Source organism: Diceros bicornis, chromosome 31 (assembly GCF_020826845.1).
Source record: "Diceros bicornis minor isolate mBicDic1 chromosome 31, mDicBic1.mat.cur, whole genome shotgun sequence".
Taxonomy (NCBI): Eukaryota; Metazoa; Chordata; class Mammalia; order Perissodactyla; family Rhinocerotidae; genus Diceros; species Diceros bicornis.
Window position 1 is genome coordinate 15,458,272 of NC_080770.1, and position 72,089 is coordinate 15,530,360.

The window sequence follows — 72,089 nt, forward strand, 5'->3', positions numbered from 1 at the left end:
TGAAGAAAACTTTAGTAGTTTTCTCTTCATATCAGTCGTTATTTTCTTCTCATTGGCTGATGTTTTCCGTTTTGCACCATCATCTATACATTTGCTTTATTTGTGGGGAGGAGAGGTGGAAGAGATGGTTTTTTTCTCACCTAGAGACTCTGTGCCCTCAACCAAGCCATAGAACTCCTGCCACATTACATCATCTATCTGGTTGTGCTCACCTCCATTGGTAGCTCAGCTGACAGGTTATTGTGGCTGCTGTGGTTATACTATGAGAGGCTTTCTTAATCCAAGAGACACTCCTGACTCTGGAATCTTGTCACATTCATTTTTCCTGGATTAACAATACTTAAGGATGTGATATAGCCCTTGTCTTTAGCCTAGTGGGAGAGACCTATATCCAAAAGATATGTTAATCATAGTGTATTTCTAAAGTAGAGGTATGCCTAGGGCTCTTTGAAAGTAGAAAGGATGTGTGGTTAGCCCAACTCAGGAACTCAGGAAGGCTTCCTGGAGATGATAACACATGAGTTGTGGCTTGGAGACTAAAGAAATAATAATAATGGTTGTTAGTTATTATAATAGCAAACACATAGTTCTTACTGTGTGTCAGTAAACTGTTCTAAGCTGTTCACATATATTAACTCCCATAGTACATTTAGCAATTCTGTGAGGCAGGTACTATTATTACCCCCATTTTACTTCAAATGGAACTGATGTTTGAAGAGGTAAGTTATTCGCCCGAGTAACAAGTCTAGTGGTAGAAATGGGATTTAAACCCAGGCAGTATGGTCTAAAATCCATATTAAGCACCCTTCTCAAAAGAGTGTCTCAAGTTAACAAACTTCCCTATATTTCAGCTTCCTCATCTTTCAAGTAGGAAAAACAGCTTTCAACTTTTAAGGTAGATAAGCAGAATAACTTAAATCATGCAAAACACTTAAATAATGTCAATTACACAGCAAGTACTGAAGAACTTTAAGCTATTACTACTACTACTGCTATTACTACTGCTATTACTATTACTATTACAACTACTACTACTGTTATAACAGGCAGAAGAAACTTCATGGGTAAAAGCATGAACTAGTAAACACAAATGTATAAACAGGCAATTATAAGCAGATAGGTATTACTAATTGGCAAAATATGTGGCACAATCAAATCTCAATTAGGGAGTGATGTGCAAAAATAATTGGTAGAAATGTGATAGAATTGAAACCTAAAAGCAAGAGAGGAAAAAATATGTCAGATTAGAGATATAATATGACCATTCAGAAGAAGAACCTAAGGTGAGTATTTACAACATGTATAATTCAAGGATATACTTTTTCCAATTGTACACGTAAGTGACACTCACTGATTAACAACTTAGATGGGATGAGGCCTTGGGAACATTACTTACACTCTGCGAATCTCAGTTTCATTGACTATGAAATAGTTCATATAATACCCAGTGTATCTATTTTATAGAGCAGAAAAGATAAAATTAAAAGACGTAAAGAGCCCTACTAACGCAATGCTTGCACATGGAAAATATTCAGTGTTAGTTCCCTCTTCTCGTTCTCCTCCTAGCTGGCTTTGCATACAAGCCAGCTGTGTACCAGGATCTGTTGTTACAAAATGAATAACATGATTCTTATCTTTTTAAGGGTATAGAGACAGCCAGATCTACAAATTATCGCCCCACAATGATAAGTGCTATAATAAAAGTGTATATGAAGTGTTACAACATGATCACAAAAGTACTCAGAATATGTCAGAACACCCTACTGACCATGAAGTTACTTCCTCCTAGACTGGTTCATCAATTCTTAGATGTCTGTGTTTGCTAGAGTTGCCAGATTTGGGCCAAATGCATAAACATGTGAACCTGATTAAATTTATTTTTGAAAAAAGTTAATTTCTGTATTCCACTGATGCACCAAAAATGGCCAACATATTGACGAAATTTCTTATCTATTCTAAACACAAAATAGCTCCTTTTGATCCAGATAGTCAGAGGAGCAAGGGTATGGATAGGATTATTCTACAAACACAAGATCAATTCTAATCCTAGTTCTATTGACATTCAGTTCAGTTCTATTGATATTCAGCTGCATGTAGGCCTGCCACTAGCCAGATCTTCCTAATTCATAAGATGAAAAATATTCTCTATCTCCCTTGTTGGCTGCTATTCTGCTCTGATGTTAAAATGAATATGCAAGTTCTTTAAAAAGGATAAAAGATACTAACAATTTAAAATCAGGCAATCTGAGCCATTACTTTACACAGTCTACCTCATCTCTTCCGGTATACTGCAGGATGCTCAGCCAAAAATGATGAGTTTCCAAACTTTGATGTTCCTAAAGAAAATGGCTTTACATTTGAGATCTCCAAATAGATTTTGACAGTTCCACAACCTCTGAAATTCAGAAAGGGAGCTATGACATTTGCACTGCTCTTTTTGGAGCACGTTGTAAATAGAAGAAAATTAGGAGGTGCAGTCCCCCTTTTGAGTTTAACCATCACTCCAACCATTTATATAAGACATCTGATTGTAATAAGTATGGAAATCTGGGTACTTTAGAACATCACAGTACAAAGGAAAGAAGATGACTAGGTAACAGAGTGTCTGTGGGTTAGCCATGTAATCTCTTTGGGATTTTTTTTCCTCTTTTGTAAAACAAAAATGATTGAACTTTCTAGAGCCACTTCCCGTTCTAATTGGCTACGATTGTGGCTTTTCTTGGTACTTACTTTTGTCCTAGAAACAGGCAAAGGAGGGAGTGTGGAAAGATTTTTGACCTTAAGTCTGCATTGAAGAAAGCATCATGCTGGAGAAACTCCTTCCCAACTTTGGTGCTCGGCTGTGTAGCATAACTTGGGCGTGTGTTCTTACAAATATCAAGGCAGAGACAACGACCTTTTCACAATACAAATCTCAGGGGAAACATTTAGTGTTCTATGAGTGGGTATCTCAGGAGACTTCTGATTCCAGATTGGCCCTCCTAATCTGAACCTGACTGGAAATATCAGAGGATAATGCTTGCATGTATTTTAGTTGAGGGTGCTTATGAAGACATGGGGAATGGAAGCTTAGAAGGAAGAGCCCCCAATCATCAAATCAGCAGTGTCACAGCCAAGTTAGGCAACAAAAAAAATCCTTACTAAAATCTCTGCCTTAGGTGATGTCAGGACCTCATGCAAGCTTTCTTGTATCTAATTCTTTCTTTAAAGCCTAGAAATCTCCCCAGGAATTTTTTTAAACAAAATACCCATTTGTCTTACCACTATAGAGCTGGTCTGTGGATATTTAGGGAGGTTTTTTTTTCTTTTTTTTTCAGAACTGAGGGATGGATCCATTTTTTCCTTTGCATGGTCATCGCTGACCCCAAACACTCAAGCAGAATTATCTCTCTTTTATAAATGCAGTCAAGTGGGCTGTTACAAGTTTGAGCTGTGCAATCATATGGCATAGATGATGGTAGGAAATGGTGAACATCAGCCTATGAGAAAACAATAAAGACTGTCATGTAAAGAATGAATTCAGTCACCTCTGAAATGTCCTCCATCAAAGTCACTTGGGAATCATCATGAAAGGCATCTATGACAAGATGGCAAACACAAGACAATGGAATTTGATCACTATTGTGGGTACTGAAGTGTGAATAGTGTATCTTACTCACGTATGTCAGCTTCCTGTCGAGGGCAGGAGCTTTTGTGCAAGAAGTTGGACTGAATGCTGGGTAGGAGTGAGTTGAGTGAGTTCTTTCATCTAGAAGTATACACAACATATAATATTATATTAGTTTCAGCTGAGCAACATAGTGATATGACATTTATTTGCATTACGAAATGGTCATCATGGCAAGTCTAGCATCCATTTGTCACCATACAAAATTATTACAATATTATTGACTATGTTCCCTATGGTGTACATTACATCCTCGTGACTTATTTATTTTATACCTCTTAATCCCCTTCAACTGTTTTGCCCATCCTCCCACCCCTTCCTCTCTAGTGACCACCATTTTGTCCTTTGTATCTATGAGTTTGCTTCTGTTTTGTTTTGTTTCTTCGTTTGTTTGGTTTTTTAGATTCCACATATAAGTTGTCTTATGCTATTTGCCTTTCTTTGTATGAATTATTCCACTTAGCATAATACTCTCTAGGTCCAGCCATGTTGTTGCAAATGGCAAGATTTCATTCTTTTTTTGGCTGAGTAATATACCATTTTATATATGTATACACATATATGTATAGTTATATTCGTATATAGTTAAGTATATATATATATATACACACCACATCTTCTCTATTTATTCATCTGAAACAATGGGGAAACGACAGGCTCTTCAATAAATTGTTTTGGAAAAATTGGACAACTACATGCAAAAGAATGAAATTGGGCCACTATCTTATACCATATGGAAAAGTAAACTCAAAATGGATTAAAGACATGATTGTAAGACCTGGAACCATAAAACCTCTTCTATACAGGCAGTAAGCTCTTTGTCTGTAAGCAAGTGAGTAAGTCTTAGTGATATTTTTTTGGATCTGTCTCCTCGGGCAAGGGCAACAAAAGTAAAAATAAATAAATGGTACAACATCAAACTAAAAAGCTTTTTTACAGTGAAGGAAACCATCAGCAAACGAAAAGGCAACTTACTTAATAGGGAAAGATATTGGAAAATGATTTATCCAATAAGGAATTAATGTTCAAAATATATAAAGAACTCATACAACTTAATATTAAAAAATCCAATTAAAAAATGGGAAGACCACCTAAATAGACATTTTTCCAAAGAAGACATACAAATGGCCACCAGGTACATGGAAAGATCCTCAACATCACTAATCATCAAGGAAATGCAAATCCAAACCACAATATCACCTCACACCTGTTGGTGTGGCTATTATCAAAAAGACAAAAAATAACAAGTGTTGGTGAGGATGTGGAAAAAAGGCAAGCTATGTGCGCTGTTGGTGAGAATGTAAATTGGTGTACCCACTATGGAAAAGAGTACGGAGTTTCCTCAAAAAAATTAAAAATAGAACTGCCGTACAATCCAGCAATTCCACTTCTGGATATTTATCTGAAGAAAACAAAAACATTAATTTGAAAAGACATATGTACCTCTATGTTCATTGCAGCATGATTTATAATAGCCAAGCTATGAGAGCAACCTAAGTATCCAACAATAGATAAATGGACAACAACTGTTATCTTTTGACTATTTGATAATAGCTGTCTTAACAGGTATGAGGTAGATAACTCATTGTGGTTTTGATTTGCATGTCCCTGATGATTAGTGATGTTAAGCATCTTTTCATATACCTGTTCACCATTTGTATGTCTTCTTTCGAAAAGTGTCTATTCAGATCCTTTGTTCATTTATTAAGTTATTTCTTTTCTTGCTATTGAGTTGTATGAGTTCCTTATATATTTTGGATACTAACCAAATATTGGATATATAGCTTGAAAATATGTTCTCCCATTCCAAACGTTGTCTTTTTTTTGTGAGGAAGGTTAGACCTGAGCTAACATCCACTGCCAATCCTCCTCTTTTTTTGCTGAGGAAGACTGGCCTTGGGATAACATCCATGCCCATCTTCCTCCACTTTATATGGGACACCGCCACAGCATGGCTTGACAAGCAGTGCGTCGGTCCATGCCCAGGATCCGAACCTGCGAACCCTAGGCCACAGAAGCAGAGCATGCACACATAACCACTACACCACCAGCCAGCCCACATACATTGCTCTTTTATCTTGTTGATTGTTTCCTTTGCTGTTCAGGAACTTTGTAGTTTGATGTAGTCTTATTTATTTTTACTTTTGTTGTCTGTGCTTTTGGTGTCAAATCCAAAAAATTATTGCCAAGACCATGTCAAGGAGCTTTTCTCCTATGTTTTCTTCTAGATATTTTGTGTTTTCAGGTCTTATGTTTAAGTCTTTAATAATCCATTTTGAGTTGATTTTTGCATGTGGTATAAGATAATGATCCACTTTTATTCCTTTGAATGTGGCTATCCAGTTTTCTCAACAACATTTATTGAAGAAACGATTCTTTTTCTGTTGGTTATTCTTGGCACCTTTGTTGAGAGTCAGTTGACTGTATATGTGTGGATTTATTTTTGAGCTCTCTATTCTGTTCCATTGTTCTATGTGTCTGTTTTCATGTCAGAATCATACTATTTCAACTACCTTAGCTTTGTAATATAACTTGAAATCAGAAAGTATGATGTCTCCAGCATTTTTCTTCTTTCTCAAGATTTCTTTAGCTATTTGCGGTTGTTTGTGGTTCTACAGAGCTGGGGTCTGTACAGAACGCACATGTCAGTTGTATCCAGGCGTTAGGTGAAGATATAACTGTTGTCTATAAAGGGACACATAGGGGGATTTATAGAGTGATGGAAGTATTCTGCATGGTATTGGGATAGCAGATACATGAATGAATGTATTTTTCAAATTCTATAGAACTATACATTACTCACTAAGAGTGAACTTTAATGTTTACAAGTAAAAAAAATCAACCTGGACGTTGGGAGGACCACGGGACAAAATGCAGACTATTGGAAAAGAATCTAACCCACTGAACGGGGAGGGAAAAAAAGGCTGACATAAGTAATGTTGGAAAATGTGTTGACTGGAAGCTATCAACTACACAGGCTAACAATAAAAGGAACTTTACAAAAAGACTGTACTCCAATTGGTAAAGTTGTTGCTCACAAGGGTACTGGTAAATAATTTTGGAATGGCTTTACTTGCATACTGGAGTTGAACAAATAAACAAGACTTGTTCAGATAAGTAAGGCAGAGAGCTGAAATAAAATGGATTATATTAGAAACTTTAATACAAAATTATGTTTAGTATGCTCTCTCTCTCTCTCTATCTCTCTACATATGAATTGACATAGAAAGAAGTAAAGATTTGGTAGATTTGTGTGTAAACACGGATACATATATACACACCTATATTTTCTAGCTCTGTCTGCTTAGAAGGCCTGGAAGTGACCCCCAGTAGCAATGAGTATACCCAGATCTTGTCTCTTAAATATCATTCTCTAATAAATGGAAGCAGGACTCTGAATACTTAACTAAATTTAGGGCTGGAACAGGAAAAAAGTAAGACTAGCCTAGAGCACCTTGTAGTTTCAGAAGGAAAAAAGCAAAACAACAAAATCCAAAAACAAGAGGATTGGGGCATATCAAAATGAAACACAAGTCAAACTGAAAGTGTCCCAATGGCCAAAGATGGAAGAAGTTGACCAAAAAAATAAATAATATAGTACTGAATTATAACCAGAGCGTAAAACAAAAATAAATGAGGCCATGCTGATAAAAACGGATGAACAAACAAACAAACAACGTGAAGGGAAGAGATTTAATTCTTTTAGAAGAAGTCTAAATAATATATTTAGGACCTCCTCGCCCAGGAGGGTTCGCGTTGGCCTAGCGTTCATTTCCCAGACAAAGAAATACACAACCCTTCCGTCAGTTTTCATACTGTGGCAGCTGCATGTTGCTCTGCAGCTGAAAACTATGCCACCAGTATTTCAAATGCCAGCAGGGTCACCCACAGTGGACAGGTTTCAGCGGAGTTTCTAGACTAAGACAGACTAGGAAGAAGGACTTGGTCACCCACTTCTGAAAAAAATTGGCCATGAAAACCCTATGCATAGCAGCGGAGCATTGTCTGATACAGCGCTGGAAGGTGAGAGGATGGAGCAAAAAGACTGCACAGGATTCTGCTCTACTGTTCACAGGGACACTGGGAGTTGGATCAACTCAACTCCAGGGCACTAACAACAACCCCAGGAGGGGACATGTACTACCCAGCCACCTTGAGTGTGGCCTGGATTTTGTGACTAGCTTACAAAGAATAGAGTATAGAACATGGAAAACAAGTAACTTACAATAAAAAAACTGGCAAAAATATCTTGGTCAGGTGACCAATGTTAACACCCCCAGTGACAAGTCATGTTGGTCACATATGTCCCCTGATAGGATATGGTGAGAAGGGCACTTCTTACGCTTCCTCAAAACCTATAACCTCTGTCTAATCATGAGAAAGAAAATCAAACAAACACAAAGTACCTGACGAATATTCTTGAAGCTATTAAGGAAATGAAAAAAATAAAATAAAGACTGAGAAACTGTTACAGATCAGAGGATACTAAGGGGACACGGCAACTCTGTGCAATGTTGTTTCCTGGACTGGATCTTGGAAGAGAAAAAGGACATTAGTTGAAAAGTAATAAAATATGACTAAATTATTGAAGTTTAAATAGTAGTGATGTGCCATTGTTAGTTTCTTAGTTTTGACAGATGTGTCATAAGAAAGTCAGATGCTAACAATAGGGGAAGCTAGGCAAAAGATCTGCAGGACTTGTCTGTAATATCATAAAAATTTTTTGAAATCTAAAATTATTCTAAAATTTAATAATATATTTAAAATTATCATTACTAAACATTTCCAGGAGCAGAAAACACCATTTTGATAGACTTTGGGCCCAGAAGGGGGTATTTGTTTTACCCCACACTGTCCTTCCTAATATCAGCATGTCCCTCTTAGGGCATTCAAGCACAGCTTTATAAATCTTGAGATGTTGAATCTTTCTACTTTTATAAAAATGGGAAAGAATTCATGAGTGCAAATTCCTTTGGATAGCTTTAGTATAAAATGGAATTCATCTGAGGATCAAAATAGAAAACATAATTATTGTATATTATATTAGCATATTGAGGTAGGATATGTTTATTGTCATAAAGTAACATCATGCTTACATTTTCTAAGGATGTTTAGAGTTGTTGGAGTTAAATACATCATCAATATGTATGAAGAAATTTTGAAAATTGAATCAAGTCGGAAACTTACTATAGTCACATATTTTGTCTTTTTTGTGTGTATGTGTGTGAGGAAGATCATCCCTGAGCTAACATCTGCCAATCATTCCTCTTTTTGCTGAGGAAGACTGGCCCTGGGCTAACATCCATGCCTATCTTCCTCCACTTTATATGATATGCCGCCACAGCATGGCTTGACAAGCGGTGCGTCGGTGCGCGCCCGCGATCCGAACCGGCGAACCCTGGGTCACCGCAGCGGAGCACAAGCACTTAACCGCTTGCGCCACCAGGCCGGCCCCACATGTTTTGTCTTTTTATGATTGACTAAAGAGAATTTATTTCATGTATTATTTGCCCCTTAATGAGAAAATCCTAATAAAAAAAATTAAGATGGTTATATATTACCCACTGGATAGTGTGATTTTCAAAAAATTAAATATTCCAAAAGTAGGGGAGTGCAAGTAGGGAGTGAGAAAATAGAAGAAAATACTAGGTACATCTCATGGAATGCTTTGGCATTATTTTGTAAAGAATTATATAATAGCCAATGAACTAAATGATTAATAGTTCAAATATATGGACTCCTGGACTAACGGCTTAATTGATTAATGGATTTATTAATTTAACAAATTTTTACTGAGAAATTAGTATGAACCAGGCCATAATTTATGTATTGGGGAGTAAGTTGTTAGTAAAGAAGCAATGTCGCTCCGCTAGTGTAGTGTATGTTCTAGGTAGGGAGATAGATGAACAGGTGAAGAAATAAATTCATAATAATAATAGTGATAACAATAGTTCAGTACTGATCAAGACTAATAAAGCAAGGAGGGAACAGTGTCCATTGAGGTGGGAGTGACTATGATATGGTAATATTTAAGTAAAGACCTGAAGGAAGTGAGGGAGCTTTCTGAGCACTAGCAACTGCAAGTGCAAAGACCCTGAGGGAGGAGCATTCTTGGAGTTGTCCAGGAAGAGCAAGGAACTGAGTGATGGAAGTGGAGTGAACGAGTAGGAGAGTAGTAAGACATGATGTAGCTCATCTAAAACTAAAGTATCCATGCATGAGTGTTAATAGCTGTTCCATAGTATTTCCAGAGGAAACAAAGAATAACATTATCGTTATTCAGTGCATTTTTTTTTACAAAGTTGAAGAGTTGGTAGTCATACACAAAAAAATTGAAAAATTCCTTTATTATCAATTGATCCCTTTTTCTTGAACTCTGGTCTTCTTGCTTTTGAAAATTATCATGTAATCGTACATTTCTACCAAATGACTTACTGAAGACAGAAATATTAACTCCTTCAAGATGCTATACTTACATAGCTCTGAAAAAATATGCCAAAAAAAAGAATATACCTTTATTAAAAATCTGTATCATGTTTTTTCTTATTGTGGATTCTTGGAAAAATTTTTTTTAGTTAGAGAAATAAAAAATGTTAGACATAAATTTATATTCTGCTACCACAATTAATTATTTTAACTTTTTTATTAAAAACTACCCATATCCCTTTAACTAAAGAGTACCTCCTTAGCAAATTTCACACTCTTGTGTGTATGTGCACACATAGGATCCTTGCAAACACTTCTATTCATGACTTTGAGCTCTGTTTTACAAATAAACTTGCAATGGTTTGTGATATAGAAAATGTGAACATATGAAAAAATCAAATATAATTAACAAGATGTATGACAAGCAGGATCTAAAAATTTTTAAGATGCCTTCTGGTCATCCTCATTCAGATATTATATATCTGTACATATTAATTTCTTTTTTCTAGGATACAGACTTCTGAAGAAGAAGGGGTATTACCTCAGTAAGTTAAATGTAGTGTGGGCCGTAAATCATGAGTTAATGCATGAAGAAGATCTGACAGGAATGAAACTAGGTTATTGTGGATCCTAAAACTTTAAGAGGTGAGTCCTAGAGACAATTTCGCCTTCTCAACAACCTTCTTTAAAGCACTCTTGACATCTTTGTTCCTGAGGCTGTAGACCACAGGATTCAGCATGGGGATAACCATTGTATAGAACACAGATGCGATTTTGTCTGTGTCCATGGAATGACTGGAGCCAGGCTGGGAGTACATAAAGATGACTGTCCCATAGAAAATGGAGACTGCAGTGAAGTGAGAAGCACAGGTGGATAAACCCTTCCAGTATCCCTCAACTGAGGGCATTTTTAGGATGGTGACAAATACAAACAGGTAGGAAATCAAGATTACAAGGAGAGCAAAAAAGATGTTGAAGCTTGCTAGAACAACAAAGATCACCTCACTAATACGTCTGTCAGAGCAAGAGAGGGCCATGACAGCTGGAACATCACAGAAAAAGTGATGGACCATATTGGACTTGCAGAAAGAAAGACTGAATATGTCTCCAACATAGAAGCAGGCATTCAGGAAACCACAGATATAGGAGCCTAGAGCCAACTGTGTAAACACACTTGTCATGGTGGTGGTGTAATGTAAGGGTTTACATATTGCTGCATAGCGATCATAGGCCATTGAGGCCAAGAGGTAACTTTCCACAGTGGCAAAGACTGCAAAGAAGAACATCTGAGCAGCACACTCATTGTAGGAGACGACCTTGTCTCCTAAAAGGAGCCCAGCCATCACCTTGGGAGTGACAGCTGTAGAGTAACAAATGTCCACCAGAGACAAGTTACTAAGGAAAAAGTACATGGGAGTGTGGAGACGAGAGTCCAAGAGAATCAACAGGATCATCCCCAGGTTTCCAACCACATTGATGAGATAAATGAGAGTGAAATGGTAAAGAGGGGCACCTGCAGTTCTGGGACATTGGTTAGTCCTAGCAGGATGAACTCAGTCACTTCTGTATTGTTCTCCATGATGTTATTTGGGAATCACAGGTTGCCCTGTAGCAATGAGAAATAAAAGAACAGAGTGACAAACAAATAAGAGGTTGAGGTAAAATTCATTTAATATTTTATATATGTGTATTTTTTTTCATTATAGGAATAATTTATTTGGCAAGATTCTCCAGGTCTAAAGTATATACTAGACAATAAAGTTTAAGGCTCAAATTATCTGTACAGTTTGATGCTTTTGAAGCTGAAATATCTTCATGGATCATTTTCCAACTTTTAAATTTTGTAAATTTGTAAACCGAAATGTAGAAAAGGTAATGTCTTGATTAAGATAAATTGTCTTGAATGACTGTATCTGTCAGTTAAGTTTTTCTGAGCCTAGTAAATGCTTAGATCTATATTGCTCATGTGCAGGAACTGCTCAAGACATTTTACATGTATATTCATTTATTACTCTTACTCTGAACAATCCTATGAGACTGATTAATTGAAGTATAGAGGTTGGGTAAGTTCACAAAATTAAGTTTACAAAATTAGTACTGCCAAAGCCAACCCCTGTACCCAGGCAGAGTTATTCCCAAGTCTACCGGTCTTAACTGAATTTAAATCAAATTGAATTTAATTCAATTTACAATTACCTTATGTGTCTAAAGTTCTAAACTCAGTGTTTGGAATTTGACAGCGAAGTAACTTAGAAATGTATGCATAGTGCATGTGGTGGTATAACGGGAGCAGTAGGGGCATGCACATAGAGGCAGTTCTGAGGGGAAGGCATAGCATTGAGTAAAAAGCTTGGGTTCTGGGGTAAGGTGCATATCAGCCCTATGACTCACTAGCTAGGAGTCATTGGTCCCAGCCTAACTCCCCTGAACCTGATTTTCTTCAACTACTAAATGAAAATAGTAATGAGACCTAACTCAAGGTATTATTGTAAGAATTAAATGATAGTGCATAAAAAACAATGAGTAAAATGCTGAGTATTTAGCACAGTCTACTTAAAGTTAGATATTGTGTGAGGATCAGGATTAGGATTAGGATGGATGAGAGCCTCTGTATTTGTTTGAGAAAGGTGGATGGTGAAATGCAAGGATCCAGTGTTGATGCGTTTTTTAGTCTTGTAGCCTCTCTCTTCAATTTGCTTTTTTTCACACACTTGGTCCACTGAAATTTTCTGTGTCTCCAGTGTTTCTCAGTCTGTCCCTCTCTGTCCACATGAGTGGATGTTCTAGCCATTTCATGTGGGACATTCTTTTGCTTAATTTCTTCCTTAAAATTCAAATTTTAACTTGAGTTGAAAGGGTATTCTTTCTTAAATTCATTCTTTCTCTCATTACTGTTATCCCATAGTTGAATCACAGAGATCAATGGATGAAAGTTCCTAGTTTGTTGGCTAGAGATCTGTTTTGTTAGCCAACTACATGCTTTAAAATTTTTTATTTGAATCTATTCTAGTGTAGTAACAGTGTTTATTAATCTTTTTCTTTGACTTTGAAGCCTTTAGAAGGGCATCTAATTATTGTTTTACAAATCCTCCTTAATCCTGTCACAGCTTTCATAACTTCACTTTATATGCCTAGCCCATAAAATCATCACGTTTGCCAACGTTTGACATCACAACCACTTGTAGAATATACTGCATTCTACAATCAATAATCAATCTATATGTATTTTATATATATATGTGTGTCTTTTATTATATCTTTTATTTAATGCTCACAACAATGTTATAAAGTAAGTGGTACTGTTAATCCCATTTTACCATTAACAGAACTGATGATTTGAGAAACTATGTAAAGCCCTACGATTAATAGCCAGTGTGAGGAAAATTCAAGATTTAAGATTCAAACCCAGCTGTGATCAAATCAAAAGCCTTTGCCTTTAGCCACCTCACTGTGAGCATTTATAGATGTGTTAGTAATAATAAGAGTGGGATTATGAGGAAAAGGTTACAGTGAAGTATGGATCTTGCTAATTCAAGAGGGTTTATTTCACACTTTTTTTTTAATCTTCACTGAGAGATCAAAAGATAGTGAATAAGATGAAATTAATGCCTACTCAGTCAGACAATCATCTATCCATTTTTGTTTTACTTATCTCTTTTAGGAAAGCAGTGTGATAATGTTTCAGAAGCATCACTAAACTCCCTACTGATGGAAGTATTGACACTTATGTATAGCCTCAACTCACTGCTGTATCAAAATATTCACAAAATCTATTTCTGTGCTTAAATAACTCATAAGAGGTATAGCTGCCCCATTGCTTTTGCATGAATTACACTTCTCATTAAAAGTGTCTATGGATTATAGAAGCTTACCTGGAAAAGCAGGGGCAGTCAATCCTGAATAGTGAGTCCAAAATCAGAAATTCAGCCATAGAATAATTCACACATGTCATGAGAGAGTCTGTCTATGATGTACTGGCCAGGAATTTCCAAAGTCTCTAAGGCAAGTAGACATGAGGGGAAGAAGACACATAGAGCCAGGAACGCGTGTTCAAGTACTGAATTCACCATGCATTCTCTGTGTACCCTTGGAGGGATCTCTTATTTTCTTCTTATCTGTAAAATAAACAATAAAATTATATCTCCCACATAATTCAAGGAATTGTGTCTGTGAATAGCAAATGAGGGAAACACTATAAACGCCTTGCTGAGGGTTTATCATTTTAAAGTCAACCAATATAATTTTCATCTCGAGGTGTTCCTCCTGGCTATGATTAGGGGTTCATAGCAAAGCCTCAGGTCAGGATTTGGGGGTGGGAGGAAAGTGCTCTATACACTAACCACTCTTAACATTCAGATGGATAAATGATGGCCAGCACACAGCTGATCCTTCCAAAATAATGTCACATTGAAGTACATTGGAATTTTAGAGGCTAATCGTGGGAACCAAGAAGGAATTATAGAGACATGGAGCTCACTAAGGATATCTCCTATGAGGATATCTATACCTTTTATCCCACTTTCCTAGGGAAAAAGCAGTTAAATTGCCTGTGGAGACCTAGCTGGATATGTTGAGGGTGCACGTACGTGTGTATTAATTATTACTATTTCTTTTTTCTCTCACTTTCTAATTAAAGTATAATTTACAAACAGTAATATCTACCATTTTTAGTGTATAGTTCTAACAACATGGTCAAGTTTATACCGCATAACCACTAGCACAATCACAATGTAGAAGAGTTCCATCATCTAAACAAAATCTCCGATCTTCTTTGTGGTCAACCTCCTCTGCTGCTCAGTGCCCATGGCAATTGCTAACCTATGTTCTGTTCGTATCTTTTTGCCTTTGCAAGAATTTCCCTTAAATAAAATCCTAGCAGATGTAGCCTTTGACTCTGTCTTCTTTCAGGTAGCATGGGGCATTTGAGATCCATCCATATTGTTACCTGTATTAATTTCCTAGAGCTTCCGTCAAAAATACCATAAACTAGATGGCTTAAACAAAGGAAATGTATTGTCTCAGATTTCTGGAGGCAAGACGTCTGAGATCAAGGTTTAGGCAAGCTGTTGGTTCCTTCTGAAGGCTGTAAGAGAGACTCTGTTTCATGTTTTTCTTTTTAACTACTGGATGGTTTGCTGACAATCTTCGGTGTTCCTTGACTTCCGCTGCATTATGCCAATCTCTATCTTCATCTTCACATAGTGTTCTCCCTGTGTGTACGTATACATGTCTCCAAATTTTCCCTTTTTATAAAGACAGTCATATTGAACTAGGAGCTGCCAAAGTAATAAACAGACACCTCATTAAATTAGAGTTGGGAGGCCAAAAGGGAGCATTCTCACACCCTACACAGAGCCCAACAGGAAGAAGAAAGACTTCCTCTTCTTGACTGACAAGAAGCTCAGCCAATGAGAAACTGTCATAACTCAGCCAGTGGAAAGCCACTGCACCTCAAACTCTGTTTGCAATAGCCCACCCAACTTCCTCTCCCCCTCTATAAAAGAGTTTCTCCTCTCTTGTTGGTGGAGGACTCTCAGGTGTCTTGCCATGGTTGCAAACCTTGAGTTGTAATTCTTTTCTGACCCTGAATTAACCCATTTTCATCAGAGAAACAACTGGCTGTCTATTTCTTTAAGGTCAGTGGAGCCCACCCTGCTCCAGTATGACATCATCTTAACTAATTACATCTGTAAAGACCCTATTTCAAAGAAGATCACATTCTTAGTTACTATATTAGAATTTCAACATATAAATACTGGGGAACAAAATTCAGTCCATAACATATCAGTAGTAATATCTCTTTTTAGTGCTGAGTAATATTCCTTATATGGGTATTATAAGTTGTTTATCAGTCTCCCAGTTGAGGGACATTTGGGTTGGTTCTAGTGTCTGGAGATTAATAATAAAGCCTATCTAAACATTTGCCTACTATTTTTTTGTATGAACATAGGTTTTCATTTCATTTGGGTAAATATCTACGATTTGGATGGCTTGGTCAAATGGTAAGTATATGTTCAATTGAGTGGACACTGCCAAACCATTTTCTGACTATCATTTTGCATTTTTACCAGCAAAGTATTACAATTGCTTCACCTCTTTAACAGCACTTGATATTATAATGGTTTTAAATTTTTAATTTTAGTTTTATGTGTTCATTTTAATGTTCATTTCTTGCTCTTTCTGAGGGAAAATTCAAGATATTTCCTTGATAGTATTTGTCATTTAAATACCTTTTTGCCTTACCAAGACAGTTCTGGCCTGAGAATGCTTTTTTTCCAAGAAGGAAAATAGATCCATTATTTTCTCTGCACAGTCACCTGTGATTCCACACTTCCAAGACTTTTCCTATCTTTCTCAGTGCAGAGAAGTGTCGTGGTTACAAATTTGTTCAGTGAACACAGGTTGATTGTCTTCAAACTCAAGAAAATTATTTAACCTAGTCAAAATTCAGCTTTTCCTGTTTAAAGGGGAGATAATAATATCATGTAACATTTATGGACTTTCAAGAAGATTATAACCTGATGTAGATATAAAGTTGAGCACATTGTCTAGTGCATATCAGTAATTCCATGAGCCAATTATAAATATTTTATTATTTATAAAATAATTAATATAGCATAGGTCATAAGAATAGTGTTGCTCAACATTCCATATGCTGTTTTACATGTTCTTGCCCCATTGCAGCTAGAATGAGACACGCCTAGTGACAGACAGTGGATTGTCAGATGAAGTGACATTTGTCACTTCTGGGTGGGTTGAAGCAGATGTACATCTCTCCAGTTGTTTCTTCTGCTACAGTGACTGAGGAGAATTAATGTGCTGGCAGGTGATGTTATAGATGGTGAAGCCTACATCAGCTTGTGTTATTGAGTGACGTCTTGGAGAAATACTGCTTCTCCCTAGACAACCTGTGTTATGAACTTGGATCATGATATATGAGAAAAAAATCTGTAGTACATTGAGTAATGACCCCCAAATATCAGACCGTATAGACAGGAATGTGTAATGTTATCCTATACAACAAAGTCTTTGCAATTGCTATTAATTTAATGGTATGGACATGAGAGATTATCATGAATTAATCAGTGGACTCCAAATGCAACAACCAACGTCTTTACAAGAGAGAAGCAGGAAAAGTGGAAGAGGATCCTAACAGCCTGTCACTCCACAGAAACACCAGAAAGAAAATAAAAAGCAAAACCCATCAAAATATACCTTTTCTCAGAATGATTCTGAAAAATATTCAAAATAATGAAACCAAGTAAATGTTGGGCCATGAAAATGGCAACTTAACCACGACGTTTAAGGAAACCTTTGTCAGACCAGTAACTGCACACAAGCTAAAGTGACAGACACTTCAGACAGCAAACACAAAATATACAGTCATTAAACAGTTTAGAAAACTTATTAAACAAACAAATACAACCAACAGCAGGAAAACAACAACAAAAACCTGAGGGAGAAGAATCTGATTTTCAAATTTATCATACTATGTATTCACAATGTCTAGTTTTCAATAAAAATTAAGAGACATGCATAGAAACAAGAAGATGTGTCCCATTCACAGGAAAAACAAAAGAATTAACAGAAATTGTTCCTGGAAAAGTGCAGACACTGGAATGATTGGACAAAGATTTTAAGTTTCTTGTCTTAAATATACTCAAAGAACTCAAGGAAACCAGGAGAATAATGTCTGAACAAATAGAGGATATCTACAAACAGATAGAAATGATAAAAGTAACTAAATATAAATTCTGGACCTAAAAATACAAGTGAAATAACAAATTCACTAGAGGGTTTCAACAATTATTTGAGCAGTAAGAAGAAAGTACTAGCAAACTTAACAATAATTCAATTGAATTAATCCAGTGTGAGGAACAGAAGAAAAAACAATGAAGAAAAACTGAACAGAGCTTAAGAGACCCTTTGATGACCATCAAGTGTCACAGAATATGCATAATGAGAGTTCCTGAAGGAGAGGAGAGAGAAGGAGCAGAAAGAATATTTGAAGAAATAAGGGTAAAATTTCCCAAAATTTGATTAAAAACATGAATCTACCCATCCAAGTAGCTCATCAAACTGCAAGTAGGATATCACAAAGAAATACGTACTGAGACACATTGTAATCAAATTATTGAAAACCAAAGACAAAAATATTATTGAAAGTAGCAAGATAGAAGTGACTTGTCATATACAAAGGATTCTGAATAAGATTAATAGCTGACTTCTCATCAGAAACCATGAAAACAGAAGGCAGTGAGAGAAGATATTTAAAGTTCTAAAAGAAAAATCCTGTCAACTAAGATTTCTACATCTGGTAAATCTTTCCTTCAAAAAATGAAAGAAAAATTAAAGAATTCCCAATAAAAAATAAAAGCCAGAGAATTTATCTCTAGTCAATGTGTCCTACAAGAATTTCTTAAAAAGAAAAAAAACTCCTTTAGACTGATATAAAATAACTTTAGATAGTAATTCAAAGCCATGCAAGAAATAAAGAACACTATAAAGGTAGCTATGTAGGCAAATGAAAGGGAATGTTACTGTATTTTTGGTATGTAACCGCTCTATTTTTCTTATATGATTTAAAATACAAATGCTTAAAAATAATTATCAACTTATGTTAATGGTCACAAAATGTATAAAGATGTAATTTGTGACAATAAAGATGTAAAAGGCGAGAGATATAGCTGTATGAGTACACAATTTTATTATACTATTGAATCTAAATTGGTATTGACGTAAAGTAGAATATTATAAGTTTAAGATGTTAATTGTAATCCCCAGAATAACCACTAAGAAAATAAATGAAAAATACACAGGAAATAAAATGATAAGAGAACCAAAGTGCACACTACACAAATCAACTAAACAAAAACAAAGGCAGTAATGGAGACATTGAGGGAAAATATGATTGAGAAACACAGAAAACAAATTGCTAATTGGCAAAAGAAAGACCTTCATAAACAGTAATACTTAAATTAAAAATGTATTCTATAAACTATACCATAAAAGGTAGAGATAAGCTGAATAGATAAGAAAACATGATTAAACTGAGCAACCAATGAGTCAAATAAGAAATCAAAAAATATATTAAAAAATAGCTAAATCAGATAAATTTAAATACAACATAAAACTTATGAGAAGCTGGGAAGGCAGTTCTAAGAGGAAAGTTCATAGTAATAAATACCTACCTCAAGAAATAAGAAAAGTCTCAGATAAACAACCTCACTATACACCTCAAGGAACTAGAAAAAGAAAAGCAAACAAAGTCCAAAGTTAGTAGAAGGAATGAAATAATTAAATTTGGAGTGGAAATAAATAAAATAGAAATTAAAAAGACAATAGAAAAGATCAATGAAACCAAGAGCTGATTATTTGAAAAAATAAACAAAACTGAAAATCTTTAGCTAGATTCACCAAGAAAAAAAGAGATAAGACTCCAATAAGTAAAATCAGAAATGAAAGAGGAGATCTTATACCTGATACCAAAGAAATACAAAGAACCATAAGAGACTACTAAGAACAATTATACAACAAACAGTTGGACAATCTAGAAGCAATGGATAATTTCCTAGAAACCATCTTCTAAGACTGAATCATGATGACATAGAAAATCAGAACAGACCAATTGCTAGTAAGGAGATTGTATCGGTAATAAAAATATCCCAACAAGCAAAAGTCCAGGGCCAGATGGCATCACTGGTGAAGTCTACCAAATACTCAAAAGAGAATTAATACCAATTCTTCTCAAAATCTTTTAAAAAGTAGAAGAGGAGGAAACACTTGCAAATACTTCATTTATGAAGTCAGCGTTATCCTGATACCAAAACCAGACAAGGATACCAGAAGAAAGGAAAATCAAAAGCCAACATCACTAATGAACACAGATGCAAAAATCCTCAACACAATACTAGCAAACCAAATTCAACAATACGTTAAAAGCATCATACACCACGATCAAGCAAGATTTAGTCCAGGGATGCAAGTAAAGTTCAACATTGGCAAATCAATCAGTGTGATACACCACATTAACAAATTGAAGGATAAAAATCATATGACCACCTCAACAGATGCTAAAAAAATTTGGCAAAGTTCAACATCCATTTGTGATAAAAACTCTCAACAAAGTGAATACAGAGGGAATGTACCTTAACAAAATAAAGGCCACATATGAGAAGTCCACAGCTAACAACATACTCAATGGTGAAATGCTGAAGGCTTTTACTTTAAGGTCAGGAACAAGACAAGGATACCAATGCTTACCGTTCTTATGCAATATAGTATTGGGAGTCCTAGACAGAGCAATAAAGTGAGGAAAAGGAATAAAAGGCATCCGAATAGAAAAGGAAGAAGTAAAACTGTCACTATTTGCAGATGACTTGATATTATATATATGAAAACCCTAGAGATGCCACCAAAAGATTGTTACAATATAGTAAAGTTGAAAGATACAAAATCAATATACAAAAATCTGTTACATTTCTATACTCTGATAATGAACTATCAGAAAGAGAAATTAAGGAAACAATCTCATTTACAATTGAATCAAAAGAAGAAAATACCTAGAAAGAAATTTAAGCAAGGAGGTGAAAGAGTTGTACATTGGAAATCATAAGACATTGATGAAAGAAATTGAAGAAGACACAAACAAATGGAAAGATATTCTGTGCTCACAGATTGGAGGAATTAATATTGTTAAAATGTTCCTCCTTGTCTTGTTCTTGATCTTAGAGGAAAAGCTTCCAGCTTTTTGCCATTGAGTATGATGTTAGCTGTGGGCTTGTCATATAGGGCTTTTATTATGTTGAGGTATCTTCCCTCTACACCCATTTTGTTGAGAGTTTTTATCACAAATAACGTTGCTTTCTCTTTGTGTATTAGCTGCTCTTATACTTTTATCCTTTATTTTGCTAATGTGGTGTGTCACATTGATTGATTTGCAGATGTTGAACCATCCTTGCCTCTCTGGAGTAAATCCCACTTGGTCATGGTGTATGACGCTTTTAATGTACTATTGAATTTCGTTTGCTAATATTTGCCCAGAATTTTTTTGTAGGCATGTTTTATATTCCCACTTAAAGTCTAACTATCGTATTTCTTGGGAAGAAAGGATTTAATACATTGTGTGTTCTCAAGAAAAGTTTGTGCATTATTAGAACAATAACAATCATTACCATGAATATTTTGAGTGATTAACACTTTAGGCACTCTAGCATAATATACATATTTCCTCCCAAACATATTACGATATAATGATGTGTAGAGTGCTATTATACCAGTTTAATTGCAAGTGTTTGGTAAAGGTTTAATAAGTACAAAATGGAGTATATCTGTCTTCATATTATATGCTTACAACCACTATACTATATAGATACTGGTTACAGCATTAACTTACAGAAAAGAAGGATTCTAACACATTTCCAGTAATAAGGGCAGCAGGTGTTTTTGCCAGGATAAGACAGAACGGTATTAGTAGTGTAAGATGGTGATGAATGAGAACTGAACAGGCTGAATACCTTGGTGTATGAGTATTCTATTAGTTATGCCTCAATAGAGTAGAGGTTAATTACTCCAATGCCATAATGTAAATCTGAAGAATTACTCACTCTCTTATGGCTTTTAAAACCCATGGTCTCTAAGGAATACTTTTCGGACATGATGGATTCTCCTTGAGAAATACGTTATGACTTTGCTTACAATGATACAGGTTCCTAAATTAATGGGAATAAAATGGGCTCCAATCTGAAGGTAGCTGTCAATCCCATTAGTTTTTGGTTTAGGCAGGATAGGATTTGAGTTATTCTTACAACCTGCCCATTCTGGTCCAATGATCCATACGTATTATCCCTGCTGATAGTTTTGGTGTTTGGGATGTGTATTTTTTGGTTGTTTTTTTTAAAGATTTTGTCCTGGAAAGGACACTGAAAAGAAACTGCCAAGGAAAAGGTCATCCTAACTATGCTGCAGTCACTCTGCTTTCTTTAGATCTTGCCAAATTCTTCGACATCTGGAGGCCTTAACTTTTACTTTAACTATCATAACTTTTTACTTTGCTTGGGGCAATCTTTCCCATGCTGCCTCTTTTTTATCCTTTAGACATTGGCTGAAATGTTGATTTTCCTGAGAAAACATTCTGACCAATTAATTTAAAGTATATTTTACTTTTTTGTTTATAATTATATGCTTATTTGTGTATTTCTTTGTGTTTGTCTTATTTATTAAACTTAAGCACATGAGACTAAGAACCGTGTTTGTTTTGCATAGATATGTGCACCCAGGGCCCAAAACTGTGACTGACACTCATTTGGGAACAGTTGAATGAATGGATAATTTGTATCAATGGTGACAATATTTAAGATGAATTAAGGGATGCAATAATTTCTGGGATCCATTTGGCTTGTTTAATCACAGCGATTGTGTCTCTATCACCCCATGTTTATGCCAAATTTCTGCCCTGGAGGCCATGCTGTAACTTTATTTTTGCATTATCAAAGATAATTAGTACAAGTAATATAAACACACTCATGGTCTCCCTCAACAAGCAGAGCTGGATCCCCAAAGACACTTTAATCACGTGTTCTCTAGTGCATGAGATAAAGAGTTGTTGTTGCTCTTGTGGGGGCTTTGTCCCATGAGAGTTCCATGATTGTAAAACCCCCTCCTGGTTCCCAGCCTTAAACCTTTCAAGTCCCCATGTGACTCCATTGGGCCTCATATTAGAGGTATCAAGCACTAGAACTCCTGGACCATTCATTCATTTGCCTTATTTTTAATAATTGTCTACTACCAACAATGATCTTCCTCCAAACTGAGATTTACTGATGGCATGAAATAACGACCAAGGAAAATATCTGCAAATAATAAAGACTTTGATTATAGTTATGATCATCACCCCTTCTCAGGTATAAGACATTATAGGATCTCTCTTATTTTCTCATGACAGCAACAGGGGGCATGTTGTTGGGGGATATCTTTCTAATATTTCCATTTTATAGAGGAAGATATAGAGGCTCAAAGCAGTTAACTGACTTTTTTGAGAAGAGGAATCAGTAAATCTAACAATAGAATTCATGTTAGCTGCTTCCAAGGCAAATAAGCATTTTTTTCCCTCAATATTTCTTTGCTCTAGAGAACTTTTACCCTTTTGATGAAATACTAAAGAAAATATGTCTATATGGGGTTTCTTTTTTTTAACAGACTGAATTTGTGATTTGAGACTCACATATGAATCTTCTGGATTCTCCTGTTATGTTGTTCAGGGAGCAAGGTAAGCCTCTAGATCTAATCTGCAGTCTGTATAAGTTTTCAGATACAGAGGTAACAAGGAAAATAGTGAATAAGAACATCCCATAATAATCACCAGTTTATATATATGTCTTGGTCCACTACACATTCTGAGGTCAGGGAATGCGTTCTGTATATCACTGTAGGTCTTAGAATTAGCACACTACCTGGTATACCATAAACATTTGCTTCAGACTTAAAGAGAGAATGAATGTTAGATGAATAAATGAACAGATTCCAGCTCTCTATGTGACTTAATGATCAGTGTTACTAAAAAATTATATTCCTTTTAACTGTAGAAGGATTTTTTATTGGAGGCTAGGGAGAGGAAGTTGATTGTAAATATTTGTGGATATAGTTCTTGTCATTTGGCTGGGATTCAGAAAGATAGGTTATTTGCTCAAATTCATACCAGCTAATAAGTATATTTGATTCCCAAGGCTGTGAGTTTTAATTCCCCTCATTGGCTCCAAATGACATTCAATACATCAGTCAGTCAGTTGAATAAGACAACATAATGAGTAACTTGTGTGTGCGTCCATGGCTGGGGTAGACAGGTTAGATTATATGTAAAATATTAAGGGAGTATTTCTTAGTAGTTAAGCACTCAGGCTTTGATTCACAATGACATGGTTTCAAATTCCAACTCTGCTACTTGCTAGCTTTATGGTCTTCTGTATGTAACTTATTGTCAACAAGCTTCAGTGTCCCCACATGTGAAATGGGCATAATATCTCACATGGTTGCATGATAAATTAATGGAAGTTAGTATGCATGTGGTGCCCCCAGAATAACAAGTGCACAATAAATCCTAGCTCTCACATTTTAAGTCATTATTAAAGTTCTGATATCCACTTGAGCATCTATATGGGAAGATTAAGCTTAAATTAGATAAAGCAAATTATTATGAGTAACACAGTGACAAAAGGTTCCCCACAGATTACAATGGCAAGCCAGTGTCTAAAGAAGAATAGTTGCTAAAGACTTCATGGAAGCTTTGAACCTTGTATTATTTTTTGAAGAATAAAGGAGATTTGGACTCGGGGCACAGAACATCTTGTCAGGAAGATTGCATTTGTTAATTATTTCCTGAGCACCAAGTATGTGGCAGTCCAATCCATAAAAAGTTCCCGATCTTTGAGCGAAGAATGATAAAATATCACGAAATGCTTCAATAGACTTTATTCTTATCAGTAGATTAATTTGATCACAAGAGTGTACCTAAGACTAGTTTTTTTTTCCACCCAAGATAACGTGGCATTAATATCCACTTCTTCACTTTGTTGAGAAGAAAGATGGTAAAAAAAAAAAAAAAAAAAGAAAGAAAGAAAAGAAATGCCCTTTAGTACATTGTTTTCATCAGATTTAAGAATGTCTACAATTCAGTGTGTTGATTGAGGTAATTTGATGAGGAAACAAGAGGGTGCCCTCTTCTGGTTAATAGTGCCTCTCCAGTGGTCTCCATACCACTAACAGCAAGAGTAAAGTGGGAGCAAGGAACTCTGCATGCTTCACTGTCAACATCTTCATCCTCCCTTTCTCACCCTAACCTCATAGCCTGGTTGTCACTGTCCACTTGGAGACCTTAGGGCTAACGTCATTATTCTATTTATAGCTATGTCACTTATCATGAAGGTGATAATCTCACATCAGCCCTCAACCCCTATAAAATGAAGTCCGTATCTCTTTACATCCCTTTTTTTTCCCCCAAACTTATTCCTGCCCAAATTCTTGAAATCTTTCCACTGTGCCCTCTAGAATTTATAGTCAGTCATCTAACATAACCCAATATACACTTAACCTCTCCTCTGACAGTTCCTTTTACCTACCTGGTCTAACTGAAATCTGTGTACTGGGATGGTGCTTCCCTCGCTGCCATCTCAAGTGGTGGCAATTTTCCCTTCCACTTTCCTCTTCACATTATGTCACCTCATGTTCTTGACTTTGTTAACAGTACAATACTCTGATTTTTTTTTTAGAATTTTATTTATTTATTTTTCCCCCAAAGCCCCAGTAGATAGTTGTGTGTCATAGCTGCACGCCTTCTAGTTGCTGTATGTGGGACGCAGCCTCAGCATGGCCAGACAAGCGATGCGTTGGTGCACGCCCAGGATCCGAACCCCAGCCGCCGGCAGCGGAAAGCGCACACTTAACCGCTAAGCCACAGGGCCGGCCCCAATACTCTGATTTTTGTGTTTCTTAAACTTTTTCCTTTGGTGATTTCTATTTACTCTCGTGAATTTAATATGATATTTATATATATATAAATTAGAAATTGCCTACAGAGTTCAAATTAATATAATTTAATGCTGCCAGTCTGCTGCTCTGAACTCCAGACTTGCGTGCCCTAGTGTTTATGCAACACTTCTCCTTGGATGGCCAAAAATAATCTCAAACTCAACGTGACTAACCTGCAATGGTCTCTCTGTTCTTTCCCAAACACATACTGCTTCCACACCATTTCTTGTATCACTATAAAAAAAAATGGAGTCATCATTGTTCATTCTTTCTCTAATGCCCTATATTCAATACATCAGGAAATACGGCCAACTCTACTTTTGAAATATATCCAGAATTGGATAATATACATTACCTCTCTCACTATCACGCTGATCCAAGTTATCATAATTTCTTGCATAAATTAATTAGATTGATGCAAAGGAACATGTAATGGATGAGATCATAGGATCCCAGATTTCATGTTCACAGGGAAGCCCTCCTTAACCTCATCTACAATTTGGATCCCTAGATAGAGCCTGTCACTTTCTTCAAACAGTATACATTAAACTAGCTTTTAGATATAACAATATCTACATTTGTAGAACACTTTTAAAGTGCCAGACAATATTGTTACCTCCATTTTAACAGGTGGGAAAACTGAGACCCAGACACCTTAGTTAACAATCAAGATAACTCAGAAAATAAATGGATTCTTACTTGAAGCTAGACTAGCCACTATATAGGTTGGAGAAGGATATTGTATAAAAAATTGGAGGAAATTATGAAAGGAATATGAGAATGGAAGGAATTTGCCACAGAAGCAATGGAATTAGTAAGGATATAGGACCTTAGATTTCATACTTCTCTGGAATCCCTCTGTTACAACGTCCACCTCTCTAATCCATACATAGATCAATCTCTCTGTCCTAGTCATAATGTATAAGAACTTACAATGTTAGTTTGCATTATCAATACGGTTCAAGGGAAAACTGATGGCCGAGTTATATTGATCAATACCCAGTTTATGGTAGAGCTAGAATTTATATCCAACTGTCCCTAGTCTGGACTCATACTTTTAGCTTTTATTCTCTAGATGTCTTTATTACTTGTACTAAAATTTCTAGAGTATCCCACTGTGTGGTAAATACACATTCAGTGTATCCTATTATCTTGTGAGGCTGTTGAAGGCTAGAACACAATATATTAAACTATGTTTTGCTAGCATATAATTCTGAGCTTGATAAAATGCAGATGATGACAAAATGGTGATTCAAGTGAAATGAATTAAATTACACTAAACTTGCTTTATTTAATGAATACTCTGTATTAGTGTTTGAAAATCTGAATTGGAAGGTTAACATAAACCCATCAGGAATAATCTTGTGATTTTTTTGTGTCACTCCATGTCTCCACTTTAATTCAATCACTTATGAAGATATAAAATTAGGTTACATTATCTCCAAAATACTTTTTGTTAGAACGATCTATATTCTAACATTTATAAAAATTATATTTTTTTGTTATGCCCACGTTAAATTCAGAGAGTACTAATATAAGTTATACATTGGACATGACGATGGCTCTAAGCACAATTACTATCCAGATCCTCTTTTCTCATTGCTATAGGGCATTCACATAATCCAAAAATGACTCCAGTGGAGAACAGTACAGAAGTGACTGAATTCATTCTTAGGGGGGTAACTGATGACCTAGAACTGCAGATCCCACTCTTTATAATGTTCACGCTCATCTACCTCATCACTCTGGTTGGGAACTTGGGCATGATCATGTTGATCCTGCTGGACTCTAGTCTCCACACTCCCATATACTTCTTCCTCAGTAATCTCTCTGTGGCAGACTTTAGTTACTCCACAGCTATCACTCCCAAAGTGATAGCTGGGTTCTTTATAGGAAACAAGATCATTGCTTACAAAACGTGCTGCTCAGTTATTCTCTTTTGCAGTCTTTTTCGTTGTAGAATATTTTCTCTTGGCTTCAATGGCCTATGACCACCGTGCAGCAGTGTGTAAACTACTACATTACACCACTATCATGACAACAAATGTGTGTGCATGTCTGGTCATAGGTCCCTATATCCTTGGTTTTCCTAGAGGCCTCCATCCACACTGGGGTCATGAATATGAGACTGAATAGTCTCTCTTTCTGTACATCCAATGTGATTGATCACTTTTTCTGTGATGCTCCTCCTCTCCTGACTCTCATGTTCAGGCAACTACATCAGTGAGATGGTTACTTTCTTTGTGGTGGATTTCAATGCCCTCTTTTCTGTCCTGGTCATCTTGATCTCCTACCTGTTTATATTGATCACCATCCTGAGGATGTGCTCCTCTGAAGGACGCCAGAAGGTCTTTTCCACCTGTGCTTCCCACCTCACTGCTGTCTCCACCTTCTATGGAACAGGCATCTTCATATACTTGCAGCCCAGCTCCAGGCATTCCACGGACAGACAAAATCACATCTGTGTTCTATGCCGTAGTCATAACCACGTTGAATCTGCTGGTCTACACTCTGAGGAACAAAGAGGTCAAGAGTGCCTTTAAAAAGGCTTTGGCGAAGGTAAAGTCTTCTATAGGATTCATATTTTAATTATACAGAATTAACAAAAAGACAATTTCATACAGCTCAGACCTATCTAGAGAAAATAGTAAATTGCTAGACCAGCAATTTTATAAATTTCTAAAGTAACTTCCCCCAGTTCTTTATTAAATCTACAAGGCAAATCTCTTGACAAATATGAGATCTCAGGAAAACAGCTTAGGAAGAATCAACATGAATTTAGAATTCTTATTTTAAAATTTCCCCTTAATTACATTGTATTACTTGTTTATATAATCATCCACACTTCCATATGCACATTTTCAGTCAAATGTCTGTTTAAGTACATGCCCACACACACCTCATTCATGTAAACCCCATGTAACTTATATGCCTCAGAATGGACAGAGAAATGAATTCAAAACATACATGGAATTAGTCTATTTATATGGTAATTTAAAAGATTCATTTTGGTGTCTGATAATACATTCTTAAATATGAACCTATTAATTTTTTAATAGAAATAACCCTTTTGTATGTGATTTTTAAATTTTATTTATAAAAACATTTTTAATGAAAATATTTCATTTTACTATGCTTAAAATTGGTTCCAAACATCCTGTTTACAGGTTTATTGCTGAAGGTTTTTGTTTGTTTGTTTTGTTCCTTTTCAATGATAATAAATGTCATTATATGGGCATCTTTATTTAGCTCAATTTCCACCTTTATCGACTCATTATCCAGAATCAACATCTTTATGTGACATTTGTAAGAAAGGAAGCAAACTAGAGTATAAGAAAAGGGAAACAATAATAAAAGCATATTTTAATTCACTAAAATTAAAATGACAACATTTAATATTATGGGAAGGCTTGACTCTGGTCTTCAAATGCTCAGGCTAGGACGTGCTTCCTGCTTCTCTCTTCAAGTGTACAGTCAGGTCGCCATCTTATAGGTCAATATTCAGCTCAAATTAGAGGTTGACCTGACTCTCTTTGCTGGTCTCTAAGACTAATCTAGCCTAGCTTTTTAATTTCATTGTGTTAGCACCCTAAGCATCATTCAGATTGAGGCAATTTTGCCATAAAAGATAAAATAACTGGTTGAGAGTTTGATTTGATAGTTTGATTTCAACTAGAAAACATGGTGATAAAACTTACTAGAAGTGTGAAATATGAGAGTATAAACCCAGATTGCATACTATACTAGAAAATTATGACATATAAATTAGCAAATCCTTAGGGGAGCATAGTCCTCCCTCCCACCTATCAAAACCAAAAGTTTACCAAACTATGGCAAATGTAAAAGAGGCGGCTAGTCATTCACAACAGTTTTCGAGAGTATTAGTCATCAATTTTTTAGCTAACTTCAATACAACAGTTGTTCTCTAATGTGGTCTTTACCAAATTTATCACTCAATATTAGAAGTTGGAGGCAAAAGAATCAAGCTCTTCCTACTTTCCCCTGCCGCCAAAAAGAGATGGTTGCATGATTCCTGATGAGTATAAGTTTCGTGAAAATATTGTACTATTTGATAGTGGAGAACACGATATGGACAGAATTTTGGTATTTGGTACAGAATCTGGCTTAGATGATTTGGTGAAATATAAGGACTGGACATGTGATGGAACATTTAAATGCAGTCCAGATATGTATCACATGTTTCATTATGTCCTTTTTAATGTCTCTCTTTTATTTTATTATTCATCATTTTATTTTTTACAGCAAAATTGCCTTACAGCCAATTAGTTACTTGGCAAAAATGTTTGTGGCAAACATGTCTAAGGCAAAGATACTTATGGCAAAAATACCAGACACAAAGATATAGATAAATAGATAGACACACACATATATGCATTTATAAATAAACAGATAGATGAATAGCTATGTATATACATGTATACGTAGTCAAGCTCATTTGGGAAACACTAAATATTCTATCTCTTTGTGATCCACAATGGAGATAAGCATTAAAAGGCTCTGAGAATCCTGATGTGAAGAAGTACGTATAAATTTAACTTTTCAAAACTTATTTATCTGTTTGATGAAAGACTCTTTACGTGCCTTGGATTGCATATTTAAATGTAATAATAATCGCCTATGTCATAATGTGCAAGCACTCTTCTAATTTTGCCACATGTATTAATTCAGGTGCACCTCCTTCCTTCCCTTCCCTCTTTCCTTCCTTCCTTCCTCTCTTCCTTCCTTCCTTCCTTCCCTCCTTCCTCTCTCCTTTCCTTCATTCCTTTCTCCTTCCCTCCCCCCTTCTCTCTCTCTCTCTTCCATTCTTTTCTCTTAAAGTATAAAGCCCATTCCTAGCCCAAGGGCTGCATGAAAATTCAAGGGCTGAATTTGGTCTATAGATCAAGTTTGCCTGCCCTTGCTCTAAAGTATTATAAGTAGTAATTTAAGATCAACTAGGAAAAGAGCAAGCAATTCATTTGTTCAAAGTCTTTGAATATGTTTCCTTATGTGTTTACAATTCCATCAGCTATTAAAGAAAATTCATAAAGGTAAAATTTTTGTTTTGCTCAAATGTTAAAAATTCCCGCCATAGATGATTAAGGGAGGTCTCCCAGAATGTTTCCTGATGCTATGCATCCTGTTCTTTATGGATGAAATGAAGGGCCGGCCCATGGTGTAGCGGATGAGAGCGTGCACTCCTCTGCTGGTGGGACGGGTTTGGACTCCGGGCGCGCACCGACACACCGCTTGTCAGGCCATGCTCTGGTGGAGTCCCACATAACGTGGAGGAAGATGGGCACGGATGTTAGCTCAGGGCCAGTCTTCCTCAGCCAGAAGAGGAGGATTGGCATGGACGTTAGCTCAGAGCTGATCTTCCTCACACACACACACACACACTAAATAAATAAATTAAAAAAAAAAGAAAGAAAGAAAGAAAGAAAAGGGTGAAATGAAATAAGGTTACACGGGCTCTAGATGAGTAGAATCCCCTAGAAATGGGAAGTGACCAGTAAGTGATGTCCTCATAACATCTAGATGTAGATGGGAAAGAGTGTGCTGGTATTCAGGAAAAGAGTCAGATTTTAGAAAGCTGTAGGGATAGGGCAAGCTAAAGAGGGATACAAGGAAAATAAGGACATTGTGGAATTATCCTAAGCCAGAGTCCTGTATGGGAGGACCAGACTCCTCTTCTGCAGTCTTCTCTTTACTCAGAGGCCATTCTTGCCTGACTTAGCCAGATAATTTGGTGCCCTATAGGATGTTTTAAAATCATGGATCCCAAAGAAGAAGAATTTCCCCAGTGGGCTTTCATAAACCAAATCGAACTAAAAAAAAATATTTGGAGGCAGTTTCCTGGGTTGATCAGCTGTGACAAATTTAGTAGGCAATGTTTTGTGTGATAATCACAGACATCTGCTATCTGGGGACCACAGGATGGTGCCCTCATTTCTACCTATACCCAATGGGAACCCCTCAACGGGTGTTCCAGTAAATCCAATCGATGGGAAATGTTTGAGCGAGATCAGGACTCACACAAGATGTGGAGTGCATTATAATGATCCTAGCCTGGGCAATTAGGAAGTGAATTTTAGGCTGTGCTTTGCCACACAAATATTAAGTTACCTCAGGCAAATTTTGAAGATTTTTATATTTGAGTTTCCTCATCTACATTATGAGTGGTTAGACTAGATGATGTTCATGGCCCCTTCTAACATGAAAACACTAAGATTTCTACTTCTCTCTCAAGGAATAGAAAACATGTTGAAGAATTTTACCCCATTCACCACTTTTAGCTTTTTTATAATTTTACCACTATAATTTTAATTCTTACCCAGCCAAGTTGTTCCATTTGCTTCTCCTTAGTTAACTCCTTTTGATTTCATGTACGATTTTCTTACTGATTCTGCTAACAGAATTTCCATTTTAACCTCTTCATCTAATCCTATAAGTCCTTGCAAACCTTCCATCAAAGTCAGCATTATCAGAGGTTTTTCTCTACTGGGCAACACATTAAAAAAAAACACAATGAACTTGAATATTTTTTGTTACAGTGGTCAATCAAGAGAGTTCCTTTGATTTAGGAACAATATAGATGACTCATATATGAATCAAGTGCATATAGAGGTTAATTAAGAATGCATTCTCCCTTCTTATCATTCATAGAACCACAGTTTCTTTAATATACTAGAATATCCATAACACTTTTAAAACAACATAATTAATTATGTTCGTCAGCAATTGTAAAGACCAAATTGTCTTGTTTGGTATTGTACAACCTATATGTAGTCAATGATCTATATAAAAATAGCCCAGTGGGGCCGCCCGGCGGTGCAGCGGTTAAGTGCGCACGCTCTGCCGTGGTGGCCCGGGGTTCGCAGGTTTGGATCCCGGGCACGCACGGATGCACCGCTTGTTGAGCCATGCTGTGGAGGCATCTCATATAAAGTAGAGGAAGATGGGCATGGTTGTTAGCCCAGGGCCAGTCTTCCTCAAGAAAAAAGGGGAGGATTGGCATCAGACGTTAGCTCAGGGCTAGTCCTCCACACAAAAAAAATAAATAAAAATAGCCCCAAACGTGTAATATTTATGATAAGCCAAGCACTTATTGTTAGGTCTCTTGATAAATTTTGAACCGTGACACTAGTTGAAGTCCCCTAGGAAGTGAGTGGTAGTAGAGCAGGGGGAGGTCCAGAGACTAAGCTGTGAGCCGTACCAAGATTTAAGGTTTGGGAAGATATTGAAGGTGAAGTGAATGAGAAGGAACAGCCATTGAGATAAGACAAAAAGCAAGAGTATATTGATGTGAACACTATTATATACTAACAATTCCCAAATGTGTAGCTCTGTCCCAAACCTGTCTCTTGAACTTTAGAACTGCATGTCACCTGCCTCCTCCAATCTCCATGTCAAATTCTAATTTGACATGTCAAAGTTAGCCCTTGATCTTCCTCATTAACCTTCTCCTCTTGCCGTTTCTCCCCTCTGAGGTAAATGACAACTCACTGCATGTCATCTTTCTTTTCCATCCCCACTTCCACACCATCGGCAAATCCTTTCAGTTCCAATTCCCAATGGATCCAGAATGTGACTTTCTCATACTTCCACCTCTATGGCTCTCCACCAGGCCTCTTGAATTTCTGCTGCTTTTTCTAACTGGTTTCGTAGGTTCCGCTCTTTTATACTCCGTTCTTTTTTTATGCACATATTTCCTCATAATTTCTAAGACTAAACTAATTCCTTTTCATATATTCACTGTCATTTGATCTAAGTGTCTGTTATACTCCAATACTGTACTGTTTTGATTACTATAGGTTTGTAATATAGAGTGAAATCAGCAAGTGTGCTTCCTCTATCCTAAGATATAAGCATTGGGTTTACTTAGTGAAAAGGAACATGGTTTGTACTTTCATGCAATAAGGGAAGAGAGAAAATTGTGGGGTGATCTGAGAGATGTCCTCTCTTTGGCCACAAACAAGGAACAAATCTCGAATCCTGTAATTAGCCATTAGAGACCCAGTTTGGTGCTGACTCATTTATTCAATCTCAGTTCATTTGCTCGTTTATGTATTCACTTGTGTAATCATCCAGTCACACATTTCCTCATTCATTCATTTAATTTTTCACCAAGTGAGCATTTAATGATTCCTGTTAAAAAAAAAAAAAAGGCTAGTAGAGGATGAGAGGGCTGATGTATGAGCTAATACCAGTCTTCAAGAGTGTACAATTCCCATTAAGTGCCAGTTCCAGAGATCATTTTTTAACTTGTAGAAAACTACATCTTGGCCTCATTGAATCCCTCTGAGTGACCAAGGATATTATTTTATTCCTCTGTAGTTCATCTGAAAGGATTTCTCCTCACTGTTGATCTTGAGTTCATCGTCTTGTTAGAATCAAAGTCACAATTAGTTTGGAGGAGAGCTTTAGCTCATTCTGCTATTCCTAATGTCTCTGTCTTAGTTCACTTGGGCTGCTATAACAAAATACCATAGATAGGGTATTTGTGTTTTTATCAACAACATAAATTTATTTCTCACAGTTCTGGAGGCTGAAAATCTAAGATCAAGGTGCTGGCAGATTCGGTGTCTGGTGAGAGTCCGCTTCTTGGTTAATAGATGGCCATCTTTTTGCTGTGTCCTCACATGGTGGAAGGGGCAGGGGAGCCTTCTGGGATGTATTTTATAAGAGCATTAATCCCACTCACCAGATATTGAATCTGCCTCCTCCCGAAAACCCCACCTCCTACTACCACCACATTGGGCGTTAGGATTTAGCATATGAAATCTGGGGGCACACAAACATTCAGTCTAAGGAGCTTCCATTTCCAGAAATAATCCAGACAGAAATTTTAGTTGAATAAACTCACGACTCATTTTTATCAAAAAGTTACAGAAGCATATTTGGCAGGTGATGGATGAATTTTTACATTATTCAGGTGCTGTCCAACACAGGGTGTTAGACGTGGTTAATCATATCTAAATCATATCTAAACTTTCTGTATGTGCCACAACTATGTGACTAATACCCCACACCAGCTCACCAGAACTTAAAATGTCAGGGCATGAAGGCCTTCTCAGATCGCATTCATCGTTGACTGTTCTTTTCCTATTTCTTCTCAGGGAGGCAATGGGACATTTGGGATTTGGCGAAGCTGAGCACATCAGATTTTAAGGTTCGTTGTCTTCAAAACTTCTAAAAATGTATGTTCACTGGAGCATGCACATTTTCTGGTTATGCTTCTTTATCCATGTGAAGTGTCTCATTATGTAGCGTAAAGCTTCTAGAAAAAAAGGATGACAAATCTTCCCAGGTAAGAAGGGCTTCATTGTAAGTACTAGCAATGCATGGACAGAACACAAGGAATCCAATCCGCTTTATATACCTCCAATGATCTCAAAAACCTATGTTGCTTAATGTGCTCCTACTTAGAGCTAAGGTGAAGTGATAGGGATTTAAGGAATTTTCAGAATATCAACACTAAGGAAGAGTGAAACAGTTCAAGGAAGATGCTAGATCAATATTTATCTGAACTTTTCACATCACTTTCACTTCTAATGCTTTAATTACAGATAATTTTGCTATACTGAGAAGATTAGTGGCACTTGATAAAAGAGAATTTCTTTCATCTTAACATCCTTTATGCCCACTACAGGATGTTATGGTGTTAAACAATTGTTAGCTGAATTAAACTGGAAAGCATGTGTTTTGGAGTCCTGCAGACTTAGTTCAAAATTCTCACTTTGTCTCCATCTACCCATGTCTGAGCCTCCATTTCTTCTTCTCCATATGGTCGATCCTCTCAGAGTTAGTGGGGGACTTGATTGAAAAGGCATATGCAAATAATTGGGAAGGCAGTAGATGCTAAATGAATATTATCTTTTTTGCCTCCATCTCTTCTATGTATCAGGCTCTGGGGAAGTGACTGCATATTACAAACTCCTGGTACCCGGGTCTTATCCCCAGATCTATTAAATCAGACTCTCTGGAGGTGAGGTCCAGGCAGCAGTATTTTAAAAATCTGGCACAGATTATTTTAATGTGCAGCCTAGGTTGAGAACCACTGCTGCAGGCTAGTGTTTCTAGACTGCTTGAGTCCAGTGGTTTTCAAACCTGAGCATGCTTCCGAATCACCTGGAGGGCTTGTTCAAACACAGATAGCTTGGCTGCACTCCTAGAGTTTCTAATTCTGTAGGTCTGTTGTGAGATTCCTATAATTGGCATTTCTGAAATGTTCTACATGATGCTAATGCTGCTGGTTTGGTAATGATGCTTTTGAACCACTGCTCTAGGGAAAAAGTTCTCAAAGTGTGATCTGCACAGCAACCTCATCTCAAATCCAGGGGAAGTTTGATAAGAATCTAGGCAGTCCTCCCTATCCATACTCTCTTATATGAAGTTTATGTATTAAAACTCATGTAAGGAATGGGTATGGATATATTTTTGTCCTCTGAACTGTGTGTCTCTCTGAAGTTTAGGAAATAAATAGACTTACCTTATACAGTATCCTCATTATCAAAAATCACCACTGACATTCTTGCAATCTATGCTAAGGATTCAGGTATATGTGGCTAATAAAGGAAATTCTGCACATTTCTAGGCTCCACCAGAGATATACTAAATTAGAATATTTGGAATTAGGTTCTGGAATTCAACATTTCAACAGTCTCTCAAAGTCACTCTTAGGAGCATGAATGTTTAAGAACCACACCTCTATGCTATGTACAAGAATCATAGAGTTCTTCAGAATTCTAGTAATTGAAAATGTAATTCTAGTGTCATACACGTATGAGATTTACCTACAAAGCACTTTAGACCAATAAGGTGATATAGTGTGGGATTCTACAGTATCTAGGATTATAATCTTGATCTTAAGATAGAAATAACATGCTATTTCTAGAAAAAGACATCCAAGATTTCTCCTACCCAGTCATATTCCCAAAGCATGAACAGAATCAGTCTCATTGGAGAGGAAACTGCTCAAAGAAATTAAAAACAAGAAAGAATTAAAGCTCAAAAAATATTCTTGTACACTAGATGTCCAAGAGAAATTTCACATGGTTTTCATGGTATTTCTAATTAGAAGGCTAAGCTCAATGAAGACTTAGCTTTTCCAAATACCTTTTTGAATGCACTCTTAACTTCTTTGTTCCTCAGGTTGTAGACCAGAGGGTTCAGCATGGGGAGGACCATAGTGTAGAACACAGACGCCATTTTGTCTGTGTCCATGGAATGACTAGAAGTTGGCTGTAAGCACATGAAGATGATTGTCCCATAGAAGACGGAAACAGTGGTTAGATGGGAAGCACAGTTGGAGAAGGCCTTCTTCTGTCCCTCAACTGAGTGCATCCTCAGGATAGCTATAAAAATGAGCAGATAAGAGTTCAAGATAACCAAGAGAGTGAGAAAAATACTGAATGCTGCCAATGTAAGGAGTACAATTTCATTTGTGTGGCTATCAGAGCAAGAGAGAGCCAGCATTGGAGGAATGTCACAGAAAAAGTGATTAACAACATTGGAATGACAGAAGGGGAGGTGCAAAGTAAAGGCAACATGGATGGAAGACTGCAGAAGTCCACAGATGTAAGAGCCAGTGACCAGTAAGGCACACACAGTACTTGTCATGATGGTGGTGTAATGCAGGGGTTTACACACTGCCGCATGGCGGTCAAAGGCCATGGAGGCCAGGAGGAAACTTTCACTAGTGGCAAAGACTGCAAAGAAGAACATCTGGGAAGCACATGCATTGTAGGAAATGATCTTATCTCCTGTGAGAAACCCCACCATTACCTTAGGAGTGACAGCTGAGGCATAAACACAGTCCACCAAGGAGAGGTTACTGAGGAAAAAGTACACGGGAGTGTGGAGTCGAGAGTCCAACAGAATCAACATGATCATCCCTAGCTTCCCAACCACAGTGATGAAGTAAATGAGAATGAAGACAGTAAATAAAGGGACCTGCATCTCTAGGGCATCTGTCAACCCCACAAGAATGAATTCAGTCACCTCTGAAATGTTCTCCGTCAAAATCACTTGGGAATCATGGTGAGCGGCACCTATGAGAAGATGACAAACACAAGATAATGCTCTTTGATCACTATCACGGGAACTGAAGTGTAAACAGGGTCTCTTACTCTTATATGCAGCTTCCTATCGAGGGCAGAAACTCATGTGCAACAAATTGGACTAAATGGTGGATAGGGGTGGGTTGAGAGAAGCAGTTCATTTAGAATGGTATGGAAGGACACTGGAATATCCTTGATGATATGGTTGCCAAAAGGAGACCATATTATGACTCTGGGGCATGTGTCAGCTTGCTCACTGCATGGTATACTCTATTACATTAATAGGACTCTTTTTCACTACTAGCCGTATCTTACAGGCACTCTTGTCTATGATACACATAGAAAGTTTAACCAACAGAAAGTAACACACAGGAAATTTTTTGTCACTTATTGGCATATGATGCTGAAAAGCCCCATCTAATACATTTGCCATAGCTGAGGGACCCTGACCATGTTGTTCATAATAGCTGAAGATATACAATGATTCAGAGCCCTGCTTTAGAGATACCCACACTTTTCTTTCTAATTCATGAGGGCCCTTAATCAGGTGCTCCACTTCAACCATTGGACCCTAAAGGAAACTTCATGATTTCTGGCACCTTCTTAGTGATGTTTTGGCATCTTTAAGCAACTCTCAAATTAATGAACAGTGTTTTAAAAGGTTGAAGAAAACTTTCATAGTTTTCTCTTCATGTGACAGTCTTTATTTTTTCTCATTGTCTGATGTTTTCCATCTTCCACCATCATCTATACTTTTGCTTTATTTGTGGGTAGGGGAGGTGGAATAGATGTTTTTGTTCTCACCCGGAGACTCTGTGCCTTCAACCAAGCCATAGACCTCCTGCCACATTACATCATCTATCCGGTTGTGCTCACCTCCAGTGGAAGCTCAGCTGATCGCTTATTGTGGCTGCCGTGGTTATAGTAGGAGAGGCTTTTTCAACCCAAGAGACATTCCTGTCTCTGGAGTCTTGTCACATTCATTTCTCCTGGATTAACAATACTTAGGGATATGCAATAGCCCTCGTTTTTAAGGCTGGCCTAGTGGGAAAGACCTATATCCAAAAGATATGTTAATCACAGTGTATTTCTAAAGTAGAGGTATGCCTAGAGGTCTTTGAAAGTAGAAAGGATGTGTGGTTAGCCAAACTCAGGGACTCAGGAAGGCTTTCTGGAGGTGATAACTCATGAGTTGTTACATGGAGACCAAAGAAATAATAATAATGATTCTCAGTTATTATAATAGCAAACACATAGAACTTACTGTGTGTCAAGAAACTGTTCTAAGCTGTTCAGATATATTAACTCATTGAGTACATTTAGCAATTCCATGAGTCAGGTACTATTATTACCCCTATTTTACTTCAAATGGAACTGAGTTTTAAAGAGATAAGTTAGTTGCTCAAGTAACAAATCTAATGGTAGAAATGGGATTTAAGCCCAGACAGTATGGTCTAAAATCCATAATATTTAGCAATCTTGTCAAAATAGTGAGTCAAGTTAATTAACTTTCCTGTATTTCAGCTTCCTCATCTTTCAAGTGGGAAACACAGCTTTCAAATTTTAAGGTAGACGAGTAAAATAACTTAGACCATGCAAAACATTTAAATAATGTCAATTACACAGCAAGTACTCAAGAAGTTTAAGCTGTTACTACTACTGCTGCTGCTACTACTACTACTATACCAGCGAGAAGAAACATAATGGATAAAAGCATGGTAAATACAACTGCCTCAGCAGACAATTATAAGCAGATAGATGTTACTAATTAGTAACATACATGGCACAATCAAATTTCAATTAGGGAGTAATGTGCAAAAATAATTGGTAGAAACAAGACAGATAGAATGGAACCCTGAAAGAAAGATAGGAACAAATGTGTCAGATTATAGATATAATACAACCATTTAGAAGAAGAGTCTGAGGTGACTATTTACAAACAGTGTATATAAGTGTATAATTTTTCCATTTGTACAGGTGTCGCTCACTGATTAGCAACTTTGAAGTGATGTGGCCTTGGGAATATTACTTACCCTCTGCAAATCTCAGTTTTGTTGTCTATGAAATACCGAGGTCGTGTAATACCTAATGTATCTATTTTACAGAGCAGAAAAGATAAAATTAAATGACATATGGAGCCCTACTAACACAAGGTCCGGCACGTGGAATGTATTCAGTGCTAGTTCCCTCTTCTTCTCATTCTCCTCCTAGCTGGCTTTGCATACAAGCCAGTTGTGTACCAGGAACTGGTGTAACAAAATGAATAACATGATTCCTGACATTTTCAGGGGGTAGAGAGAGCCAGATCTACAAATTATTCCCCAAAGTGATAAATGCTATAATAAAAATATGTAATAAATTGTTACAAAATGATCACAAAAGTACTCAGAATATGCCAGAACACTCTACTGGCCATGAAATTACTTCCTCCTGAGACAGGGTCATCAATTCTTAGATGTCTGTGTTTGCTAGAGTTGCCAGATTTGGCCCAAATGCATAAACATGTGAATCTAATTAAATTTATTTTTGAAAAGAGTTAATTTTTGTGTTCCACTGATGTAGCAAGAATGGCCAACTTATTGACCAAATTTCTTATCTATACTAAATACAAAATAGCTCCTTTTGATCCAGAAATTCAAAAGTGTCTGGGGGGAGGGTTGGATAAGATTATACTGCAAGCACAAGATCAATTCTAATCCTAGTTCTATTGATAATCAGCTGGATGTAGGCCTCCCACTGGCCAGATCTTCTTAATTCGTAAGATGAGAAATATTCTCTATCTCCCTTGTGGGCTGCTATTCTGCTCTGATGTGACAATGAATATGAAATTTCTTTAAAAAGCATAAAGGATACTAACATTTTAAAATTAGACAATCTGAGCCATTACTTTACATAGTTTACCTCATCTCTTCTGGGTTACTGCAAGATTTTCAGCCAAAAATGTTGCATGTCCAAACTTTGATGTTCGTAATGAAAATGGCTTTATATTTGAGATCCCCAAATAGATGTTGAAAGTTCTACAGCCCTGGGAGTGCAGACAGGGAGCTCTATTTGCACTGCTCCTCTTGTAGCACATTCTAAATAAAAGAAAATTAGGAGGCGCAGTCTCCCTTTTGGATCTAACCATTGTGCCAACCACTTATATAAGATATCTGATTGTAACGAGCGTGGGAATCTGGGTGCTTTAAAACAGCATAGTATAGTGGAAAAAAGATGACTAGCTAACAGGGTGTCTGTGTTCTAGCTATTTAACCTCTATGGGCTTTATTTTCCTCATTTGTAAAATAAAAACAGTTGGACCTTCTAGAGCGCCTTCCCATTCTAATTGGTTATGATTCTATGTTTTCTTGATACTTACTTTGGTTCTAGGAACAGACAAATGTGGATACAAAGGAGGGAGTGTGGAAAACCTTCACGCCCAGATTATTGACCAGCAGTCCGCATCTAGGAAAGCATCATGCTGGAGAAACTCTTTCCCCATCAGAGGAGCTCGGTTGTGGAACATAACTTGGGCTTGTGTTCTTGTAAATATCAAGGCAAAGACACCGACCTTTTCAAACTGCAAATCTCATAGGAAACATTTAGTGTCATATGAATGGATATCTCAGGAGGCTCCTGATCCCAGATTAGCCTAACTGGAATCTGACTGGAGATAGAGGATAATGTTTGTATATATTTTACCTGGGAGTCCTTATAAAGACACGGGGAATGGAAACTTAGAAGGAAGAGCCCCCAATCATCAAATCTGCAGTGCCACAGCCAAGTTAGGCAACAAAAAATAAAAACCTCACTAAAATCTCTGGTTTAGGTGATGTGAGGACATCAAGCAAGCTTTCTCATATCTATTTTTTTCTTTAGAGCCTAGAAATCTCCCCAAGAATTTTTTTTTAAAAGTACTCATTTGTCTTACCACTAAAGAGCTGTTCTGTGGATATTTAGGGAAATTTTTTCTTTTTTTTTTTTTTTAGAACTAAGTGATGGATCCACTCTTTCCTCTGCATGGTCATCTCAGACCCCAAACACTCAAGCAGAATTATCTCTCTTTTATTGAAGCAGTCAAGTGTGGTTGTTGCAAGTTTGAGTTATGCAATCATGTGGCATAGATGATAGTATGAAATGGAAAACATCAGTCCATGAGAAAAAAATAAAGACTGTTAAATGAAGAATGAATTCAGTGATCTCTGAAATTTTATCCATCAACGTCACTTGGGAATCATCATGAAAGGCACCTATGACAACATGGCAAACATAAGATAATGCAATTTGATCACTATCATGGGAGCTGAAGTGTGAATAGGGTCTCTTACACACGTATACCAGCTTCCTGTTGAGGGCAGGCACTCATGTGCAAGAAGTTGTACTGAATGCTGGGTAGGAGTGAGTTGACTGTGGTCGTTCATCTAGAAGTATAGTTGACATACAATATGACATTAGTTTCAGGTGTACAGCATAGTGATTTGACATTTATATGCATTACAAAATGATCACCGTGGCAAGTCACCATTTGTCACCATACAATGTCATTACCATATTATTGACTATATTCCCTATGCTGTACGTTACTTCCCCATGACTTATGTATTTCATACCTCTTAATCTCCTCCACCTATTTTGCTCATCCTCCAGCCCCCGCTCCTCTCTGGCAATCACCAATTTGTTCTTTGTATCTAAGAATTTACTTGTGTTTTGTTTTGTTTGTTCATTTGTTTTGTTTTGTAGATTCCACGTATAAGTGAAATCATGTGGTATTTGCCTTTCTTTATGTGACTTACTTCACTTAGCATACTACCATCTATGTCCATGAATGTTGTTGCAAGTGGCAAGATTTCATTCTTTTGGCTGAGTAATATTCCATTATATGTGTGTGTGTGTGTGTACACACATACCACATCTTCTTTATCCATGCATCTAAAACAATGAGGAAAAGACAGTCTCTTGAATAAATAGTGTTGGGAAAATTGGACAACTACATGCAAAAGAATGAAATTGGACCACTATCTTATACCATATGCAAAAATAAATTCAAAATGGATTAAAGACTTGAATGTAAGAACTGAAACATAAACCTCCTAGAAGAAAATATAAGCAGTAAGCTCTTTGATATCTTTCCTAGTGATATTTTTTTGGATCTGTCTCCTCAGGCGAGGGCAACAAAAGCAAACGTAAACAAATGGGACAACATCAAATTAAAAAGCTTGGCATAGCAAAGGAAACCATCAGCAAAATGAAAAGGAAGCTACTGAATGGGAGAAGATATTTGCAAGTGATATATCCAATAAGAGGTTAATAGTCAAAATATATAAAGAACTTATACGACTTAATAATAAAAAAAATCCAGTTAAAAATGTGCAGAGGACCTGAATAGACATTTTTCAAAAGAAGACATACAAATGGCCACCAGGTATATGAAAAGATGCCCACATCACTAATCATCAGGGAAATGCAAATCAAAACCACAATAAGATATCACCTCACACTTGTTGGAATGGCCATTATCCAAAAGACAAAAAGTATCAAGTGTTGGTGAGGATGTGGAGAAAAGGGAAGACTTGTGCACTGTTGGTGGGAATGTAAATTGGTGTAGCCACTATGGAAAAGAGTGTAGAGATTCCTCAAAAAATTAAAAATAGAACTTCCATACAATCCAGCAATTCCACTTTTGGGTATTTATGTGAAGAAAACAAAAAGATTAATTTTAAAAGACATACGCACCCCTGTGTTCATTGCCGCATTATTTATAATAGCCAAGATATGAAAGCAACCTAAGAGTCCAACAATAGGTGAATGGACAACACTTGTTATCTTTTGACTATTTGACAATAGCTGGCCTAATAGGTGTGAGGTGGGTAACTCGTTGTATTGATTTTCATTTCTCTGATGATCAGTGATGTTAATCATCTTTTCATACATCCGTTGGCCATTCGTATGTCTTATTTCAAAAAATGTCTATTCGGATCCTGTGTTCATTTTTTTTGTTTGTTTATCGCAGTAACATTGGTTTATAACATTGTATAAATTTCAATTGTACATCATTATACCTCTATTTCTGCATGGATTACAGCATGTTCTCGTGTTCACCACCCAAATACTAATTACAATCCATCACCACATACATATGCCTAATTATCCCTTTTGCCCTTCTCCCTCCCCTCTCCCCCTCTGCTAACCACCAGTCCAATCTCTGTCTCTGTGTTTGTTTCTTGTTGTTATTATCTACTGCTTAATGAGGGAGATCATATGGTATTTGACCTTCTTGCTATTGAGTGTATGGGTTCATTATATGTTTTGGATACTAAGTTATTATTGGATATATGGCTTGAAAATGTTTTCTCCTGTTCCATACATTGTCTTTTTATCTTGTTGATTATTTCCTTTGCTGTGCAGGAACTTTTTAGTTTGAGGTAGTCTTATTTATTTTTACTTGTATTTCCTGTGCTTTTGGTGTAAAATCTGAAAAATTATTGCCAAGACTAATCTCAAGGAGCTTTTCCTCTATGCTTTCTTCTAGGTATTTTATGGTTTCAGGTCTTATGTTTAAGTCTTTAATCCATTTTGAGTTGATTTTTGTGTGTGGTGTAAGATAATGATCCAATTTCATTCCTTTGCATGTGGCTATCCAGTTTTCTCAACACCATTTATTGAAGAGACTATTCCTTTCCCATTGTTTATTCTTGGTGCCTTTGTTGAGAGTCAGTTGACCGTATATGTGTGGATTTATTTCCGAGCTCTCAATTCTGTTCCATTGTTCTGTGTGTCTGTTTTCATATCAGAATCATACTGTTTCAATTACTATAGCTTTGTAATATAGTTTGAAATCAGGAAGTGTGATGCCTCCAGCTTTGTTCTTCTTTCTCAAGATCGCTTTAGCTGTTTGGGATCTTTTGTGGTTCTACAGAGCTGGGTCTGTACAGAGGGCACATGCGAGTTGTATCCAGGGGTTAGGCGAAAGGAGAGTTATTGTCTACAAAGGGACACGTGCGGGAATTTTAGAGTGATGGATTATTAGGTATAGTATTGGAATGGCAGATACATGAATGCATGTATTTGTTAAAACCTATAGAACTGTACCATACTCATTAAGAGTAACCTTTAACATTTATAATTTAAAAAAATCAACTTGGAGGTTGGAGGGCTCCAGGATGAAATACAGACTATTACAAAAGAATCCAGCCCACTGAAAGGGGAGGGAAAAAAGGTCAGACATAAGTAATGTTGGAAAAATGTGTTGGCTGGAAACTGTCAATTACAAAAGCTAAAAATAAAAGGAACTTCACAAGAATACTGTACTCCAATTGGTAACATTGTTGTTCACAGGGGTACTGGTTAACAATTTTGGAATGGCTTTACTTCATACTGGAGTTCAACAAATAAACAAGATCTGGTCACAGAAGTAAGGCTGAAGGCTGAAGGCTGAAGTAAAATGGATTATATTCGAGACTTTAATACAAAGTCATGTTTAGTGTGCTCTCTCGCTCTCTCTCCATCTTTCTCTCTCTCTCTCTCTCTTTATATATATATAATATATATAAATATATATATGTAAATATATATATATATATATTTACATGTATACATGGATACATATACATACCTATATTTTCTAGCTCTGTCTGCCTAGAAGGCCTGGAAGTGACTCCCAGGAGCAATGAGTATACCCAGCACTCAGAACTTGTTTCCTAAATATGATTCTTTAATAAAAGGTAGCAAGACTCTGAACACTTAACTAATTTTAGGGCTGGGACAGGAAAAATACAAGATAAGCCTAGAAAACCTTATAAATCCAGAAAGAAAAAAACAAAACAAAACAAAACAAATCACAAAACAAAAAGATTGGGATATATCAAAAGGAAACAGAGCTCAAACTGAAAGTGCCCCCAATGGCCAAAGATGGAACAAGTTGATTATAAAATAAATAATGTAGTACTGAATTATAACCAGATTGTAAAACTATCATAAATGAGCCTACGCTGACAAAAACAGACAAACAAACAAACAAATACTGTGAAGGAGAAGAGACTTCATTCTTCTACAAGAATATAAATAATATATTTAGGATCCTCTCCTCCAGGAGGGGCCCGCCTTGGCCCAAGTTTCATTTACTGGGCATGGAAACACACAACCCATCTGTCAGTTGTCATTCTATGGCAGCCACATGTTGCTCTGAAGCTGAAAGCTACGCTACCACTATTTCAAATATCAGTAGGGTTACCCATGGTGGACAGGTTTCAGTGGAGTTTCTAGACTCAGATAGACTAGGAAAAAGGACTTGGTCACCCACTTCTAAAAAAAATTGGCCGTGAAAACCCTATGAATAGCAACAGAGCATTGTCTGATATAGCACTGGAAGGTGAGAGGATGGTGCAAAAAGACCGCACAGGATTCTGTTCTGCTGTTCACAGGGTCACTGGGAGTTGGAATTGACTTGACTCCAGGGCACTAACAACAACCCCCAGGAGGGGGAGTGTACTACCCAGCCACATGGAGTGTGGCCTGGACTTTGTGACTACCTTGCAAAGAACAGAGTATACAACGTGGAAAACAGGTAACATTATAGTGAATAAACTGGCAAAAATATCTTGGTCAGGTGACCAAGGTTAACATCCTCAGTGACAAGTCGTATTGGTAACATATATCCCCTAATAGGATGTGGTGAGAAGGCACTTCTTATTCTTCCTCAAAACCTATAGCCTCTGTCTAATCACGAGAAAAAAATCACCCAAATGCAAATTGAAAGCCATTCTACAAAGTACCTGACCAGTATTTCTCAAAGCTATCAAGGTAAAGAAAAACAAATAAAAACTGAGAAACAGTCACAGATCAGAGGAGACTAAGGGGATATGGCAACTCTGTGCAATGTTGTTTCTTGGATTGGATCTTGGAAGGGAAAAAGGACATTATTTGAAATATAATAAAATCTGATTAAATTCTTGAAGTTTAAATAATAGTGATGTGCCAATGTTAGTTTCTTAGTTTGAACAGATATATCATGATAAAGTAATATGTTAATAATAGGGAAAACTAGATGAAAGGCAATCAGGACTTGTCTGCAATATCACAGCAAATTTTTTGAAATCTAAAATTATTCTAAAATTGAATAATATATTTAAAATAATCATTAAAAAATGATGATTTTGGGGGGATGGGAAAACACCACTTTCATGGACTTTGGAGCCAGAAGGGGATATTTATGTTACATCACACTGTCCCTGGTAATATCAGGGTGTCCCTCTTAGGGCATTCAAGCACAGTTTTATAAATCTTGACATGTTTAATGTTTCTAATTTTATAGAAATGGGAAATAATTCATGAGTGCAAATTCCTTTGGGTAGCTTTAGTACAAATTTGGACTCACCTGAGAATCAAAATAAAATACACAATTATTGTATATTATATTAACATATTGAGGTAGGTTATATTTATTGTTGTAAAGTATCATAATGCTTACATTTTCTGTGGGTGTTTAGAATCATTATAGTTAAATGAATCATCAATGTGTATGAAGAAATTTTTTTAAATTGAATCAAGAAGGAAATTTATCATAGTCTCATATTTTGTCTTTTTATGTTTTACTAAATAGAATTAATTTCATGTGTTATTTGCTGCTTATTGAGAAATACCTAATAAAAAATTTAAGATGGTTACATATTATCCACTTGATAGTGTGGTTTTCAAAAGATTGAATATTCTAAGAGTGGGGGAATGCAAGTAGTGAGTAAGAAAATAGAAAAAAACTACTTACACTCCATGAAGTGCTCTAAAATTCTTTTCTAAAAAATTGTGTAATAGGTAATGAACTAAGTGATCAGTGGTTCAAATATATTTACTGCTGGATTCAAAGCTTAATTAATTAGTTGATTTATTAATTTAACCAATTTTCACTGAGAAATTAGCATGAACCAGGCCAAAATTTATGTACTGGGGAGGAAGTTGTGGGTAAAGAAGCAAAGTCACTCCTCCTGTGTGAGTAGGGAGCTAGATGAACAGGTGAACAAATAAATTAATAATAATAACAATAGTTCAGTCCTGATCAGGACTATGAAGAATAAAGCAAGGAGGGAACAGTGTCCATTCAGGGGTGGAGTGACTATGATATGGCAACACTTAAGCAAGACCTGAAGGAAGTGAGGGAGCTTTCTGAGCATTAACAAAAGCAAGTGCAAAGACCTTGAGGCAGGAGCATGCTTGGAGTTGCTCAGGAACAGCAAGGAACTGTGTGAAGGAAGTGGAATGAATGAGTAGGAGAGTGATAAGACATGATGTAGCTCATCTAAAATTACAGTATCCATGCATGAGTGTCATTAGCTGTTTCACAGTATTTCCAGAGGAAAAAAAGAATAACATTATCATTATTCAGTGCATTTGTTTTTACAAAGTTGAAAAGTCAGACAGGAAAATTGAAAAATTCCTTTATTATCAATTGATCCCCTTTTCTTGTACTCTGATCTTCTTGCTTTTGAAAATTGTCATGTGATCATACTTTTTCTACCAAATGACTTACTGAAGACAGAAATATTAACTCCTTCAAGATGCTATACTTACATAGCTTTAAAAAAAAATATGGGGCATGGCTCGGTGGCTTAGCGGTTAAGTGCGCATGCTCCGCTGCTGGTGGCCTGGGTTCGGATCCCAGGTGCACACCAACGCACCGCTTGTGTGGCCATGCTGAAGGGGCATCCCACATACAGCAACTAGAAGGATGTGCAACTATGACATACAACTATCTACTGGGGCTTTGGGGAGAAAAACGGAAAAAAGGAGGAGGATTGGCAATAGATGTTAGCTCAGGGCCCGTCTTCCTCAGCGAAAAGAGGTGCATTTGCATGGATGTTAGCTCAGGGCTGATCTTCCTCACACACAAAAATAAAATTGTTAAAAAAAAATATGGCAACAAAAAGCAAATACCTTTATTAAAACTCTAAGTCATGTTTTTCTTCATTTTGGACTCCAAATAAAAAGTTAGACATAAATTTATATTCTGCTACCACAATTAAGTTTTTTATTAAAAATTGGTCATAGTCCATCTACCTCCTTTAACAAATTTCCCACTCTTGTGTGTATGTGCACACATGAAGTCCTTGCATGAACTTCTATTCATGGGTGTGAGCCCTGTTTTACAAAAATACTTGCATTGATATATGATAGAGAAAGTACGAACACATGAATAAATCAAATATAATTCATAAGGTTTATGACAAACAGGATCTAAAAATTTTTAAGATGCCCTTTGGCCATCCTCATTCAGATATTACATATCTGGATGTATTATTTTCTTTTTTCTAGGAGACAGACTTTTGAAGAGGAAAGGGTAACACCTCAGTAATTTAAATGCAGTGTGGGCAGTAAAATGTGAGTTAATGCATGGAGAAGATCTGACAGGAATGAAACTAGGTTATCATGGATCCTATAATTTTAAGAGGTGAGGCCTAGAGACAATTTTGCCTTTTCAACAACCTTCCTGAAAGCACTCTTGACGTCTTTGTTCCTCAGACTATAGACCACAGGGTTCAGCATGGGGATGACCATTGTGTAGAACACAGATGCGATTTTGTCTGTGTCCATGGAATGACTGGAGCTGGGCTGGGAGTACATGAAGATGACTGTCCCATAGAAGATGGAGATTGCAGTGAGGTGAGAAGCACAAGTGGATAAAGCCTTCCGGTATCCCTCAACTGAGGGCATCTTTAGAATCCTGACAAATACAAACAGGTAGGAAATCAAGATTATGTGGAGAGCAAAAAAGATATTGAAGCTTGCCACAACAACAAGGATCAGATCACTAATATGTCTGTCAGAGCAAGACAGAGCCATGACTGCTGGAATATCACAGAAAAAGTGTTGGACCGCATTGGACCTACAGAAGTAGAGCCTGAAAATGTTCCCAGTCTGGATGGAGGCATTCAGGAAACCACAGACATAGGATCCTACAGCCAGACAAGCACACACACTTGTTGTCATGGTGGTGGTGTAATGTAGGGGATTACACACTGCTGCATAGCGATCATATGCCATTGAGGCCAAGAGGTAACTTTCTACAGTGGCAAAGACTGCAAAAAAGAACATCTGAGCAGCACATGTGTTGTATGAAATAACTTTGTCTCCTGTAAGGAACCCAGCCATCACCTTGGGAGTGACTGCTGTGGAGTAACCAAAGTCCACGAGAGACAGATTACTAATGAAAAAGTACATGGGAGTGTGGAGACAAGAGTCCAAGAGAATCAACAGGATCATTCCCAGGTTTCCAACTACATTGATGACATAAATGAAAGTGAAAATGGTAAAGAGAGGGACCTGTAGTTCTGGGGCATTGGTTAGTCCTGGGAGGATGAACTCAGTTACTGCTGTATTGTTCTCCATGGATGTTATTTGGGAATCACAGGATGCCCTGTAGCAATGAGAAATAAAGGAACAGAGTGATAAACAAATAAAAGAGAGAAGTAAAATTCATTTACTTTTATATGTATTCATTTTCGTTACAGCAATAATTTATATGTTAAGATTCTACAGGTCTACAGTATCGATTAGACAATAAAGTTTAAGGCACAAATTATCTGTAGAGTTTCACATTTTTGAAGTTGAAAGATCTTCATGGATCATTTTCCAACTTTTAAATTTTGTAAATTTGTAAACTGAAATGTAGAAAATGTAATGTCTTGATTAAGATGAAATGTTTTAAATGACTGTATCTGTCAATTCAGTTTTCCTGAGCTTAGTAAATGATTAAATCTATGTTGCTCATGTGTAGGAACTGCTCAAGACACTTTATATGTATATTCAGATATGCCTCTCAACAACCCTATGGGACTAATTAATTGTTATCCCCATTTAGCTTATGAAGCACAGAGGTTGGGTAATGTATTTCTTTTTTATTTTTTTGTTTATTGCAGTAACATTGTTTTATAACATTGTATAAATTTCAGGTGTACATCATTATACTTCTATTTCTGCATAGATTACATCATGTTCACCACCCAAATACTAATTACAACCCATCACCACACACATGTGCCAAATTATCCCTTTCGCCCCCCTCCCTCCCCCCTTCCCTAAAAATCTTTTGTGCTCCAACAATTTACAATTCCGCTTAAATATATTTTGCTGAGTTCTCTTCGATCATCTCTTTATATGACAATGACTCTGTAAGATCATTTTCTATAATGAAAAATCGAAAGATAATTCTGTCTTTACTCTAGCCTGGTTGTTTGAATTTTTAAAAATTATGATTGGTAGTTTAGGAAAGTTTCTTTCAGTTTCACAACTTCTTATTGGTAATATTCTGCAAAGTTTTGACTGCTGTCAAATTTGGAAAACTTCTCTGGGGGAGAACTTTCATTTTGTCTAGGATTCGATGAGAATAAAATCTTCCATTTATGATCTTAGAAAAAAGGATTCTCTTTGTCTTTAACTTTTAGAAGTTTGATTATGATGTGTGGGTCTCTTTAAGTTCATCTTACTTGGAGTTCTTTGAGCTTTTGGATGTTTATATTCATATCTTTCATTAAATTTGAGGAGTTTTTAGCCATTATTTTTCAAATGGTCTCTCTGCCCCTTACTATCTTGTCTTTCTAGGACTCCCACAATGTGTGTGTTGATCTGCTTGATGGTGTGTCTCAGGTCTGTAGACATCATTCACTTTTTTCAATCCATTCCTCAGTTTCTCAGAATCAATAATCTCCATTGCCCTATCTTCAAGTGGCTGATTCTTTCTTCTACCTGCTCAAATCTTCCTTTGAATCCCTCTAGTAAATTTTTTATTTCAGTTATGGTGTTCTTTAGCTTAAGGATTTCTTTTTGGTTTCTTTTTAGGTTTTCTATCTCTTTATTGATATTTCTGTCTTGGTCGTACATTGTTTTCTTGACTTTCTCTGTCTTCGTTTAGTTCTTTGAGAATTTTTAAGACAATTGTTTCAAAGTCTTTGTCTAGTAATATGCCATCATATCTTTTTGTGTGTGTGTGAGGAAGATTAGCCCTGAGCTAACATCCGTTGCCAATCATCTTCTTTTTGCTGAGGAAGACTGGCTCTGGGCTAACATCCATGCCCAATTTCCTCTACTTTATATGGGATGCTGCCACAGCATGGCTTAAAAAGCAGTGTGTATGTCTATGCCTGGGATCCAAACTCATGAATCCTGGGCCACCGAAGCGGAGCACGCAAGCTTAACCACTACACCACAGGCTGGCCTCCATCATGTCTTTTTTAGGGACACTTTCTGTTGATTTATTTTTCCCTTGAATTGGACATACTTTCCTGTTTCTTTGTATGCCTTATGAGTTTTTGTTTAAAACTGGGCATTTGAATCTAACAACGTGGTAATTCTGGACATCAGATTCTCCCCTTTCCCCAGGGTTTGCCCTTTTCTGTTATTGTTTTTTGATTGTTGTAGGCTATCTCTGTGCTGAAGATCACCCTGATGTGTAAACTTAAGGTCTTCTGAGGTCTTTTCTGAGCTTTCTCCTGGACATGTGTTGTCACCTCCTAATTGTCTCCATATATGCAGCTGTTTTTTAGTGTCCTAGATGTTAATGTCTGGCTCCCATAAGGGGAAAAGGAGAAAAATGAAGGGAGGAATTTAAAAAGGCACCAGCCACTTTAAACACCCTGGAAGTCACTTCAGCTAAAGGACGAGGGGCTTGAATCAATAGAGGGAGGTACAACAACAGTGGCTGCCTACCTTTCTGTTTGCACCTCTGTGATCAGAAGCAGCTGTCACAGCACAAATTCCCATTATTTGGAGAAGAGAGTCCTTTTTGCCCACCTTGTCTCTTGCAGGCTGTGTACAAGCTGCTCCATGAACACATACACAGCCTCTTGTCACATGGCTGAGTGTGGGAAACAGATAGCTGCTGCTGTGTTAAGAGCTGCAATTAACCAAAATTAACCACAATCTATCATCCAAGTATTCCCCTGGAAGTTGCAAGCCTTCAATAGCCTCCAGAGTTCCCAAATAGTTACATCAGATGGATTCTGCCAGTGTAATTATCTAGGTGAGGAGAAAGATTCTTTGTGCTTTCTTTTCCAGCATCTTCCCAGAATCCTATCCTCTCCAACTCCTACCTATGAGAATATATGAGATTTTCTTTAGGATACACACAGATAATTCAGGATAACCACCATACTTAAAATTCTTCATTTAATCACATCTGAATAGTCCCTTTTTGCAATATAAATTAGAGTTCACAGGTTCTAAGGATTGGGCCATGGATCTTTTGGCACTCTATTTTTAGCCTGTTGCAAGATTACATACAAACATTCTGTCCTATTTTTGAATATCTTGTGTAACCTAAAATAGTTGTAGAATTAATGAATCATTTAACACAATAATTAGAAACAGTTCCAAGAGGAGAAACGTTACCATAAAGACCAAAATGAATATTTGTGTTAAACTATACTGACCCACACATACCACCATAGGAATCTTAGCACACTCAAGCACAATCTTACAAATATTGAGATGTTGACATCTATTTTATGGAAATAACAAATTAGAGATGGGTGTACTTTCCTGTGGGTAAGTTTTCGATAGTATTGGACTTCCTCAGGATCAAAATTGAATGCATACAGATTGCTCATTATACTAATACAATGAATGCATATTGTCCTTATTACTGACAGATGCTGTCTTGTTTATATTTATATAGACTTTTAGAATAATTTCAGTTAATTATAATTTGCATATATGCAGAAAATTTCCAATTGAAAAATGTTTTTATTTTCCCTCTATTTTTCTTCTACCCTGGTTCTTTTATTCTTTCAAAAGTTGTAATGTGAACATGGTGATTGTATAAAATGACTCAGTCAAGACAAAACAATTAATTTATTTCAGACGTTATATTTATGTATCTCTAAATAAAATGTGTCAATGGAAAAGCAAATACTTTTATTTAAGAGTTTATCACTTTATTTTCAAATTAGGACACTTGGAACACATTTAACAAAACAAATAAATACCATTATACATAAATTTATGTTCTAATACTCCAATTCATTAGTTAAATTATTAAAATCAAAAACTATCCACATTTCCTCACACACGGCAAATTTCTCACTCCTATATAAAGCACCCGCACGAGGCACATGCATGCACTTCTGCTCATGGGCTCATTTGTGCCCCTGTTTTATGTTTATGTTTATAATGGCATGTGGTAGAGCAAATACATGTAGAATGAGTCAAATATCCTTAATAAGGTTTTTTGACAAGCAGGACAGAAGATGTCTTATGATTCACCTTAGCCATTCTCATTCAAGTATTATATTTCTTGACATAATATTTCCCTTTTTCTAGACAACAAACTTTTGAAGAGAGAGGGTATCACTTAAGGAAATTAACTTCAGTGTGGGCCTTAAAATATGACTCAGTGCATGGAGAAGATATGAAAGAAATGAAACTAGGTTACTGTGAATTCTACGACTTTAAAATCACAAACCTAGAGACAATTTTGCCTCCAAAAGAACCTTCAGGAATGCCCTCTTTACCTCCTTGTTCCTCAGGCTGTAGACAACAGGGTTGAGCATGGGGATGATCATAGTATAGAACACGGATGCTGTTTTGTCTGTGTCCATGGAATGGCTGGAGCTGAGCTGGGAGTACATGAAGATGCCTGTCCCATAGAAGATGGAGGCTGCAGTGATGTGGGAAGCACAGGTGGAAAAGGCCTTCCCGCGTCCTTCAGATGAGGACATCCTCAAGATGGTGATACATATCAATAGGTAGGATATCAAGATGACCAAGAGAGCAAAAAAGACATCGAAGCTGGCTACATGAACAAGAACCAGCTCACTCGCATGCCTATCAGAGCAAGACAGAGCCATGACGGCTGGAATATCACAGAAAAAGTGATGGACCACATTGGACATACAGAAAGAGAGATGGAATGTGTTCCCCACATGAATGGAGGCATTCAGGAAACCACTGACATAGCAGCCTAGGATCAGACGTGCACACACACTTGTCGTTATGGTGGTGGTGTAATGTAGGGGTTTGCACACTGCTGCGTAGCGATCATAGGTGATTGACGGCAAGAAAAAATTTTCCATAGTGGCAAATTCTGCAAAAAAGAACATCTGAGCAGCACATGCATTGTAAGAGATGACCTGGTCTACTGTAATAAACCCCGCCATGACCGTGGTAGTGACAGCTGAAGAGTAACACAAGTCTACCAGAGACAGGTTACTGAGGAAAAAGTACATGGGAGTGCGTAGATGTGAGTCCATGAGAATCAACAGGATCATCCCCAGATTTCCAACCACATTGACGAGATAAATGAGAGTGAACATTATAAAGAGGGGGACCTGCAGTTCTGGGGCATTGATTAGTCCTGGGGCATTGATTAGTCCTAGGAAGATGAAATGTGTCACTTCTGTCATATTGTCCATTGATGTTTTTTGAGAATCATGAGAAGTCCTGAAGCAAAGTGAAATGAAAGACGAGTGTTAAGTGGAAATTGAAACATGTATATACCATGTGCATTATTTCATTACAGCAATAATATATATTTCTAGATTCTCCATAACTGAAGCATGAGCTTAGCCACAAAATTTAGTACATAAATTATCTGCAGAGTTAAAAAATTTGAATTGGAAGATCTTTATGAATTATCTCCTCAGTTTAAAATTTTTTTTATTCATAAACTGAGATTTGGAAAATTGAATGACTTGTCCAAGATGATGTCTGAGATGTTATATTCAATTTTCCTATCCTAGTCAAAGTTTACACTACTACATTGCTCATATGCCAGGACTGCTCTAGACACTTTTCATGTATATCCATTGATTTCTCTCAGCAATATTATGAGGTTGATTAGCTGTTACTTTCCTTTAAAGTTGTATGAGGCACAAGATACTGAGTAATTTATGCATGTTTACACATTAATGGCAAGCCAAGCTTTGGATCCAAGTAGAGTGTTTCCTATGTAAAATGATTTTAGTTGAATTTAAATCGAACCAAATTTGACTCAACTTACAATTACTCATTGTCTCCATTGGTCCAAACTCAGTGTTTGGGGTTTCACAGTGAGGCAACTGAGACTTACATGCACAGTCCATGTGGTGGCACACCTGGAGCAGTAGGGGCATGTACAACCAGGGAGGCAATTCTGAGGGGAAAGCATAGGATCAAATATAGAGCTTGGGCTTCAGGATGCAGTGCATGTCAGCCCTACCACTCACTACCTAGGAATCACTAATACTAACCCACCTCCCCTGAGCTTAATTTTATCCATTTACAAAATGATGATAGTAATGAGATCTAACTAAAAGTATTATTGTAAGAATTAAACAAGATAATGCTTTAAAAAAACAATGAGTAAAATATTGAGGGTTTGGTATAAGATGATTAATGTTAGCCATAATATTATTTTTAGGATGGAAGTGTGGTCTCTATGTTGGTTTGGAAAAGGTGGGTGGCGACACACAGGGCTTCAAGCGTGAGTGAATTTTGAAATCTCTTAGCCTCCTTCTTCAATTTGCCCTTTCTCACATCGTAGGACCACGAGATTTTCTGCGCTCTCCGGTAACTTCCACTCTGTCCTTGCTCCACTCATACAATTGGTTGCTTTAGCCTTTCTATGTAGCCATTTGTTTTAATTTCTTCCTTAATTTATCTTTTAAATTGCATTAAAACTGTCTCCTTCTCTTAAACTCTTTCTTTTTTTCATTTACTGTCATCCCATATTTGAATCACAGAGATGGATGGTGAAAGTTCATGGTTCGTGGCTTGCCTTTAGCCTACAGATCTCTTTTTGTGGCAAACTACGTGTTGTTATATATTTTATATGAATCTGTTTTTGTATAGGAACAGTATTTTAATTCTTTTTATTTGAATCTGAATCCTTTGGAAGGGCATCCATTGAATGCTGACAATTATTTCCTGCCATCTTCCTCCTAAACTTTTGGAAACTTCACTTTACAAGACTAGCCCATGACTGCATTGTGTTAGCCCACCTTAACATAAATAACCACTCTTAGCATATACTGTGTGCTACAACAAATGCTAAGTGATTTATATATGTAAATATGTGTGTGTAAGGTTGGTAGTATACTTATTATTATTTTACCATTAAAGAACTGATGACTTGTGAAGTTATGTAATGCTCTACGATTACACAGCTAGTATAAAGATTTAAACCCATTTTTGACCTAATCAGAAGCCTATGTCTTAGCCACATCACTGTCAACATGTGTAGATATGCTAGAAATAATAAGGATGAACTTCTGGGAGAAATGTGAAAACAAAATTTAGATTTTGCTGTTTCACTTTGGTACCTTTTGTAGTTTAAATGAGGGTCATTTCACTCTCTTGTTTTTTCCCTTTACCTCCAATAAGAGGCTGACATATAGGGAACAAGACAAAATTACCACCTAATCATAGCATCATCTGTAGTAATTCTTTCATTAATCTTTATAGAGGAGAAGCACAATGATGTTTCATAAGTATCATCTAACTTTCTACTATGGAAGTTTTGACATTTACTCACCAGCTTCAGTTTTTAAGGAAAACATTCAAAACTTCTATTTTTGTACTCAAAAAATCATAGTAGATGTAGCTACACCACTGCTCTTGCATGAATTACTGTTTCCGCTTAAAGCATATATTGAATATAAAAGCTTACCGTGTTGCTTAAAAAGAAGTGACAGTCAATCTTCAATAGCAGATTTGAAATAAAAAATTCAGCCGTGGACTAATGCACAAATAGTGTTAGAGAAGCTCTCTCAAGTAGTGGTCAAATGTTCTACAGTCTCTAAGGCAGAGAATACTGGAGGAAAGAACATTAACATGGATTCAAGTCCTGAATCAACTCTGCAATCTTTCTGTGCCTTTGGAGGGGCCACTTATCTCTTCATTTGTAAAATGAACGTAATAAAATTACCTATCCCACATAATCCAAGGAATTGTATATGTAAATAGCAAATAAGGAAACATCGATAAAATAACCTGGTGAGCTAGGGGGTTATCATTTTAAAATCACTCAATATAATTTTTACTTTGGAGTGTTTCCTTGGCCATGGCTGCAGGCTCATAGGAAATCTTAAGATTGTGAGAAGGTCTGCATATGCAAACAACTATCAACATTCAGATGAACACGTGATGATCAAAGAGGCTAGGACTAAAATCTGGTCCCTCTGAAATAAAGTCACCTGGAGTTATGTTGGATTTCAGATGCTAATGAATGGAAACCCACAGTGAATTATAGAGACATGGAACTCTCAGGAGATGTGCCTAATGAGAACATCTACAGCTTCTCTTTCCACTTTCCTAGGGAAGAAGTAATTAAACTGCCTGGCGGACCAAGTCAGATATTTTGAGTGTGCATGTATGTTTTTGCATTGTTATTTCATATTATTTTTATTTTTAATTAGTATACAAGGAAAAAATAGCAACATGCTCACTTTTCAGCATGTAGTTCTAATAATTTGGTCGTTAATCTGCATGTAAAGTCATGTAACCACTACCACAACCACCCATAATAAATTTCCCTGAGCTTCTTTGTAGTCAACACTTTCTCTGACCCACTGCCCTTCATAACCACTAAACTGTTTTCTTCTACATAATTTTGCCTTTGCAAGAATGTCCCTAGCTAGAAACCGAGAATATGTAGTCCTTGATTCTGGCATCTTTCACTTAGCATAATTCAACTGAGGTCCATCCATACTGTTACATGTATCAATAGTGGAATTTTTTAATTGCAGAGTAGTATTACACAATATGAACTTTTTACATTGTGTTTTTCTTTCTTCAGTTGTGGACTTTTAGTGTTGTTTCCAGTGTTTAGTGATTACGAATAAAGCTGATCCAAACATTGGCTAAGTTTTTTGTGTGAACATAGGTTTTATTCCATTTAAGTAAATGTCTAGGAGTTGGATTGTTTGGTCATTTGGCAAGTATACTTAATTGAATAGAAAGTGCCAAACTGTTTATGGAAATGGCTCTATCAACTTCAATTTCCAACAACAAACACATTCTAATTTCTTCACATTTTTGCAGAAGTTGATATTTTAAAAATTTTAATTTAGAGATCTTGTGTCAAGATGCCAGTGTAGGCTGACTCCGAACTCACCTCATCCCACACACACAATTTTACAACTACTCTTGGAACAATTACCCCTGAGAGAGATCTGAAAACTGGATAAAAATAATCCCCACAACAAGGGACAGTGCTGACTGAGGGGCAAGAGGAAGAAATTCCTTTCTGGAGAGAAAAAAGCTACCTTCTAGCCACAGTGCATCATGGCTGGCTGGGAACAATCTTAAGGTATAAAGCCTTCCCTGGGGGATCAGAGTGGGGGAGCTTTACTACATTAAGCAGCTTTTGAACTCAGCACAATCAAGACAAGTGTCATAATATCTGGCATTGATGGCTATTAACAACAATGGGGAATACATCCAGAAAAGTTTTCAGACATAGGGGAAAAGAAAAGCCTGCTCTTTTAGGGCCCATGCACAAATTCATCCATTTCAGAAAGCAACCTAAAATCACCAGAAAGAAAGTTGCACAGTCCTTATGTGAAAAGAGACTCATTTGATAGGCTCTGGGTGCATCTTGGTGAGAGGTGGGACCTCCCCAAGCTGGGACCATCTCCCCAGGGATTGAGACATTGGCAGCAGCCATTATTGTGACCTACTACAGCCATGCTGACACTGACACTGGCAGATGCCATTGGAGTTCTTTCCATGGTCTGTTAGTGCAGGGGTCTGTTACACCAACTAGAGCACTGATTTAATCCAGCTCAGCCAGGGCAGGCAGCCTACCCTAGGGACTGGCCCCACCCAACAGCAAGCCCTTCGGCAACTTGTGGGCCCACATAGGCATGGTGCCTGGAACCTGTGCAGCTTGGTGAGTGAGTCTGACTCTATAGGGCAGGGCACTCATGAGGAGAGGGCCTGCCTTGATGGAGTGTGTGGGACCTCTGCAGCAGGGCAACCAGATCTGCTTCAGTGGGTCAGAGTGTGTGCACAGCCTTGTCAGCTGCAGTAGACTTGTGCTTCTCAAACAGCCACAGAGGGGATCAGCCCCACCTTCCAAAGCCTGAAAAAATTGGATACTCCCATGCCTGGGGCCAGCACCACTCAGCTGCACTCCTGAGAGAGCTGGCAACAGCCTTGCAGGCCAGAGGCCTACAGCAATTGTAAGCCCCTGAGCCTAGCAGACAGCCACACTGGGGGCCTACTCACTTAATAGAAAAACTGCAGCAGGAATATGCTATTAGACCTTGCAGCCAACTGTGCTGGGACTCCCCACACCCTATAAAGTGACTGAAGGCACCATAGCAGCCACACGCAGCTGAGCATTACAACCAGCCAGCCAGCCAGGGGGATAGCCTGGACTCCCTGGGCACCTGCAGCAAGAACAACCCAGCCACAACAGAAGGACACATGTAGCCCACACAGGGGATACTCCTAGAACATTTGGAACTGGTGACAAGAGGGAAGCACACTGCTGGGCCTCATAAGGCATCTCTTACACAAAGCCACCTCTCCAAGATCGGGAGACGTAGCTGAACTACCTAATACATAAATATAAGCACAGAGAAGGAGGCAAAATGAGCAGAAAAAGGAATATGTTCCAAATAAAGGAGTAGGACAAATCCTCAGAAAAAAAACTAAATGAAACAGAGATAAACAATGTACCTGACAAAGAGTACAAACTAATGTTCATAGGATGCTCTCTGATCTTGGGAGAAGAATAGATGAACTCAGGGAGAACTTCAATAAAGAATTGGAGAAAATATAAAAAAGAACCAATCAGAAATGAAGAATACAATACTGGAAGTGAAAAATTAACTAGAGGGACCCAATAGCAGAGTAAATGATACAGAAGAATGGATCAGCATGATGGACAAAAGACTAGAGGAAATCACCCAGTCTGAACAGAAAAAAGAAAAAGAATTAAAAAGAACGAGGATAGTCTAAGGGACCTCTGGAATGACATCAAGCACACTAACATTTGTATTATAGGTGTCCCAGAAGGAGAACAGAGAGACAAAGGGGCAGAGAATCTATTTGAAGAAATAATTGCTGAAAAGTTTCCTAACCTAAGGAAGGAAACAGACACCCATTTACAGGAAGCACAGAGAGCACCAAATGAGATAAACCCAATTAGGCCCACGTCAAGACACATTACAATAAAAATGTCAAGAATTAAAGATAAAGAGAGAATCCTAAAATATGCAAGAGAAAGACAACAAGTTACATACAAAGGAAACCCCATAATGCTATCAGCTGACTTCTCAGCAGAAACCTTACATGCTGGAAGGGAATGGCGCAATACATTTATAGTGCTGAAAGTAAAAAACCTACAACTGAGAATACTCTACCTGGCAAGGTTATTATTCAGAATGGAAGGAGAAATAAAGAGTTTCCCAGAGCAGCAAAAACTAAAGGAGCTTATCACCAAGAAACCAGCCTTACAAGAAATGCAAAAGAGACTTATTTAAGTGAAAAAGAGAAGACCACAAATAGGAATAATAAAATTATCATAAAAAAATAAAACAATAAAATCACTGGTAAAGGCGAATATACAGCAAAAGTAGCCAATCAGCCACCTATGAAGCTAATATGAAGGTCAAAGGACAAAACCACTAAAATTATCTGTTTCCATGACAAGAGAGTAACAGATATACACACACGCACAAAAAAGACGTTAGATATGATATCAAAGACATAAAACGTGGGGCTAGCCTAGTGGCATACTGGTTAAGTTCGCGTGCTCTGCTTCAATGGCCCAGGTTTTGCGTGTTTGGAACCTGGACGTGGACCTCCACACTGCTCATCAAGCCATGCTGTGGCAGCGTCCCACATACAAAATAGAGGAATATTGACACAGATGTTACCTCAGAGACAATCTTCCTCAGGCAAAAAGAGGAAGATTGGTAATAGATGTTAGCTCAAGGCCAGTCTTCCTCACCAAAAAAAAAAAAAAAAAACATAAAATGTGGGAGGAGGGGAGTAAAAGAAGGATAATCAACTCCAGGCAGTAGCCTGTCTACAAAAATTTGGGTCCCAGCTCCAACCTCTAAGATTCTGAAGTCTAATAACCTATCTCTTCACTTTGGTCCCAGTCCCAGAGATGGGCATTGATTCTTGCATTACTGTGTTACCTCAGTGTCCCCTTTATCCTTGTTTAGTTCTCCAATACTTGTTCAACAAAACAATGCCTCCTATTAATTTTTTTTGTTAAAGTAACTGGTCTAAGTATAATTAAAAATGTAAATATTTTATGTTTTCTCCCTACACTCTAATGGATATATAATTCTACCAGTAATTGGTGATTGTATTGTCTCCAGTTTGGGCTATTATGAATCATGCTGTTGTGAATGTTCTTGTACATGTCTTTTGGTGACTGTGTGCATATACCGAGAAATGGAATTGCTAGGTCATAGGGTATGTGTGTTCACTTTTAGCAGATACTGCCAAAAAGTTTTCAACGTGGTTGCACCAATAATTGCATTATTTTAAGGCATCCCCAGGATCTCACACCTGATTCTCAGAACTTTTAAAATTGAGAACAAAAGTCAATAAACTCTACACTATTATAATTTTAAAAAAAGGTAATATTTGCATATGTAACTATCCCTGTTTAAATTTATAAGTCCACATACCTCCTTTTACACCAGTGGAGATGAGAATGGGAGGAAAGCCATCTTCAGGAATAAAGTTCATTGAACTTCCAACAAGACTTCCAACCTGGGTTGTACTCCCAGAGAATAGAGAAATACCCATCTAGGAAAACCAAATCAGCTAAGTGAGCATTACAGAAAGTTCAAGACTTTGGCAGAATAATGTCAAGAATATAAGTAGGAATTTAAGTGAAAATTTGGAATTCATACTTTTTGAAAGATAACACAAGATACTCATTAACCTGTGGTTTCCCAAAGGACTGGGCTTATGCTATTAAAATGTTTCTAATTCTATAGTTTCTGCCTTTGGCATCATCATATCATAATAAAGAGAGAAGAGGACGTGTAGCTTGGGATAAAGCTCCCTTTACCCAGGTTTTTTTGCCATATAAGAAAAATATTTTTAAAAATTGCAATGGCAATAGAAACAAAATTGCAATATTATCTCATAACTTCTGAATTTTTAATGCCTTTGGGTCTACTTAAAATCTCATTTATATTGCTTTTTCAAATTAATGTTAAGGATAGTGGTGATGGTTGTACAACAATGGGAATGTACTTAATGCCACTAGATTGTGCACTTAAAATGGTTAAAGTGGTAAATTTTATGTTATGTATATTTTACCACAATAAAAAAGAGAAAAAATTAACTGAGAAAATACAGAAATTAAAATAGATCATTTTCCGCCTCCTATGCAATGAAATAAAACTTCAAGTTCACTTTTCTTTGCATTAATATTCATATATTTAATAAAATATAATGTTGCAAAACACATTTTGGGTGGAGTTAAGCCCACTTAATTAACAATTTACTGGAATATGCTCAAACATCTATTAAAAGGATGCTCTCCTCTCTACATTCTTCCTAACTTAAGTAGGCCGAGACATGCATTAGTTGTAGACAACAGACTGTAAAAAGAATTGATATGCCATTTCTGGGTGGATTGAAGCATATACATTACTTGCTTGTTACCTTTCTCCTGCCATGATAATTGAGAAGGCTTCATGTTTGAACAGGCATAGCTATAGATGGTGAAGCTTTCATCAGCCTTGAGTGATCACATAGAGGGGGTTCTCCAATTTGCCAGACACCTGTGTGATGGATATTTGGTAGCATAAGTGAGAAACATCTCTGTACGGGGCTGACTAATGGCCCCAAAACATATCAGGTCCTAAGCCCTGGAATCTGTAAATATTACCAATGGCTTTATAATGGTAATTAAGTTAAGGGTATTGAGATGTGAGATTTATTTGGATTATTTGGTGGGCACTAAATGTAATAATCAGTGTTCTTATAAGAGAGAGGCAGGACAAATGGCAGATCAGTGTATTTCAAGGGCCCATTCCTCTATTAAAACACTGAAAAATCAAGCAAACGCTCTCAGAATCAACTTCGTCAGAACTCCTGAAAATAGTTATAGGTTTACAAGTGAGTGCTGAATCAAGAGAAACAGGACCTAAACGTGGTATTTAAGGAAATCTCTGTCAAACTACTACCTGACCACAATCAAAATTGCAGAGACGTCAGAGATCACACTTGACAAAGAATAAAGTCTTTAAAATTATTTTAGAAAACTCACTAAACGAACAGCAAGTAACAAAAAAAAACTTTGGGAAGAGAGAAGAATCTGATTTTCATAGCGGTAAACCTATAATATTCAAAATGTCCAATTTTCAACAAAAATTAAGAGACATGCAAAGAAACAATAAAGTACATACCATTCATAGGAAAATAAAGAAATTGATGGAAACTCTCTCTGTATGAGTGCAGGTATTATTATTAGAAAACAAAGATTTTAAATAAGCTATCTTAAATATTGTTAAACAGCTTAAGTTATATTGGTAATATAATGAAAGGAAACCAGGAGAATGAATTTTCATTAAATAGGGAGTATCAATATAGGTAGGAATTTAAAAAGGAATGAGCTAGCATATCTGAAATTGAAATTGAAATTGAAAAGCACAATAAGTGAAATGAGAAATGCACTAGAGGAATTCAACGCTGATTTGAGTAGGGAAAAGAAAGAATCATTGAAATTAAAGATGAACTAATTGAAGTAATCCAAACTGAGGAGCATAAAGAAGGAATGAAGAAAAACTGAAAAGAGCCTAAGAGACATATTAGATGCCATCAAGTATGCCAACATATGCAAAATGGGATTTCCAGAAGAATAGGAGAGTTAAGGAAAAGGGCAGGAAGTTAGCTACATAGGTAAATATAAAAGCAAGTATTTTTTATTTTTAGTTTGTAACTCCTATTTCCCCTGTATGATTTTAAATACAGTGTATAAAACAATAATTATAAATCTATACTAATGGTACAAAATATATAAAGAGTTGTGACAATAACAACATGAAGTGGGAGGGAAGTAGTTACATAGAAGGGGAGTTTTTATATTATCAACAATACTTTGGCATTACTTTACATTACTATAAATTTAGTTGTTAATATAATGCCAGGATGATCACTAAGAAAAGTAATATGAAAATGAGAAAGGAATCAAAGGGTACACTAAAAAAGTCAATCAAATACAAAAGAAAGCAGTAATGGAAGAAGAACAAAAATTATAAGACATGTAGAAGACAAATAGCAAAATGGAAGACGTTCTTTCTTAGCAGTAATTACTTGAATGCAATTGGATTAAACTTTCCAACAAAAGAAAGTGATTGGCAGAATGTATAAGAAAACATGATTCAACTATACAGTGTCTACATGAAACCCACTTACATCCAAAGACACAAAATATGTGAAAGTGGAAGAATGGAAAAAGCTATTCCATGCAAATAGTAAGCAAAAGAGAGCTGGGCTGGCTATGCTAACATCAGACATTTTTCCAAAACAAACATAAAGACCATCTTTCCATTCTAATAGTAATTTTATAGCTAGTGTTCACGGAACTGCCAAACACCCAAAATTTTACTTTTTTTAATATGTCATCTTATTTAATTCTCACAATAATACTATAAAGTACATCTCATTATTGCCTTAATTTTGAAGATGGAAATATGAGGTTCAGGGGAGTTAGGTAAGGATTAATGACTCCTAGGTAGTAAATAGGAGGCTGATATGCACCTCATCCCAGAGCCCAAGCTCTATACAAATGCTTTGCCTTCTCTTCAGAATTGCCTCTGCTGGTTGTACGTGTCCCTATGGCTCCAGTTATCCTACTACATCTACCACGCACGTTTCTCAACTACTTCACTACAAAACCCAAACACTGAGTTTGGACCAATGGAGCCAATTGTAATCGTAAATTGAGTTAAATTTAATTTAATTTAAATACAATTAAGACCATTTGCCTAGAAACTACTCTGTGTGAGTTCAAAGTTTAGCTTGGGACAAACCATGGCTTGTCAATTAATATTCATTTATATACAAAAAATTACTCAACCTCTTGTGCATAATCATTTAAATGAATGTAATAATGAATCAAACTCATAATGTTCTTGAGAGGATATAATGAGTATACATTTAAAGCGTCTAGAATAGTCCCTGCCAGGTGACAAACGTAAATATATGCTTTTACTAGGCTTGGGAAAAGTGAATTGGCAAATATATTCATTTTGGACAAGTCATTGATCAACTTATTTAATTTTATATATGTAAGTTTACAGAAATAAATTTTTTAAAAATTGAGGAAATGATCCATGAAGATCCTACAGATTCAATGATATGTAAATCTATATATAATTAATGCACTGTTTTGTTGTCAAGCCCGTTTTTACCTGGATACTCTTGAAATGCACATTATTGCTATAAGGAAATAATAATTATTGTACGTACAATTTTCAATTTAAATTTCTTTGCTTATCACTCTGTTTCTATCTTCTCATAACCACAGAGCATTTTGTGATTCTCAACATTGATGAAGAACAGTACAGAAGTGACACAGTTCATCCTCCTAGGACTAATTAATGACCCAGAACTGCAGGTCTCCCTCTTTAGAATGTCCACCCTCATCTATCTCATCACTCTGATTGAGAATTATCATGTTGATTCTGTTGGACTCTCATCTCCACACTCCTATGTACTTTTTCCTCAGTAACCTGTCTCCGGTAGACTTGTGTTACTCTTCAGCTGTCACTCCCACAGTCATGACTGGCTTTATTACAGTAGACAAGGTCATCTCCTACAATGCATGTGCTACTCAGGTGTTCTTTTTTGCAGCATTTGCCACTGTAGAAAATTACTTTTTGGCCTCAATGGCCTATGACAGCTACGCAGCAGTGTGCAACCCCTACATTACACCACCACCATGACAACAGATGTGTGTGCAAGTCTGGTCATAGGCTCCTATATCTGTAATTTCCCAAATGCCTCCATCCACATAGGAGACACATTCAGTCTTTCTTTCTGTGGGTCCAACGTGGTCCATCACTTTTTCTGTGATATTCCAACAGTCATGGCTCTGTCTTGCTCCGATAGGCATGTGAGTGAGCTGGTTCTTGTTTATGTAGCCAGCTTCAATGTCTTTTTTGCTCTCCTGATTATCTAGATATCCTACCTATTCACATTTATCACCATCCTAAAGATGTACTCATCTGCAGTATACCAGGAGGCTTTATCAACATGTACCTCCCTCTTCACTGCAGTCTCTGTCTTCTATGGAATTATCATCTTCCTGTACTTACAGCCCAGCTCCAGTCATTCCATGGACACAGACAAAATAACATCTGCGTTCTACAGTATGATCATCCCCATGCTCAACCCTGTGGTCTACAGCTTGAGACACAAGGAGCTCAACAGTACATTCACAAAGGTTGTTTTAGAGGCTAAATTGTCTTTAGGACTACAATTTTTAACATTGTACATGTGCATTAACCTAGTTTCATTAAGGCCACAGCGAAATTAGTTTCCTAAAGTGATATTCTTACTTATTCAAAAGTCTCTTGCCCTGAAAAAAGGAAATATTATGACCAGAAATATAACACCTAAACAAGAAGGCTAAGACGTCTTGGGGCCTGCTTGTCTAAAACCTTATTAGGGATATTAGTTTATTCGCTTGTTCTACATGCATTTTTTCTACCACATCGATACAAATACATGTAAAATAGGGGCACAAATGAGACCATGAACAAAGTGCATGTATGTGCCCCATGAGGATACATACTCATTGGAGTGGGAAATTTGCCAGAATTAAGTGGAATCATGCAAATTTTCAATAATAATAATAATTTAAATATTTAATTCATGTATTAGAATATAAATTTGTCTATTTTTTTTATTTAGTTGAATGCTATTCTAAGACTCCTAATTTGAGAATAAAAGTGATATACTATTAAATAAAATTTTGTGCTTTTTCGGGGCACATTTTTTCAAGAGATACATATATAGCATCTTGAATTAATATTTCTGTCTTGACTGAGTCATTTTATAGAACCATCATGCTCGTATTACAATTTTCAAAAGGATACTATAGCCAGAGTATAAGAAAAATGGAGGAATAATAAAAATATTTTTCGATTTCTTCAAATGTTACTACCAACTTTCACACTATTGAAAAACTCACTGAAAACCAATAATGTTGTATATTTTGCTTCTGGCAATACTTTGAAATTGTTAATGTTGGTATTTCATGTTTACTTTTATTGATTTAAATTGTCTTTTGTTACTCCCTCATTCTTCTCTTTTTTTAAATTTTTTTAAATTTTTTGTTTATTGCAGTAACATTGGTTTATAACATTGTATAAATTTCAAGTGTACATCATTATACTTCTATTTCTGTAACAAAAGGAATAAAATACCTAGGAATAAACTTAACCAAAGAGGTGAAAGAGCTGTACACGGAAAACTATAAAACATTGCTGAAAGAAATTGAAGAAGACACAAAGAAATGGAAAGATATTCCGTGCTCTTGGATTGGAAGAATTAACATAGTTAAGATGTCCATACTTCCTAAAGCCATCTGTAGATTCAATGCAATCCCTATCAAAGTTCCAACAACATTTTTCACAGAAATAGAACAAAGAATCCTAAAATTTATATGGAACAACAAAAGACCCCGAACAGCTAAAGGAATCCTGAGAAAAAAGAACAAAGCTGGAGGTATCACACTCCCTGATTTCAAAATATACTACAAAGCTATAGTAACCAAAACAGCATGGTACTGGCACAAAAACAGACACACAGATCAATGGAATAGAATCGAAAGCCCAGAAATAAACCCACACATCTATGGACAGCTACTCCCCCGTTCTTTTACCCTACTTCATTCACACTGATTTTCTTCCCATTTCTTCATAATCTGACAAACTCCAAACATGTTCCTGCTGCAGGGTGTTTGCACTTGCTCTTCCCTGTGTGGAATGTTCCTTATTCCATTATGGTCTTTGGTTAAATGTATGCTATGATAGGTTTCTTTCCTGACCACCTTTATAAAATAGTCACTCTTTACTAGCCATGCACACTAGCCTTTCAGTCTGTGTTATTCTTCATAGTCCTTATGAACCATCATCTACTGTAAATTTATTTGTTCACTTATTTGTTATCTATCTTCCCCAACTAGAATTTAAACTCTGTGAAAGCAGTGGCTTTATCTTTGTTTGCAACAGGATCCTCAGTAGATGCATGAGTGTCTATTTCATAGTAGAGTCTCAATAAATATTTGTTAAATGAATGAGTAAAATAATTAAACTTTGAGTCCAACTGTATCAATATGTTGAATCTTTAAACCATTGATGATTATAGTGTATCATCCATAATGTAAACCTTCTAGATAGATGCATCGTGCATTTCAAGAAGCACAGCTGACTTTCTGCCTTGCAGAAATATTTTTACCTACATTCTCACTCACTGCTTACACTCCAGTGTTTGGACACAATGATTTCCTGGATTCCATAATCAAGAGAATCATCTGAAACTATTTCATAATTTTTACTTAGAAGTGATGTCTCATTAACTGGCAAGTAATAGATCAAATAAATACTATTTAGTAAATCATAAAAAGACATTAAATATCAGATTATTTAAAGGTTTAGTATCTTATTTTTGAAAATTACTTCGTACATATGAAATATAATTTAAAAGATTCTAAATATCTATATAGAATATAAACATGAAGATATCTGTCAATAACAAAGATAATGTGCTTTCAATATGCTGGTATAATGCACAATCCTTGTGCTTTTAATTTTGATCCTCGGGGAGCTCCATGCTATACAAAAACTACCCACATAAATGTGTACCCTTGTCTAATTTGTTATCTCTATACGATAAGATGCTTCACTATTTCAATATTTGTAAGATTATGCCTGACTATGCTAATATTCTCATGCTGGAATTAAGGGGCAGTGTAATATAACACAAATACTCACTTTTACCTTTATGGTGATGTTTCTCCTTTGGGAACCATTTCTAATTATTATCTTAAATAATTATTTAATTTTAGAATTATTTGAGAGTTATAGAAGATTTTCAAAGACAGTGTAGAATGTTCAATGTAACCTTGTGGCAGTCTGCAAAAGATCATCCTAATTCCTGGAATGTTCCAGTGTTAACTTATGGCCTAAAAGGACTGTAAAGATATGATTAAACTAAGGATTTTATCTGAGACTATCTGTGTGGACCATAAAGTCATTCCCATGTATACTTATAAGAAGAAACTAGAGATATTTGACCACAGATAAAGAAGGAGTAGGCAACGTGACCTCAGAAGAAGAGATTGAAATGATGTGACCACAAACCATGGAAGGCCAGCAGCCGCCAGAAGATGGAAGAGGCAAGAAACAGATTGTCCTTTAGGGTCTATGGAGGGAGCATGGCTCTTCCAACACACTGATTTTTGTCCAAGGAAACTGATTGTGCATTTTTGGATTCCAGACTGTGAAAGAATAAATATGTGTTGTTTAAGCTTCCAAGTTTGTGGTAATTTGTTATAGCAGCTCTAAGAAACTAACAAAATTCTCGCCTAATTTTCCTTGGCATGTAATCTTGTAATACTATGGTACATTTGTAAAACTAAGAAACCTAGATTGGTACAATATTATTTGTTAAATTTCAGATTTTATTCAGATTTCATTCGTTTTTCCACTAATATTCTTTTCCTCTTCCTGCATTTAGTTGTCATGTCTCCTTAATCTTTTTTAGTCTGTGACAAGCTCTCTGTCTTTCTCTGTTTTTGATGACCTTGACTGTTTTGAGGAGTACTAGTCAGGTATTTCATAGAATGTCCTTCAACTGTGATTTTCTGATGTTCTCTCATGATTAGAATGAGGTTATAGTTTTTAGAGAGTAATAACACTAAGGTGAAGTGTTCTTCTTGTCACATCATAGCAATGGTACATGCTGTCAACATGAATTATCACTGACGATGTTAACCTTGATCACAAGTGCTAGATAAAGCTTGCAAGTTTTCTCCCTTTTGTAGAATTACTTTTCCCTCCTTTTTCTATACTTTATTCTTAGAAATAAGTCACTAAGCCCAGCTCGCACTTTAGATGGTGGAGAACTAAGCTCCATCACCTGAAGAGGGCAATATTTAAATAACTTATTTGGAGTTTTCCTGTTACCAAGATTTGTCTCTTTTCCCTCAATTATTTATTTACTCAATTATTTATTTATATTAATATGTTCTAATTTATTTATTTTATTTTATGGGTAATAACCAATATTAGGTTACTTATTTTTTTGCTCAAATTTTTCCACTGCCCCCATTCAAAGCTCTTTCAGTTTGCTTCTCTGTCCCTTTGACATAGCTTCATCTTTTTGTTTTCTGAGCACTTCCTTACTTTATGGTACTGCACAATGCTCTAGGATCAACTTGTATTTTCCCTACTCCTATCACAGAATTGACTATTTCTACAAAGAGCTCTCCTTTCTTTTATTAAAGAATGGTATTTTAAAGCCAAGATTTGGATGCTGAGTGTACTTGCTGATAGTGGAGTGTTGCCTCTAGGCCGTCTTGTCAACAGAAGTAGGAGGTACATATCTATGTAGTCTGTGTATATTCATAATAATACTTATTTCTATACCTGTCCATCATATCTATGTTAAGTTAAACATGAGTGCATACTGCTGTCTCTAACTTTAATCTATTTCATCCCAACTTTCCCCCTTTCTTATCTGTGTCTTTCATAACTGATAGTGAGAAACTTGGCTCTCAACAATCCCTGTTCATTAGTTTATTGGTGTGATTCCAGTTTACAAGTAAAGCAGAGTTCCATAATTGTTAATCTATACACCTGTGAGAAACAACTTTAGTAACTAAAGTATAGTATATTTTTTATAGTTTTTTTATTTTTAGCCTTGCAGTTTGCAATGAACACACTGTTTTGCAACATTACTTAGGTCAGCTCATTTTTTCCTAAATCCTTTCAGTGAAGTCAAGTTATACATTTGTAGTACAATTAGATTTTTTTTAATAGTCTGTGTTCACTCCTGGGATTCTCCTGTGCTCCTGGCTGATTCTTTATAATTTGTATATATTAGTTTTCACTCTTTGCTATGTATAGTTCTATGGGTTTTAACAAATGCAGAGTCATGTGTCCACCAGCCTGGCATCATGGAGAATACTTGTATCATGCTAAAATTTCCCTTTCCTCTTTTTTATAGACAATCACTTCTTACTCCCCCAACTCATGGAAATCATTGAGGGTTTTTCATCCCTATGTTATATGACTGGAATCACACAATATGGAGACTTTAGGTCTTGTTTCTTTCATGTTAAAGTCCACTTTAGATTAGTCGTATTGATGTGTAAACCAATAATATTCTATTTTATCACTGAATATTCTTCCAGTTTAGTGATGCAACACAGTTCGCTTCACCATTCTCTTTCAGAAGTGCCCTTGGTTGCTTCTGTT

General features: G+C 36.5%; 4 protein-coding genes and 2 pseudogenes across 4 annotated transcripts; 2 read left to right on the forward strand and 4 right to left on the reverse strand.

The window, feature by feature from the left end:
• Positions 1 to 10,642: 10,642 nt before the first annotated feature.
• LOC131395577 (olfactory receptor 5B2-like) lies at positions 10,643 to 14,197 on the reverse strand. Its single transcript, XM_058527434.1, is given in 3 exon segments — positions 10,643 to 11,591; positions 11,594 to 11,699; positions 13,966 to 14,197. Coding segments are annotated over 2 exon segments (939 nt in total). The 5' UTR covers positions 11,673 to 11,699; positions 13,966 to 14,197; the 3' UTR covers positions 10,643 to 10,731.
• Positions 14,198 to 27,243: 13,046 nt separating this feature from the next.
• Positions 27,244 to 28,204, forward strand: LOC131395329 (olfactory receptor 5B12-like; annotated as a pseudogene).
• A 7,504-nt stretch (positions 28,205 to 35,708) lies between these two features.
• LOC131395330 (olfactory receptor 5B12-like) lies at positions 35,709 to 38,242 on the reverse strand. Its single transcript, XM_058527248.1, has 2 exons — positions 38,186 to 38,242; positions 35,709 to 37,762 (listed from the first exon to the last, which is right to left on the reverse strand). The coding sequence occupies exons 1-2, from the start codon at positions 38,240 to 38,242 to the stop codon at positions 36,692 to 36,694; spliced, it is 1,128 nt and encodes a 375-aa protein (XP_058383231.1). The 3' UTR covers positions 35,709 to 36,691.
• A 10,812-nt stretch (positions 38,243 to 49,054) lies between these two features.
• On the reverse strand, positions 49,055 to 50,034 carry LOC131395578 (olfactory receptor 5B2-like). Its single transcript, XM_058527435.1, has one exon. It carries the CDS (start codon positions 50,029 to 50,031, stop codon positions 49,087 to 49,089), a length of 945 nt encoding a protein of 314 aa, XP_058383418.1. The 5' UTR covers positions 50,032 to 50,034; the 3' UTR covers positions 49,055 to 49,086.
• Positions 50,035 to 54,092: 4,058 nt separating this feature from the next.
• LOC131395579 (olfactory receptor 5B2-like) lies at positions 54,093 to 55,049 on the reverse strand. The gene has a single exon (XM_058527436.1). The coding sequence runs from the start codon at positions 55,047 to 55,049 to the stop codon at positions 54,093 to 54,095; it is 957 nt and encodes a 318-aa protein (XP_058383419.1).
• Positions 55,050 to 66,154: 11,105 nt separating this feature from the next.
• LOC131395331 (olfactory receptor 5B3-like) lies at positions 66,155 to 67,141 on the forward strand (annotated as a pseudogene).
• Positions 67,142 to 72,089: the final 4,948 nt, after the last annotated feature.

Excerpts from the sequence above, each read along its gene's own strand:
- LOC131395330 (XM_058527248.1), bottom strand. The coding sequence starts at position 38,242 with ATGGTTGAAGTGGAGCACCTGATTAAGGGCCCTCATGAATTAGAAAGA. Across the intron at positions 37,763-38,185 it reads AATTAGAAAGAAAAGTGTGG|GAAGCTGCATATAAGAGTAA; the intron begins GTATCTCTAAAG and ends TGCCCTCGATAG.
- LOC131395578 (XM_058527435.1), bottom strand. The coding sequence starts at position 50,031 with ATGGAGAACAATACAGCAGTAACTGAGTTCATCCTCCCAGGACTAACC.
- LOC131395579 (XM_058527436.1), bottom strand. The coding sequence starts at position 55,049 with ATGGACAATATGACAGAAGTGACACATTTCATCTTCCTAGGACTAATC.